Source organism: Panthera uncia, chromosome E1, assembly GCF_023721935.1.
Source record: "Panthera uncia isolate 11264 chromosome E1, Puncia_PCG_1.0, whole genome shotgun sequence".
Classification (NCBI taxonomy): domain Eukaryota; kingdom Metazoa; phylum Chordata; class Mammalia; order Carnivora; family Felidae; genus Panthera; species Panthera uncia.
The window spans coordinates 24,940,760-25,009,850 of record NC_064814.1 but is presented as its reverse complement, the minus strand read 5'-3'; the positions used below and the strand labels follow the sequence as shown (position 1 = coordinate 25,009,850).

General features: G+C 58.4%; 3 protein-coding genes across 3 annotated transcripts; 1 reads left to right on the top strand and 2 right to left on the bottom strand.

Moving 5' to 3' along the window:
- Positions 1–25,845: 25,845 nt before the first annotated feature.
- Positions 25,846–29,143, bottom strand: GPR142 (G protein-coupled receptor 142). Its single transcript, XM_049637738.1, is given in 4 exon segments — positions 25,846–26,710; positions 26,712–27,106; positions 28,009–28,167; positions 29,014–29,143. Coding segments are annotated over 4 exon segments (1,056 nt in total). The 5' UTR covers positions 29,039–29,143; the 3' UTR covers positions 25,846–26,233.
- Positions 29,144–34,103: 4,960 nt separating this feature from the next.
- BTBD17 (BTB domain containing 17) lies at positions 34,104–38,607 on the top strand. Its single transcript, XM_049637754.1, is given in 4 exon segments — positions 34,104–34,202; positions 35,658–35,934; positions 37,300–37,666; positions 37,668–38,607. Coding segments are annotated over 4 exon segments (1,437 nt in total). The 5' UTR covers positions 34,104–34,117; the 3' UTR covers positions 38,376–38,607.
- Positions 38,608–39,182: 575 nt separating this feature from the next.
- Positions 39,183–64,703, bottom strand: KIF19 (kinesin family member 19). Its single transcript, XM_049637714.1, is given in 21 exon segments — positions 39,183–39,811; positions 40,049–40,208; positions 40,393–40,787; positions 41,282–41,378; positions 41,571–41,676; positions 41,918–42,051; positions 42,515–42,636; positions 42,746–43,016; positions 43,410–43,608; positions 43,744–43,918; positions 44,594–44,759; positions 46,183–46,305; positions 47,518–47,634; positions 47,636–47,665; positions 48,887–49,081; positions 49,432–49,557; positions 51,062–51,198; positions 51,488–51,575; positions 52,215–52,325; positions 62,801–62,881; positions 64,560–64,703. Coding segments are annotated over 21 exon segments (3,003 nt in total). The 5' UTR covers positions 64,599–64,703; the 3' UTR covers positions 39,183–39,680.
- Positions 64,704–69,091: the final 4,388 nt, after the last annotated feature.

The window sequence follows — 69,091 nt, the reverse complement described above, 5'->3', positions numbered from 1 at the left end:
AAACAGCAACCACCATTTTCTTCTGTCTTGGTTTCTTTGGGTCAGGAATTCGGGAAGGGCTTGGTTGTGCTGTTCTGGCTTGAATAGCGACGGTGCTGGAACAGTGTGGAGCTGAGGCAGCCGGTGGGGGGTGGGGGTGGGGGGACAAGCAGGCATCTTTCTCGCTGTGGCCTCAAGGCCTCCCCGTGTGGCCTCCTTATGTGGGCTGGTTTTGGCTTCCTCACAGCATGGCAGCCGTGGGGAGGTCTGACTGCTTCGTGGAGACTGAGGCAGAGAGCTCGCGTTTTGTGATCCAGCTTCCAACATCACCGAGGGTCACATCCACTGTGCTCGTCCCTAGAGGCAGTCACAAAAGCCCCCCTAGGTTCACACCAGCTCTCCCTTTACAGATGCAGAGCCCTGGCTCTGTCACTCATATTTGTGTGATCTTATGTAGCTTCGTGTTCTAGAACAAAAGGAATAAGGCCTGCCTGCTACTTTCATGGGTGAAACAAAGCTCAACCTGCTGGACTGCTTGCTAAGATACTTAACGTTCTTCACATAAAAGGCATCGGGTGTCTCTTTGAGTTCCTCAGACTGATGCAAACATCCGAGCTGCTTCGCAGATATTCATTGATTTTAGTTTTTATTTTTTTAATTTTTCATTTGTTTTACTAACTATTTATTTTTGAGAGAGAGAGAGAGAGACAGAGACAGAGCATGAGTGGGGGAGGGGCAGAGAGAGAGGGAGATACAGAATCCCAAGAGCCCGACGCAGGGCTCGAACTCACAGACCACGAGATCGTGACCTGAGCCCAAGTTGGACGCTCAACCGACTGAGCCACCCAGGTGCCCCATATTCGTTGATTTTGATGTAAAATTTTCCTCCCAATCCCAGCAAGAGCAGCACCACCAAGGAGCACGGAGACCGTGGGGTCAAATCATCAAGGAGGGACTGCGGGCTTGGGAGTGGGGAGGTGCTTGTGCCAAAGGTCACCCACGAATAAGCCTGGGGACGGGGATGAGGGGACGGATCTTTCCGAGTACACCTATCATTAAGGGCTCTGTCAATGAGCCACCTCTAAATTTAGTGGCTTAAAACAATTTATTTTTATCTCTCATGGTTTTGTGGGTCAACAGGGTTCAACTGGCCGGTTCCCCGCTGGTGGTGGAGATCGTCTCTAAGTCTCTTCTAGTCTCTCAGGCAGCAGCTGGGGCTGTGGTTGTGTGAAGGCCCCACCCGGCTGACAGTCCCAGATGGCAGCTCGGCAGGGCTCCCCTGTGGGGCCTCTCTCGCCAGCCATAGGGCCCGGCTTCTCAAGTGGCAATTCGTGATCCCAAGGGCTGGTGGCAATGCCAGGCCTGTCAAGGGCTGGGTGAGGTCTGGCTCAGCATCTCTTCTGCCATATTCTGATGGTCAAGAGCGTGGCAAAGCAGCCCAGATACGAGGGAGGGGGGGGGGGGGGGGCGCGGCAGCTCCTGAGCTGCCCAGTTTAGATGGGCTGTGGTTGTGACAGCACAGAGGGCCCAGCTTTGACTGGAGTGCAGGGACAGGAAAAGCCCCTCCACTGAAAAGCCACTAGGCGGCCTTCGTCCCCTCCCCCGGTCTCCCAGGTGCTACTGGTTTGCTCTGGGCAACAGGAATGTGGACCAGGCCCTGGGCACCAAGGTCAGTGCTGTGATATAGAGGCCTATACGTGGCCAGCATCCAGCCTGGCCTCCCTCCCACATCCTGACGCAGCTCTGACCAAGCAGGTGGATGGCTTCAGAGGGGCGGTTTCGGATGGTCCAGTGGACAGCTGGGCGGGCCCAGGCCTCGACGTGGGGGCGGGAGGGCCACTGGAAGTGGTACAGGGAGCCGACCAGAGGGTCCTCTCATTGCCTCGGCTCTAGCTCTTTAACAGAGACCTTGTCACCAGCGCTGTCTCAGGCACCGAGGACATGGAGCCTTGCCCTCCGCCAGCCTCGCCTCTCCTGCTTATTCTCTGACCTCGCCCCTCTCCCTGGCTCGGGCAGCTGCTCCTCTAAAACTCCCCCTTAAAGCCAGCACACTCCCTGGCTTTCCAAACCAAGCGCTGCCCACCAGCTTCCCCCTTCCCGCATCCTCTCCCTGCCCCTTGTCCCGTCCTACTAGCGTCCCTGGGGACTCCGGGTGGCACCAGTGTGACTGGGAGCCATCCGCAAAAGTTCGCCTGTGGCGTGTTAATTTCCCAAGACTGCGGCAACCGATCACCACGCACTCGGGGGCTTCAAAGAACAGAAAATGATTCTCTCCCAGCTCAGGAGGCCAGAAGTCCAAGATCGAGGTGTCGGCAGGGTTGAGTTCTTCTGAGGGAGAACCCATTCCATGCCTGTCCCAGCCTCTGCTGGCTGCGGGCAACTCTTGCTTGAGGACGCATCACTCCTATCTCTGCCTCTGTCTTCAAGTGGCCTCCCACCGAAGTCCCCATGTCTCCTTTTTCAGTCTTTATAAGGACTCTGCCATTCGATTCCATGCAGTATGATCTCATCTCAATCCTGACCTTAATTATATCTGTAAAGACCCTATTTCCAAATAAGATCACGTTCGGAGGTTGAGGCGAACGTGAATTTTGGAGAGATACCAGCTAAGTCGGGACACGGCCACATGGCATGTTCACCCAGCAACCCCCAAAGAACCTTCCCACCAGGACACTTGGTTCCGCTGGGCAAGGAGGGCAGGTGCAGGAGAGACAGGCCTCCGGCTGAGATGGTGACTCAGGGGCCAAAGCGCCCCCCCCCCGAAAGTGAAAACGGCGATTATCCCAACCGAATCCGAGGAGATTCCTGAGTCCACCCTTCTTTTCTTGGATGTGTGCTTTCACGTTTTCCTTGTGGCTGTGGCTAAATCTGTGCGCCTTGGGCAAGGCATTGCTCCTCTGAGTTTCAGTTGCCTCTCCTCTAACAGGGTCATAGGAGCCTCCTCAAAGGGTCGTCTTGGGTATTAAGTAAGGTTTCACTTAGCGGTTCCTAGCACAAGCCTGACCCATGGAAGGTGCCAGTGAGTCCGCCAGCAGCCGAAGCAGCAGGTCCGGCCCTGCCCTTACACGTTAAGTGTTGTGTTCAGTGCTTTACGCGTGTTATCTGAGCTAAACCTCAGGGGCTCCAGGAACCAGGTACTATTTTTATCTCCATTTTATAAAACAAGGAAACTAAAGTTTAGAGAGATTAAGTAACTTGCCCAAGGTCATTCGTGAGTAAGTGGCAGCAGCTCTGAGCCGGAACCCTGTTTTTCCCACTGTAGCCTGACCCTGAGCCCCAGGCGAGGTGGACATATCTGGCTCCTGGGCCTTGCTCCCTCCCCCTTCCCTCCTCCTCCCACAGCCGCCCCTCCCTAGGCTTCCAGCAAGTTCTCTAGACTCACATACCCCTGGAAACACATCACTCCTTGTTCATCTCTGCATCATACCTACCTCGGTGATTTATGGAGCCACAACTATGCTCACTGGGGAAATATCTGTTCATGTTTAACTTAAAAATTGGGCAAAGGTGGGGCGCCCGGGGTGGGGGGTGCTCAGTCGGTTGAATGTCTGACTTCAGCTCAGGTCATGATCTCATGGTTTGTGGATCAGAGCCCAGAGCCCTGCGTCGGGCTCTGTGCTGACAGCTCAGAGCCTGGAGCCTGCTTTGGATTCTGTGTCTCCCTCTCTCTCTCTCTGCCCCTCCCCAGCTCACACTCTGTCTTGCTCCTCTCTCAAAAATAAATAAATGTAATTTAAAAAAATTGGGCAAAGGTGAAGTCATTTACAGGGGATGGGGGTGGAAGTCCGATCAGCAAACATCTGCTTCCCCCCTGCTCGCCCCCCCCACCCCCCACCTCCGCCAAATTCCTCCTGTTCTTTTCAGTGGTGGACAGCCAGGCTCCGGGAACCTTGGCTACCCCGATGCAGGTTTAGAGAGTTTAGGAAAGACAGCTAACCCTAAAGGCTGCTCAGACCTGCCCTGGTAAGGGTCTGGTGAATTACAGCTGGGGTCGGCAAATGGCAAACACTCCACAGGCCAGATCTGGCCCGCCATCTGTTTTTATGAATAAAGTTTTATTGAAGCACAAGTCACGCCCATTTGGTGACATATTTGTGGTCTGCTTTCAACCTACCCTGGCGGAGCTGAGTGGTTGTGATGGAGACCCTGGCCACGAAGTAGAAGACGTGGCCATCTGGCCTTTTGCAGAAGACTCCCAGGCCCTGAATGAGGGAGGTCTTCGGGCCGCTCTCTGTATGAGGTGGTTTCTGTCTGGGCTTCTATTTGGGCTCTTGGAGGAGAGAAGAGATTCTTCTTCTGTGTAAGAGACAGCCCGTTGGAGGAGATGTGTTGGTGTCTCTCCCAACTTGACAGGTGGGGCTTGTTCAGGACAAGAGTGGGGCTGGGGTCTGAGGTAGGGCTGACTCAGGGCCTAGGTCGTTCCTCACCCCCACCCTGAGTCCACCATTGGCCACTGAGCAGCTACAGCCTCAAGCAGAGAACCATTGGTCCCTCGTGTCCCAGGCAGAGGGGGCTGAGAGCCTCTGTAACTTGAGCTCAGCTGTTAAAGTGACCTGGTTTATGCAGCTAGCTGGAGCGACTTGGGCTCCGGGCCATTCCTTCCTCTCTTCCCCTCCCACCACAGTGGCGGTCTCCTTATGTGGTCCCTTTTCCCTGAATATCCTATGTTCCCCATGGATTATGCAACCCCCCCCCCCCGGCCCCCAGCCACCTTCCCAGACCTGGGAGGGGCTGTGAGCCAGGGAGGGCTTCTCCTGGGTGGGTTCTAAGCACACAGGGAAGTCAGCACCCACACCCACAAGCGAGGAGCTCCAAACATAAATAAACAAGTACAAATGCACACGGCCCCATTCCTCCTCGCTGTCCGGTGAAGGTGTGCCAGGCCCTGGCTGTGCCCTTGGCCACCGAATACAGTTGGCCCAGGCCGGCCTCCGCCTGCTGAGCCACCAGCATGCCCAGAACCCCAGCTCCACAAGCTGGCTCTTTAGGAAGACAGTGGCGGCCCCCGGCCCCCCATTCGGGTGGGCTGCTGCCCCAGCGATTGATTTTCTTTTAATGTGCTCTGTGCTGACTCCATTCTGTCCTGCAGCATCCCGCTCTCTGGCACCACGGCTCTTGCCTGCAGCCTGGTCTGGCCAGATGCCCAGGGAGGAACATATGTCTTGTATCTGGGGTTCAGAGGAAGGAGGGAGGGGCCGACTCACAGCCACTGTGGAGCCACGCCCTCTCTTTCTGCCACCTGCCCTGGAACCCAGATCCCCATCCTGTCTGATCTCAAGGACACCCCCAGACAAAGAGATGCATTATTATGTTAGTGCATTTAATCACTGTGAACATCCACAAACTTTTCTTTTTATCACAAGAGGAATTCATACTTTCAAAAATTTTGAAACAAGACCAGAGTTGTTTGAACACGAAAGACACCCTGATGCCCGCCCCCCTTCTCCACTTAACCCCATTCCATTCCCTAGAGGAGCCAGTTTGGGCAGTAGCTTTCCAGATATTTTCTGTGCTTGCTCATTTGTGTCTGGAAATCATTCCATGAGATGGGCAGGTCAGATAGCGAAGTTGCCAGTTAACAGGCGGCAAAGTGGGGCCGGAGGAAGTCAAATTCTCGGCTGAGGGTCTAGCTGCAAGGCTAGAGACCCTGGGAGCGGAGGGGCAGAAGGACAGTGAGGTCTCCAGTCCCAGGAGGGAGGCCAGTGGGGAGAAGGCGTTCCAACTCCTGGCGCTGGTCAGATCCGTGCAACCAGGGACCCCCCCTTCCACCTTCTTCGTTGCTCTTAGTTTGGTATTGAGTCACCTCGCCCGTTCTAGAATCCAGAGATTTGGGAGGCAGGGAGTGTATCCAGACCCAACAATCACAGAACGAGACAAGATGAATTCCCACTCCACTTGAGAAGAAATGATGTGTGTGCGCGTTCTGGCAAGTTCTCTGACCCTTTAAAAAAACAGGCTTCAAACGGATAAGTGATATCTTGCAGGCTAAGTCAGACCGTTTTGCTGTCAGAGTGAACACAAGTTGGCCTTGGGAGCTAGTGGAGAGCATTCATTTGCCTGTGAATCTTTTTACAAACCCTTACCAACTCCATAGTGAGTAAAAGAAAGCAAATTTGAGTTTGTCATATTCCTCAGGCAAAATACAATCTGTTCTCCCAGGAAGCAAATGAATGGCTGTTTTGGAGTTTCCTATAAAATCAGCATTTCTTCCTCCCTTAGAAGTGACACAAAGTCTGATCTGAGGGTGAAAGTCGTAGCGAGGACAAGGGAAGTTGGGACATCATCAAAAGTCTGTACCAGGGTGTAATAAGAAATACATTTGGTCTTTGTCCTCTGTTCTAGGCACAGCGCTCCTAATGTACCCTTGCAGTTTCCCAGGTGAGAGGAGGGGCTCTGGATCACGCCTGAGTTCGTGTGAAAGAGGGGACTTACTGTGGGGTCCCTACATAGCCTCTGGGTGGGGCTGGATGTGAGTCATTAGCAGGTTACAGCTTCTGGCCCCTTCCACCAATGGCGATGGCAGCTGAAGACCGAGCTCTACAAAAAACTCTTGAAAACCAGATCTGATGAGCCTCTGGGCTGGTGCCAGGAGGACAGTGCAAAAGGCTTGAACAGACACTTCACTTCAGAGGACATACAGATGGTGAATAAGCACATGAAAAGATGGTCCGCGTCATTAGCCATTAGGGCAGCGTAAATTAAAAGCATAACAAGATGCCTCTAGACGTCTAGTATATTGGCTGACATTTTAAATTTATTTTTTTTAATTTATTTATTTTTGAGACAGAGAGAGACACAGCATGAACGGGGGAGGGGCAGAGAGAGAGGGAGACACAGAATCGGAAGCAGGCTCCGGGCTTCTGAGCCATCAGCCCAGAGCCCGACGCGGGGCTCGAACTCACGGACCGCGAGATCGTGACCTGAGTTGAAGTCGGACGCTTAACCGACTGAGCCACCCAGGTGCCCCAAGGCTGACATTTTAAAAATTGATATATCAAGCATGGGTGGAGACGTGATGTACCTGAAACTCTCATGCATTGTGGGTGGGAATGCAGAATGGGGAAGTCGCTCTGGAAAATTCAAAAAGACAACCTCCAGGAACACGTCGGTGGTTGCCAGGCAGGGGCCGGCAGTGGGGAGAGGGTCCCACTCCCCAAGGGGAAGCTGGAAAGGGTGTGTGTGTGTGGGGGGGGGTTGTCGGGACGGGGGGACTGTCCTGCCCTGATTGAGGTGGGCAGCTACACAAATCTAAATGCCACAAAACCAAAAACAGATAAAAGTCGGCTTTATTCTAGGTTAAATAATTTCTTTTTAAAAATATTTTATTTATTTTTGGGGCGCCTGGGTGGCTCAGTCGGTTAAGCGGCCGACTTCAGCTCAGGTCACGATCTCGCAGTCCGTGAGTACGAGCCCCGCGTCGGGCTCTGGGCTGATGGCTCAGAGCCCGGAACCTGCTTCCGATTCTGTGTCTCCCTCTCTCTCTGCCCCTCCCCCGTTCATGCTCTGTCTCTCTCTGTCTCAAAAATAAATAAAACGTTAAAAAAAATTTTTTTAAGAGAGCACAAGCAGGGGAGGGGCAGAGAGAGAGGGGGACAGAGGCTCCGTAGCTGGTTCTGCAGGGACAGCAGTGAGCCTGGATGCGGGGCACGAACCAGGAGATTGTGACCTGAGCTGAAGTCGGACTTTCAACTGACTGAGCCACCCAGGCGCCCCTATTCTAGGTTAATTTAAAAAATAAAGTAGGAGCAGGGAAGGGGAGACTGAATTAAGAGGGAAATGGTTCTTCTTGTCAATGTTTTCTTCCTTTGAAGGACGGTATCAGTCTTCTACCCATGTGAGGACACCCCCAGATGCACCCGCACCGGCTGCGGGCCAGGGGGAAGGCTTCGCCACAACAGCACCGCGCTGGGTGCCTGGCTCATGGACGTCCCGGCCCCCAGAACGGCTGGAATCCAGACATTGCGGTGAAGTCCTCACTCCAGGGTTCTGTCCGCCCAGAAGAAAGCGCAGGTTTTCCTTCACCCAAAATCCATTTTCCCCTACCCCGTCTTCCACGGGGCTGCTGCCTCCGCATCTGTCCGGAGAGGGCACCCCTTTTTGTGTGCGGAGCTATCTTCCATGGGATGTATACTTGCACTTGCTTGGACCCCCTTTAACGTCGCAAAAACGGCACTTCAGGCTGCGAAACTGCGAACTTGGCCGAAAGGCCCAGAGACCCGGGGGCTGTCGGTCGGTTTCAACCCCCAGAAGCCGGTGTCTTAGCAAACAGCCCAGCTGCAAGGTGGAAAGTGCCTGGTTCCTGGAAGGACTCTGTGGAGTAGAGAGGCACTGACAGACAAGACTACCCCCTTCAGACCATTAGATGAGAGAGAGAAACTTTTGTTTTGTTTTTAAAAAAATGGTGGTGGTGGGGCGCCCGGGTGGCTTAGTCAAGCATCCGACTTCAGTTCAGGTCATGATCTTATGGTGTGTGGGTTCGAGCCCCTCGTCGGGCTCTGTGCTGACAGCTCAGAGCCTGGAGCCTGCTTCGGATCCTGTGTCTCCTTCTCTCTCTGCCCCTCCCCCACTCATGCTCTGTCTTGCTCTTTCTCAAAAATAAATAAATATTAAAAAAAAATTTTTTTTTAAACATCGTGGTATGGAGGTGCTTATCTAGCTAAAGGCTGTGGGTCAAACCTGTTTAGTGGAGAAAGGGAGAGGAAAAATTGGCCTCTAGTTGCCTTCTTCCTTCCTATTCGCCTTTTTCTGGCTGATTATAATTTCCAAAGAAGACAGGTCTGGGATGTTTAAGTGGGAGTGGAGGGTGGAGGGGAGAAGGGGCAGACAGCCACGTGTGGCCTCCTTTCTCTGCTAGGGAGGCTGTCCGGGTCTCCGTGCATCCCTCGGGGCTGCTGAGAGCTGGGCAGAAGCAAGGAGGGCAGGATAGGGTGGGGATAGAAGGAGGGAGAGAGAACAGAACACCAGAAGGAGGGCCTGGAGGCCCACAGTGCAGGACCAACACTACAGTGAATGCAAAATGCTTTTCCTTTTGTTTTGTGCAAGATTCCTGAGAAGTAGACGGCTCCCAGTGGGGCCATCTCAGAGGGCAACTCCGGGCCGCGGGAAGCCTAGCCTGTTCCTACTTCCAGGCTACTGTTCTCTTGGCACTCAGCCCATTTAATCCTCACGACAACCCTCTGAAGTGGATGGCATTCTTGTTCCTGCTTCACAGATGAAGTGACCGAGTGTCGGCCCAATAAGCCACTTCCCCTAAGTCACCCAGGCGGGATGCGGCGGACCCAGAATTCGAGGCTGGCCTCTGACACCACAGCTGGAGCCTGAACCAGTAAGCACGGCGGCCTGGCTCATGTTCTAGGTGGAGATGTTCTAGGTAGGGGCGCCTGGGTGGCTCAGTCGGTTAAGCGTCCGACTTCAGCTCAGGTCACGGTCTCGGGGTTCGTGAGTTGAGCCCCACCTCTGTGCTGTCAGTACAGAGCCTGGATCCTCAGTCTCCCTCTCTCTCTGCCTCTCTTTCAAAAATAAACATTTAAAAGAATATCACAGCAGTGACCTGAGTCCCCAGTACTCTCCGGCCACAGGGTGAGGCAGGAAAAGGCTTATGAGGGGGAGGCAGAAAACCTGGATGCAAGTCCGGGCTCAACCACTTGCTGTGTGACTTCTGAGAAATCACTTCACCTCTCTGGGCCTCCATTTCTTCAGCAGAAAGAAAGGGACTGTCCTGAGGACTGAGTGCGCAGCATGAATGAAGCAGTCTGTAAAAAGTAACCCTCCACATGACCGTAAGATGGGATGATAGCTCTCGTCCACCTCTTCCCTCTGTTCTGGAACTTGCTGGCCTCCCGAGTTCTGGGAGCATTCCATTCCATTCCATTCCAGAGTGGGGCCCACAGAGTGGCAACTGTATTTTCTTTTCCAATAGGTAATATAGTCACAGTTCAAACATTTAAACTTACAGAAAGGTAGATGATGAAAATGTTCACTCCCATGTAACTGATGAAAGCAATTTCTTAGGTACCCATCCAGAGATGTTCTTTAGCACCTACAACCGGACAAGTATATGCATTGTTTTTCTATCCTTTTTTTTTTGTTTGTTTGTTTGCTTATTTATTCTGAGAGAGATAGGAGGATGTGCATGGAGGGGCAGAGAGAGAGGGAGAGAGAATCCCAAGCAGGCTCTGCAAGATCAGCACAGAGCCCAGGGCGGGGCTTGAACTCACGAACCATGGGATCATGACCTGAGCCAAAACCAAGAGTCGGATGCTCAACCCACTGAGCCACCCAGGCGCCCCTGCACTGTTTTTCTTTTACGCTTTTTACCAAATGGTAGCATGCCAAGTCATTCGTTCATTCATTCATTCATTCGTAATTGATCATTGAAACCAGCCATCTGTAGTCTCTTCTGCTCCTGCCTTGCTTTTCTTTAGTTTTCCCACTTTACACCGTAACTGGGACATGTCTCCGGATCCGGACATCAGTGGTTCTAATTCTTTGTTCTGGCTGCTGCATCCTGTCACCTGGGCATACCGTAAGTGTGGAGTCCGTCCCCTGAGGACAGCACCCCGGATCCCTCGTCATTCCCGTAAACCACGCCTCTAGGTCATTTCGCAAATGCACGTGCACAACTGGGCGTTACTTTTCTAGAAATGGAATTGCTGGGTCGCAGAATCTGTGCATTCGGCAGGTATTGCCAAATCGCCCTCCATGGAGGTTGTGTGGGTTTATGATATTGCTGGCAAAGCACGAGAACATCCTTCTCCACCTTTGCCAGTTCGGGCCATTGTCAAACCTTTGATCTTTGCCAATCTGCTCGGTGGAAAATGGGGCCTGAGTGTCACTTTCATTTGACTCTTGCATTCTAAGTGAGGTTGAGTATCTTTTTAGTGCCCAGCCGTGGACTAGGTCCTTTCCGCACACAGCCAAAGGCCATGGCCTTGCCCGCTAGCCCCCCTGCAAGATCCAGGACCAGGTTTGTGCTTCTGTCCCCCAGCTTCTTGCTGAGTCACTCAAGAAGGAAAGGGCAGCAGTCTCGGGTTATTTCTGCTCCGGGAGCCATCCGAGCTGCCAGTCCTGGGAAGACCTTGGTCTCTGGCATTCTCTGTGGGCATCTGGCACCCGTGCACACCGGATCAGTGCACCTGTCAAATCCGGGCTCCCTGGTCCTCCTGGGAGAGATGGGGTGCACAGGTGGGGGTCAGGGCAGACAAGTTTACAAACTAGGCATGGAAAGATCTCAGCTAGATTTGGAGAGGGGACATTTGGAAGGAACACATGAGCAGAGTCCTAAGCTGCAAGTGACAGAGTGAGAGGGGCCCGGTCAGGCATAGGGGAGGGAGGATTTCGTTGTTGGGAAAGGCTCTCTGGGCAGGGTGTGCAGTGAGCCATGGTGAAGGAGTTGGGAAAGTTGGGGAAAGATTCTCAGCAGAAACCTCCAAAGGCATCTTGCATGAGATGCACGCACCCCGGGGCTGCTCTGTTCACCTGTTCGGTGCTGGTGCTAATCCCGGCCTGGAGTTGGAAGTAGAGGTACCCCTTGTTGCACGTGGAGGGTTCAGACGACCAGCGAGGGGCGCGGGGAGGCCGGGTACCCTCGCCGGCCCTCTCTGAGAGGTGGCTCAGCGTCCGTGGGGCAGCCCAGGTCACATGGCTGTAATTTAACCTCACTGCCGCCCTATGCATCTGGTAGCCTCTTGCTCCCGGACAGAAGATGCCAGGAGGAGCCAGTGGCTAGATTCCTGGGCCCTGGGGAGTCTGCCGCCGTGATTTCCAGACTCAAACAAAATGCAAATTTGCACTGGAGATTGCTGAGGCAGAGTCATCCTGGAGCCCTTCGAAGCACAGGGCTGCTGTGTAAGTTTATGACCTCTGGGGCATCTGACCCCACAGGAGAGCTGGGCCGTGGCATCTGTGACCTATAGTGGAGCCCGGGGCCTGTCCTAGGCTGCACCACCACCCACAGTCCGGCCTGTCTTCTCTGCTGGAGCGTTCTTCAGCGATGGACCCAGGGAGGGGCCCCCTTGTATCTTGGACCTCATTGCTGGTCCATTCCACCACCCCCTCCACAAGATGCTGCTCTGTGCCGGAGGGAACATCACCGGGCAGTGGGCAAGAGGAGGCTGCCTTCCTGCAGCGAGCTTCTCAGTTGTGGCCACATCACAAAGCAGAGTTTTCAAGAACTATTGCTACAGATACTCTCCTCCCCTCCCCGGCCCCTCCCCAGCCTCCCTGGGGGAAACGTACAAAAGTTGAGGCTGTCCCCGAGGGCACCAAGAAATGCTTAATTGCTTTCTCAGAGAATTGTCACCTCCTTCTGGTTTCCTCCCCTCTCCAGTACCCCGCTCTTCCCCAATCACCAGAGGCTCTTGCTTAGAGAATTAGGGCTGTGTGCTCCCTGGCCGTGTCCCAAAGTAACCAGCAGCCGTGCGCCAAATAGCAAGCAGCTCGCTTCTCCAAATATATTGCTGCACCACCTTTGCTGAAAAATAAGAAGCCTATGTTTTGGGGAATAGATGTGCATTTTTTCTGGGAGCCAGGCCCTCACTGGCAGCAGACGGATGGCAGCCCAGGCCAGCTGAGTCAGCCAGACTTTGGCGTAAGCAGACAGTGAGTATCAAGGCAGGAACAGGAGCCAGCTAAGGAAAGCAAAATACAGAGAGACAGTTGGAGGCTCTCACCCCAGGTTAGTCAGCACCTTGTGCAACTTGATTCGGGTGAAGGGCCAAGCGGAGGGATGTATGTGCTTTGTAAAGTGTGGGCTGGAAAGCTGTAACGGACCCCCCAACTATATAGCAATCATTCATGTTTTATATAATGGTTCAAATTATATATAATGGCATAATGACCCAAATACCTTGGAAATCTATTTCTTAGTCATGTAACACCCCAAGGCAGGTATTCTTGATGGGCCAATGGCTTTCTTCCACATGGTGATTCAGGGACCCAAGCTCTTTCCATCTGGGTCCCCTGCCATTCCCCAGGGTCTAGATCCAGCTGGCAGAGGAGGGAGAGGAGTATGGGGGGTGGGGTGGGCACACCTGCTTCTTCTGGCCTTGGCTTAGAAGCCGCTGACTTCTCTTCTGCTCACATTCTATTGGTGGGGATGAGTCACATGACCATACCTGGTTGCCAGGGCAGCTGGGAAATGTAGTTTCTGCTCCTTAATGACAAAAGCTATGAAAGCAGAGCAGGGATTTTGATGATGGCTCACTGACCATCTATCTGCCACAGGATGAAATCAAGGCAGTTAGGTCATGTGACTGGGGAGAGAGCAGTTCATTCTGAGTTTGAAGGAACTATCTGGAAGGATAATCTGAGTCTTAAACTAGGGAGTCTGGCTTAGATAATTTGCCAGAAGGGACTTCACCTCACTGTTGCCAAGGACCGCAAGATCCAGCAGCATCAGAACTGGACGGAAATATAGGAGAGAGTTAGCAGAGAAGCGAACTTCTAAGAGACCTGGATAATTAGGCCTAAGACGGGGTGTGTGCTTTTCACCTGCAGTGGGTCTATCTACAAACAGTTTGTGTCCAAACTTTCCGGCCTGCAGAGTGGAGCTGGGGCCTCTGGCAGAGGCTATGCGGACAAAGATTTGGGTGCCTCGGTGTGGAGGAGGTGCACAGCCAGAGTGCAGGATGGGGTTTTGGGAAAAAATTTGAATGCTGCCTTTTCTTTCTCACCTGGGCTCAACATACACAACCTGTGCAGACACCTGCTCTCCATTGCACAGTAACAAATGACCACAAAACTTACAGGCGTAGCAACATCCACTTATTAGCTCATAATTTTGTAGGTTGGAAGGCTGGGGTGGGCTTGACTGGGTCTCCGCTTAGGGTCTCAAAGCCAAAATCAGGTGTTGGCCAGGCTGAGCTGTTACTGGGGAATAATCTGCTCCCGAGGTCCTTTAGTTTGTGGGCGGAACCAGTTCCCTGGGGTTGCAGCACCAAGATCCCCACTTTCTTGCTGGCTGTTGGCTGGGGGTCTTTCTCAGTTCCTAGAGGCTGCTCTCCAGTCTTTTCCATGCACAGCCCCCATCTTCAAAGCCGGTGATGGCGCATCAAATCCTTCCCATGCTCGGAAATCTGACTTTCCTTTTGCCACCAGAGAAAATCTGCTTTTAAAGGTCTCATGTGATGAAGTCAGGCCCACCCACATACCTGTCCTGTTTGAAGGTCAGCTGGTGAGTCACCTTAATTCTGCTTCGAATCCCTTTTGCCACATAATGTAATATAACCACAGGAGTGAAACCCAGGGAAGGAGGTCGTGGGGACATCTTAGAATTCTGACCTCCATGGGACCTGAGTCTTTGCATCCGAGACCTAGAGCGGGGTCCTTTGGAGCTAAAGAGACTTTTGTTTTCTGGTCAAAAAGCTGCCCCGCTTGATCCACCCAGCCTCGGCAGGTGGCAGGTTGACTTACAGGTGCAGGTCTGAGAACAGAGAGGAATGCCCCCCTCTGCCGCCCCTGCAAGTTCCTTTTTCTCAAAGCCTTATGGAGACTGGGCCGCCCCTGAGGAGCAGCTCAACACTACACAGAGCACTCTGCACCCGAGAGAAAGGAAGCTGGGGCTGCCATCAGGGTGCTTGCTAATGGCCCTGACTTGCCTCCCCAACACCCCTGCCCCTCCGCCCCCCCGCACTCAGGTCTCACGCCCTGAAGAGAGCCCCACAGTTCTCCAGCCTTCCTCACACCCCCTCTCAGAGAAGGGCAGGCCTGGGCACAGTGACTTCAGGACTTGGCAGCTCCCCTGGCATTTCCTGGCCCACTTCCTGGCCACCCAGATGGTGCCCAGCCTGGAGAGGCAGCTCCCGGTTTGTTCCCCACAGATGGTCTGCCATGAGGGAGGGCAGGGGTGAGAGGAGTGGGGAGGTCCTGCCCCCTGGGCCTCTTGCTGCTGCCTCTCAACCCAGCCCCACCCCCTCACTTCCCAGCCCCGCCTCTGGTCCCTCTGATGGCTCCCAGCTTCCCCAAGGGTCTGCCCTTAACACACTCCCAGCACTTTCTGTAACACGTGTCTACATCCTTCTGATGCCTTTTCCTGGGAGCAAAGACAGGTGGGGAGCCTCCTCTCCCCACCCCAACCTGGGGCCTGCTGCCTTCCAGCTATTCAGGAATGGAGGCACCTGCAGCAGAAACCACTGAAAATGTTTTCTTAGCTGAAGGCCCGTCTCCTGGGGCCGTGGAGCAGAAGAGCCCTTTGTGTGGCCCCCTGCTTCCCGCCAGGAACTGGAGTCTCCACCCCACCCGACTAGACCCTGGTCTCCCTTCTTGTTGGCAAGTTCTGGGGCCTGGAGGACTTGAAGAAGGCGTCTCTTTTGGTCACCTTAACCCAAAGTTCCATGGAAAACCATCTGCCGGGACTTGCAGCCTTTCCCTTTCCCTGGAACCCCGTGTAAGGCAGCAGGAGGCCTGGCAGGGTTCTCTGCAGGCAACAAGGGGTGTGGGGGGTAAAGGGCCCTGGGAGCCCTCTCGATTCCACGGGGCCGAGCAGACTGTGCAGCCCGCTGGACACATCCGCTCCACAAGGGTGCCGAGTGGTGTGCGGGGATGTGATGTCTGCCCTGCTCGGAACTTCAAAGCTGTAGGGAAAGTATCCTCTCGGCCAGATGGTTATCATTCCTGCAGCCAGTGTGCATTCACGGAAGCATGGAGAGTACTGTCCGTCCACGTTGCTGAGGAGCTGCTGGGAGCCCCGCAGTCAACCTGACCGGACCAACCGCTTGGCTGGGGCGGGGGGCGGGGCGGGGAGAAGATGGGGTGCGAGGCTGGAAGTCAAGACCTGGAGGGCTGGCTGGTTGAGGAGTCAGGACGTCATCGTGGGGCACTGGGAAGCCACCGGAGAGCTTTGCGCAGGGACAGGGTCGGGACTGCATAGAGAGGGAGGGGTCCGCCTATGGGGAAGGAGGGGACAAGGATGCGGGTCAAGGGACCCGCCTTGGGCCAAGTGCCTCCTCTCCAGAAGCACCAACAGTCTACAACTGAGTCCGCCACGAAAACGATGTCAAATCTGATCTGGCACCAAGCAGCTCTGCCAAAGGAGACTTTTGTCTTCAAGCCCTGTCTCCGCACTTTCTCCTCTGGTCGCCTCGGGTCCCCTGTGGCTTCTGCACCGGATGCTGCTCCCTTTTCTCCAGGACACCATCCCCTCTGCATCCTCAAAACCCTGCTTGTTTCCTGCCTCTCCTCCTTCTGCCCAGCCCACCTGACGTTTGCCTCTTCCCTCAGCTTTTCAGGGACCAAGCCCTGCACCAGACGGCCTTCTGGAAGAAAGGAGAGAGGCGGCAAAGTCTAGACGCAGAGCCCCTGGAATGTCCACCGGCCGCATGGAGCGTCCCTGCCCACTGCCCTCTCCTGCAGTGAGCCCCTCCAGAGTCAGAAGGGCCGTGGCTGGTGGCAGCAAGGGGCCAGTCCCCTCCCCTTTCCCCCAGGCTCGGCCTCCCCACGCAAATCTTGTGTGACATGAACAGGTGGACTGACTCCATGGTCCCCAGGCTCTGGGACTCAGAAGGTCACTGTCAAGTTGTGAGCATACCCCTCCCGTGTGTGTGTGTGTGTGTGTGTGTGTGTGTGCGCGCGTGCGCAGACATCAGGAAGCAGAACCAAACCCTTGGAAAAATCAACAGCCACACCTGTTGTTCACCCAGAATCTCTCCTTCCTAGGTGTGGCCCATCCCACCTTGAGGTCAGAGAGGACCTGAGGCCGGAGGGGGTGGGGCCACGACCGGCAGGAAGTCCGCGTTCAGGAGTGATTTCTTCTGCCTCTTTCCACAGAACCAAGGAGCCACCTAGACCCACCTGACCAGCACAGCCCAGGGGAGTCGGCCTTAATCCTGGCCTCTCTCGGGCTCAAAAGAATCTCGAGATCACAATAGGTAGGGTTAGATTACTTGGGCAGGCAACTCACTTCACAGATGTAGAAACTGGGGTTTGCAGAGGCCCCAGGGCTCTGGGGCCAGAACAGGATACACACTGGCAGCCAGGTCCCCTGACCCCTAGGTCGCCTGGCCTCCCAGGATGTCCGACCCCCACTCTCCAGGTCACCTGACCTCTCAGGCTGCAGCCCTTCCCCTGCAGTGAGGTTCTCCCTACATGGAAAATCCCTTCTAGTGTGTAACATAAAATAATTGTGGGGCGTCCCAGTTGGGGGCGGGGCATGGGCCCTGAAAGAATCCCCCCCAAGGCAGAACAAAAGACATAGGAGTTTATCGAATACGCTGCAAGGGAGCGGCGGGCAGGACAGAGGAGAGACTGTCTGCCACAAGGCAGTAGTGAGGGGCTACAGTTATGGGGCGGAGGGAGGAAGGATGGGGACACGTGGAATCTTCCCTTTTTTGGTAACCTTAGGAACTGCGACTGGCTGTCAGCCCATCGGTCGGTTAGGGCCAATGACTTAACTAGCCTGTTAACGTCAGCTCCGTGGTGGATGTGAACCCTTTTACCTCGCTTAAGTTTCCAATGCTCGAGCCTAAAAGTGGCCTCTGCAATAGTCAAGGAGTCACTCTTGAGGACAGGGACGGGGATCAAGGGGTCTCCTTAGAATGCTGCCATCCTCAGGGCCTGAGGCTCCCATCCGCCCCCACCTGGCCTCACCGCCAGGCCAGCTCCCGGGAGGAAGTAGCCCTCCTCCACCATCGGCCGCCCCTGTCAATCCATGAGATGTTCCAGAATCCCCAGTACATTGATTAGAACGGTGGCAGAGCGGGGGCGGGGAGGGGGGTGGTAGACAGAGCCGCAGGCAGACCACTCTCGCCTCCCAGGGGCAACTGGCACGAATCCAGGAGTTTCAGGCTGTGGTTTCAGCTCTCACCCCAGGAGTTCACAGAGGCCTGCAGGATGCCAGAGGGGAGACAGCCCGGAACGAGCCCGTTCTTAGTGTAGGTGCCTCCCAGCCAGGACATGCCACTGTCTTTTTGCATTTCTTTCTTTTTTTCAATGTTTATTTATTTTTGAGAGATAGAGAGCATCCGTGTCTCCTTCTCTCTGCCCCTTCCCTGTTCATGCTCTGTCTCTGTCTCTCAAAAATGAATAAACGTTAAAAAAAATTTTTTTTTTTTAATAAAAACAAGAAGACCGGAAGGAAGAGGTTGTGCACAAAACCTGCGGGTTCTTGTCCAACTTCTGAGACCTACTGTATCTGTGACTAAGCCGTCACCTAACCTTTCCGATTTCTGGTTTGCTTGCCTGAAAAACTGGGATGGTACTCACAGGCTGTTGGTGACAGACTGACTATACAGATGGACAATGGCCAGACCATCCATAAAAATAGAACTGTGTGACCCACAATCTGCAGCAAGCAGCTCCAGAATCCAATCGTGACTTGCAAGAACCGGCCCAGGAAGCCAGCCTGTTAGCCGTGAGTCAGGCGTGCAGGAAATCAGACCACTATCTCTAGGGACTGCTCCCAGAAGCCAAACAATCACCCTGTATCAATCGCCCCCAAATGGCCTGGGTGTGATGGATGGGTGACAGCTTCCCGAATTCTTGTCTCTGCGTAGGACCAACTGGACAAAACCAAATCTGCACCTAATCCCTCAACCACACAAGATGCTCTGTACCTAGTGAAGCCCCTGCAGGTTCCCTGGACGCTGACCTCCCATCAAGGCACATCTGGGGTCTTCTATTTATTCCACTATGAGCTTTCCCACCTCCTGTCCCCCTTGAGTCCCTGTCAAACATGGGCGATGGTGGCTGACTTCTTGTAGCAAGCTCTGAAGCGATAGCCTTTGCTTGTTCCCCTGTGGGGTGGCTTTCATTTACTCCCATAGTGGGGTCAAAGAAGTTAGAGGAGGGGCGCCTGGGTGGCTCAGTCGGTTAAGCATCCATCCGACAAGGCATGATCTCATGGTTCCTGAGTTCGAACCCTGCGTTGGGCTCTGTACCTGCATGGGATTTTCTCTCTCTCCCTCTCTCTCTCCCCCCACCTCTCCTCTTAAAATAAACACTGAAGAAGAAGAAGAAGAAGAAGAAGAAGAAGAAGAAGAAGAAAAAGTAGTTAGGGGATATGGGAGTTGGTTAATTGCCCAGAACTCTAGAAATGCAAGGTGGAAAGATTCCAGGTAGAAAGGTTTCCGGCTAGGACCAGAGGAGGTATTCGGAGAAGGGTAATGGTGCGAGCCTCTTGATCTCAGCCATCTGAACCTGCTCCAGGCCATTGATCTGAGCTCTGAGGTGGGCAGTATTTGGGGCAGCCTCCTCTAGGCCTGTTCTCCTCACGTGCAGCCACGTAAGCACCATAAGGACGGTCCCCAGCGCAAAAAAAGGAAGCAAGAAATAAGAGGGGTGAGGCCCGGCTACCAAGGGCCACCAGGGTACGTGGCTTTCTGCGCCCATCCCCCAGCTATCCCTTCCCTTCAGAGTACCTCTGGGGACGTTTCAGCGTCTGAGTGCCTGCACCCAGGCTAAGCTCCCACAGGCACAGCATGATCAGTAGGGCAGGGAGAGCTGAAGACCCCAGTTCATGCGGTGGTGGACACGTGCCTGTGATGGAGGGATTACGTCAGGGATTATGACAGGGGATTACGTCATAACATAGGAGGAACGGGTCCTTTTCTCTCTCTGTGTACAGCTCCTTCCACAACCTTCTCTCTCCCCAGCAGTGCTCCAGGGGCCACAGAGCGGGTGAGCCTTCCCCCGTCTCTGTCCCCAGGTCTCCTCCAAACTCAGCAGGCCCCGCAGGAGCATCTCTCTCTTCCCCTCCATCCTGGCCTCTCACCCTCTCTCGTCTAGACTATGTCACTGGCCTAAAGGGTCTCCAGCTTCCTGAGTCAATCCACTCTCCGTAGGCCCCCCCCCCCCACCAGACAGATCTTCCTACAGCACAGTCCTAACAAGCCCCTTCAGAAGCTCAGCCGGCCATACAGAGAGGCCTTTCCAACTTTACACCCAACTACTCACTGTTTTCACCTGACTCCGGGAGCTAGACAAAGGAGCATGTGCCTCATGTGTGCTTGGATGTGTAGACTGCCCCTCACACCTGCCTTCTGGATCTGGGCTCGGGGCCCCCTCCAGCATCTCCCGAAGCCTTGCCCAGTGGTTCGAGGTACAGAACCCAGTGACAAACAGGCCCGATCCGAGCTCTGCCTCCCCCACTGACTAGTTGTGTGTTCTTTGGGCAAACTGCTTGACCTCTTTGACCCTCAGTGTGCCCATCTATAAAATGGACATCATAATTCCTGCCTCGTAGTGTTACCATGAGGATTCTACAAGACGGTGCCTGCGAAACACTAAGCCTGGAGCCTGGAATGTGGGAAATGCTCAGAAGATGCTACGTGTTGTACAAGGTGCTGCAAGTAATACCCTGAGGTTGGAAATGACTTCCCCAAGGTCATGCAGGCCACTGGTGTCAGAGAAGGGCCAGCTGTCTTCATTGTTTGTAGAGAGGGCACTCTGGGGAAGGAATTTGGGTTAGTTGCCTCCATGTGAGTTTGTGGCACCAAAAATTCTAGAAAGGTGGTGCCCCCAGGTCAGGAGAACCAAGACAGACAAAAACCAGTAACGACTGGCATGTCTTGGTGGCAGGCAATCCCTGGATCTTTCTGGAAGGGCCTGTCGCTCGCTCTGGCGAACCGAGAGCCCATCCCTCTGCGGGGTGGGGAAGGGCCAGCGGCAGGTGCAGGTGCCCCAGGCGAGTGTCAGTGGTCAGTTCTAGGACAAGTTGGGGGCCCTCTGGGATCTGGCTGAGTGGCTCCATTCATGGGGGAAGATGACAGGGTTACCCTCTGTCATCTTGGGTGACAGATGATCCTGGGGCTGGGACCCTGAGATCTGCCAAATTCCCCATGGGTCCCAGGAAGGTGCAGACACCCCACTGAGAAACTAACAAATGAACCAACAAAACATGGTCCCCATGACCAATCATCCCAGAGGTCCAGAGATTTGGAAGACCGGATCCCCTTGGTGCACACGCGGAGTCTAGATACTCGGGAATCAGCATCCCTATCCCCGCCCCTCCCCCCCCCCCCACCGTATTCCCTCCTTGACTTCACTCTCCCTCTGTGTGGGGAGCCCTTGGAGGCACTCTTCTGCCCCAGCCCCGGCCTCATGAAGTCTGCGGGTCTGCCGAATGCAGCGCCAGCACGGTGCTCATGGCCATCTTTCCACCTGCAGTCAGCCGGGTGGGCGCTCGGACCAGCAGGGACACCTTGGCACAGATACACAGTTCCTGCATCCCCAGGCCCCAGGGCCGCTTCAGCAGGTGGTCGAAGGAGCCCTCCCAGCAGCCCTGCCCATCGATCCCAGCCTTGTTCCCCAACAATCCTCCCACGTCCCTGGGAGACTGGGTCACTCTGTCCTCCCACAGAAAAAGAGCAACGCCCTCCCCACCGGGGCCTCGAACGCCCTCCATGAGACCACAGCCTCCCATTCCAAACCAACTCACACATCCCTGCCCCCTTCAGCTAGAGGACCCTCTCCCCTTCCACTCTCCCATCCCCACAGCACCCACTCACCCACCCCCAGCCTCCGAGAGGTGCTGAGGGAATCAGGGGCTGCAGTTCCCCCGGGGCATCTTGGCATTCCTAGCCCTGCCTGCTAAATATACATCTAGGCAAGTCCCAGAAGGAAACACCACAGACCAGTTAACTCTTTCACCTCCAGCAGCCACGAGAGGGCAGAGATGGGGTGGTGCCCAAGGAGCCTCTGCCCAGCTTAGCTGGAGGGCAGGAGAACGTCCCCTCACAGCAGCCAGAGGGATGGGATCTTAGAGCCAGGCTCCAGGGGGACCTATAGGAAGGAGACCACCCGTGCCTTCACCGCCCCCTCATGCTCCTGCCCAGAAGGTGATAAAGGAGGGCGGGGATGGGGGGCTCCTTTGCTCAAATCTCATGGTGGCTTGGGGCTAAGTCAGGCCCTAACCCACTCAGCTCTCCTTTTACAGAGAAGATGAGGGAGTGCATGGCAGGAAGCCCACCTTCTCCCCGGCACAGGGGCTAGGGGGTCCCCCTTCCAGGCTACTTGAACAGAGAGGTGTGAAGGCCTGGGAGTGGCCCCAGACAGGAGGCAGTGGGAGTCCCGTGGAAGGCTGGCCCTGGATCAGCCTCCACCTTCCCTTCTTCCCTAAATGGTGGGCAAACACCCCAGCATGGCACCCTCAGCCTAGGTCTGCCTTTCCACCTGCCCCCGAGCCTCACCAGGCCGTCCTAGCTAGGAATGGGGGGCTGCAGGCTGGCGAGCTCAGTGGGGTGGGGACTAAGGTGGGCCGGCCATAGACTCTCCCTCCTGCTTTGTGGCCAGAGGAGGAGCTCTGGAGCAGCTCTAGGGAAGGTTCCAGCCATGGATGGAACCACCCCGGGTCCCACCTCTGCTCATGACTCATGGCGAGGTTTGGCAGTCTCCCTCCCTCCTCACCTCCCCAGCCCCTTTCCCTCCATCCTTGTCATGTGGGGCCACTGCCAAGGCTCAAACTCCCTTGGATGTCCAAGTGGCTGCCACCAGCCAGGACCCACTGGCCAGGGGGTGGGTCCAGGTGGAACTGGACTAGGGTGGGGTGGGTGGGACCCCAGGGGCACTGATCAAGGCCCTGGGGCTCTGAACTCAGGCAAGCTCTCCCTGCCCCACCCCCCTCCCCCCAGCGGAGAAGGCAGTTCTGCTGAATCTAAGGCCAGCGGGAGGGGCTGGCTGGACCCTGCCGTGGAGGGTGGAGGGAGGAGGCCAATGAAAGGGCCCTTCACACAGTGCCACGCACAGGAAGCCATCCCAGCCTCCAGAATGATCTGAGAAAACTACAGTGACCCGTGGGCTGCCTGGGCTAACCAACCCCAGCGTGGCAGCTGGCGTGGCTTCAGGGTGGAGGAGAGTGACAAGGGGAACAGCGGGTCCCTCCCACCCCACCACTCCTTGCTGGCTCTGGGCCCCAAGGCAGGCGCGCTTTCCTTGCAGTATCTTGGCTCTTCCTCTAAATCTGATTTCAAGCCCTGCCTGAGGGTTTCCATCCAGCCAGTCCTGCAGCGCCCCCTGCTGTCTGAGTCCGTAGCGACAGGCAAATGTTCCTCCCCGGAACTCTAGCTTCACCATTGACAACGGAGGCAGGCATGGGGAAAGCCCCCACCCTCAAGACTCCCGGGTCCCAGACCATCCCTTGTTCCTGCCGGCACGTCTACAACCTGGCCGACCAAAGGGCTCAAGGCTTAATTCAGTAAGTCTTGCTCTCTGGGGGGGCCACTCCCCAGCCTGGTTGCCAAAAACAGCAGGTCCTCCAAGAAGCCTCTCTCCTTGCTCCCAATCCCCACCCCGGGAGGACGGGGACAGCCGTGCTCCCCATTTACCCAACCAGCGGGTCTCCTTTTTTGGATGGAAAGGCAAAGGGGAAAGGGCAGTGGAGCCCTTCAAGGGGAAAGCTCCAAGGTGCCGGAAATGAATCCGCAGAGGCAGCGCAGGGGCTGGGGGAGCGAGCGTGCCCGGGGAGTCCCGGGTGCTGACACCCACGTGGGAGAACCCGGCGAGCGAGTGCAGGTAGCAGTGAATGGTGGGCTATGCTGGAAAGCTGTGCAAGCATCTGAGCCCTGGAGACGACAGGAAGCTCTGTTGGCCACAGAAGCGACAAAGGGGACCCAGGAAACCTGGGCCACAGCACATGTGCTCTCCTGCCTGAGAACCCGGAAAAAGGGTGGGGGGCAGCGTCTCAATCAAGAGTAGGAATCTAAGGAGAGCTTTTCTGAACTAAAAGGTACTCTCAGGGGCGCCTGGGTGGCTCAGTCGGTTGGGCGGCCGACTTTGGCTCAGGTCATGATCTCACGGTTTGTGGGTTCGAGCCCCGCGTCGGGCTCTGTGCTGACAGCTCAGAGCCTGGAGCCCGCTTCGGATTCTGTGTCTCCCTCTCTCTCTGCCCCTCCCCTGCTCACGCTGTGTCTCTTTCTCTCAAAAATAAATAAACATTAAAAAAAGTGTGGAATTGAACGATCTACAGCCAACTCCGGGAGACAAGGGTATTTTCGCGGACGGGTTGGCGAAGAAGAGAAGGGGGGGGCACCTCGCCACTGCCATCTTGTTCTCCTGCCAGGAGCCGGTGAGAGTTGATAATCAAGACGCACAAAGGAAGCTGCGTAACAATACTTCCATTTACATTTCGGCGAAGGGCTCTTGGTTTTGTTAAAGGTTACAAACGTGGTTAAAAGGGACTGTTGTCTAATACATCTTATTCGGAAAATATGACAGTGGGTCCCAAATCCGGTAAGTCCAGGACCAAGAAGTTATGTGATGCAAAGCATCCCTGACGCTGCCCTTCTCCTAATCTGCTGCACCCGGGAGGAGCAGGAACAGGACCAGGAACCCGCAGCCGCGCTTGTCACCAGCCGAGGGCCCTGAGCCACATCCTTTAACCTCCCCGTGCTCCCGCTTCCTCAGTCTGTAAGATGGTTACCACTCAGGGGCCATTCGGAAAAACTGATGTTGCCCCCCTCCCCGTGGGTACACCTGGGGTCGTGTGAATATTAACACCCTGGGGGGGCGCCTGGGTGGCTCATTCGGTTCAGCGTCCAACTTCGGCTCAGGTCATAATCTCACAGTCCGCGCCCAGGAGGCGCTTGCGGGGGAGCCCTCGGTGCCCTATGCGCACCCAGGGGCAGCCCGGGCTGTGCTGTGCCAGCAGTGGTGGAGCTTGTGGGTCCCCACTCATCTCTCTGAAGGACCACTCATCTCTCGTGGGACCAGAGGTGTCTGAATTCAGAGGGACCAGAATTCAGAACTTTTCAGAACAGAGAAAGATCATGCGTGGCCTGTCCTCTGCGTTGGGTGTAACCACACCCCCAGAGAGTCTGCAGGGAACCCCGGCATCAACACCCCATCACCCTGCGTCAGGTCAGGTCAGGTCAGGTCAGGTCAGGTTTTGCCACCAAATGTGTCTGGGGCGCCTGGGGGGCTCGGCTGGTGGAGCGTCCAACTTCAGCTCAGGTCATGATCTCGCGGTTCGTGAGTTCAAGCCCCACGTTGGGCTCTGTGTTGACAGCTCAGAGCCTGGAGCCTGCTTCAGATTCTGTGACTCCCTCTCTCTCTGCCCCTGCCCCGTGTGTGCTCTCTCTCTCTCAAAAGTAGATAAATAAACTTAAAAAAATAGAATTACGGATAAAGTTTAGAATTAGGGATAAAAGCTGAAGAGCCTGCTTTTTTCCCCTTTGGGTGTGGCTGAGAGTCCCCTCCTGGACACTTGTTCTGGGGAGAAGAGGAAAGAGGGAAAGGTGAGCATTTATTCTGCACTGATGGCATGCATTTCTGGCTCTTTCGCCTCGGCCACGCCACTAAGGGGTTGAGTGCAGGCGGGCCCCAGCCTGGACCTCCCATTCAGGGGAAAGGTCAGCTCAGCCAGACTGACTAGAAAGCAGAAAGCAGCCGCTAATGTGTTTACCCAAAGCCTGGAGCAGGTGGGAGGTGCATCTGCTAATCTCTCCCAGCTGCCTTTCCCAGAGCCCAGGAGAGGCTGGGAGGGGCGGGCAGAGCCCCAGGGACCTAATCCGCTGGGCCATCTCCTCCCTCCCCATAATGGAGAAAGAGGCCTTCCTCCAAGTGGAATGGGTTAGATCCTCCCTTCCCATCCTCCTGCCCCTGGGCTGAGAGGGCACTTCCTTTCTCATCACCAACAATGAAAACCCTAGGCTATTCTGGGCTCCTGAACCTATTCTGGCTCCAGGGCAGGGAGTTGAGTGGAATCCAGCCAGGATGCTTGAGACTCAAGGGGTTCTGTCGCCCCAGGGCTGGGACATCTAATCTGCTTTAAGATCATCCCCTTTCCCAAGCAAAACGTTTGGTTCCCCCAGCCAGAATGTGCTGGAATCCTGCAGATAACTTCCTTCCACCCTGGCCACTGGAAGCCAGAGAAGTGATTGACTCGGGGAGGGAGATATAGGCTCTGGGGGAGAGGGGTGGGGGTGGTGGTGGCTGGAAACCATTCATACTTGTCTGTCCATCCGTCCATCCATCCATCCATCCATCTTGCCTTTCATTCACTCATCCAATCAATGTCAATCTAGCCTTCATAACGTGCCAGGTGAAATGTCCCTTACAAAGGAATGAATGCCAAGGCAGCTGACACTATCAGCCTGTGCCTGGCAGAGCCCTCTCCTTGTTCCAAGAAGTGGGAGTTGCTGGTGAAGCTAATGGGAAAGCTGGAAAAATTGTACCCCCCTGCACCCGGGGAGCTTCCCTCACAGGAAGGAGCCTTTCCCCGACCCCTAGTTGCAAAGTAGGGTGTCACAGTTTTGTGGGCACACCACAAAGGCAGCAGTATATCTGGCCCTGAGCCACACCTGAGCACCCTGGCTGGGCCCCTCCTCTACAATTCTGCCCCTTTGGGAATTCCCGGGGGCTTTAGCACAGGTTCCACCACCATGCCCTCTGGCTGTGACCCCAGGATGCAGGGCAGGTGGGCATCATGGATGACCTCTCGGATGGTGGCCCGGAAAGTCTTGCTGACAAAGCAGTAGAGGCTGAAGTTGACTGCTGTGTTGAGCATGGCCGCCATGTTGGCCACATCCAAGGCCAGGTGGACCCTCCAGTCCCGGTGGACAGGGGCCACATACAGGTGGTAGAGCATGACAAAGATCCGGGGTGCCCAAAGGAGGGTGAAGAGCGTGGTGACGCCCAGGAGGATAGCTGTACCCTTGCCCACCCGGGGCCGCAGCCCACTCTGGCTCCTCCTCCGCAGCCGGCAGATGATGGCCGAGTTGGTGACCAGGAAAACGCCACAAGGGATGAAGTAGACGATGAGACAGTGAGCCCACTTGAGGGCCTCATCCATCATGCTGGGGGGGGTCCGCGTCCCTCCACACATCCAGCCACCAGTAGAAGGGGATGCCGGTCAGCAGGGCAGCACCGAGGACAGCGACGATGGCTCGGCGGGTCCGGCCTGGGGATGAGGCGGCCCGGTGGTGCAGGGGATGGCACAGGGCGCTGTACCGGTCAACCGTGAGCAGGACAGCAATCCAGACGGAGGCATGGTTGGCAGCAAACTCCAGGATGTTGGCCGTGCGCACCACAGCCCGGGGCACCTCCCGGGCCAGCACAGCGCCCTGCAGGAGGAAACCCACGAACACGATGACCACCTGGGTGACGATATCCGAGACTGTGAGCGCCAGAAGGTAGTAGTAGGAGGGCTTCCTGGTCCTGGCGGCCAGCCGGGCCAAGGCCACTGTGGTCAGGAGGTTGACTGATGGCGACAGAGGTCACAGGGGGCAGAGGACAGAGGTGTTAGAAGGGCTACTAAGACCATGTTTCTAAGGTGTTATTATCTCCCTCTCCACCTGCCTGCTTGCCCAGACTTCCTTTTTCCTCTTTCCGGGTCCTTCTTAAAACTCACTTTAGGGCACCTGGGTGGCTCAGTCGGTTAAGTGTCTGACTTTTGATCTTGGCTCGGGTCATGATCTCATGGTTCATGAGTTCGAGCCCCACATGGGGCTGTGTGCTGACAGCAGAGTCTGCCTGGGATTCTCTCTCTTTCTCCCTCTCTCTTTCTGTCCCTCCTGTGCTTGTGCTCTAGGTCTCTCTCAAAATACATAAACTAAAAACAAAACAAAGTAAAACCTCACTTTATCAGAGAGGCTAACCAGATCAGTCCTGCCCTATCCATCCATACACCACGGGCCATTGACTTCACCCCAGGGCAAGGCCTCTGCCTTCCACACGGGCAGGGGTGGGTAATTCCCCAAGGTGGAGACCTCCTGTTCTTTCTTACATCCACTTCCCTACCTGCCCCCCGCTTTGCTGCTCTCAGAAGCGGTGGAAGGCACGGGAAGCTTTTGACTGAGTTGAGGGCAGTCCTACATGAACTTAGTCATCCTACAGCAGTGCCCACTCCTGGGTACAGAAAAGACTGTCCCTTCTGGTGAAACCTTGGCTTTAGCCATTAAGCACCCCAAATCCTGGCCCTTCATTTTTTAGTCCCCACTGTGCTTTGCTCCCCAACGAGCCAAATCACCATATAGAGTCAAAGGGTATCCTGAGAGTCTATGATCCTGGGTCTCAGGGGTCCACACAGAGGATGGGTACTCATCGAAGGAGGAGCCCCATTTCTGCCCACCCCCAACTTCCAGACCCCAGCTTCCCACTCACCAGGCAGCCCCAGGCCCAGCAGGATGCTGTAGTAGATGACAGGGATGACACCAGCCACACATGGGGACCTCTCTGGGATTTCTGGCCAATGGCCTTCCAACTCCTGGCTTGGCCCACTGCCATTGGCTGGGGGCCCCAGGGTGGCTTGAGGCTGGCCAGCTAGGGAGGGTGGAAGGATGAAGTTAGAGCCTTAGATTTCTCTCTGCAGCCTGACCCCGACCCTGAGATCTTTATTCACCCCTACTCTGTGCAGACGCCCCCAGCTAGGCCCAGCCAAATGGCAATCCCAATTGCCAGGCCCATCCCACCCCACCCCTTGGTGGCCTGGCTCCCCCATTAGAGGGAAGAAGTCCTCTATGGCGTTTCTTGCTCCCATGGATGCTGTTTCTCGATTGCATGTCTCAAGGTGCATTTTCTGCCTGGAAGGCAGGGCCCAGGAACAGGCTGTGCGGCACAGAAGGGTGGGGGTGGGGCACCTTTTGAAAATACACGTTCCAGGGCCTCGCTGCTGGGGGTCTGAGCCAGGGGGTCGGGAGTGGGGCTCAGGCAGCTGTAATTCTAGTGAGCACCCTGGGTGATTCTCATTGACGGTGACTTAACAGCCACACCCCTCCCACCACCAAGGAGTGACATTACTGGAAGGAGCAGCCCCCATCATAGGCTGGCACTATTGGAGCTGGGGCGGCCCTAGTTTCCAGATAGGGAAACTGAGTCCAGAGGAGTAAGGTGACCACATAGTCTGGTCCTTGCTCCCCTCAGCCCACACTGTAGGTCTTTAGGTTTCATGGTCCAGCTTTTGATTTCCTATGGAGGCACCCCTCCAGTGGTTCCCCCCCCACAACCCCCGCCTCTCCTCCCACTACCCCTCCCCTGCAGCTAAACCTAGTTTCCCCGCCTACCACACTCAGCGCGTTTTGGATCAGCTTCAAGCTTCTAGATTCCTCACCTGTTCTTCACCTGCCGGCCACTGTCCTCTCCCTTCCTGGCCTGTTCTGGATACTTTACCTGCCTCTCGCCCCTCAAGCGTCATGCTCCTGGGTCCTGAGTCCTATGTCACCTCCTGGATTTTGGTGGGGGGATCCCCGCAGCTTCCGGCATCACCAGCTTTCCAAGGGGTGGTTTGTCCCACGATTCTTCCTGCGGCACTGAGACCTAGCTGGTCAATACAGAGAGGTCGGTGGTGGGAGGAGGGAGGAGGGGGAAGGAAAGGGGGGGGGCTGAGGCTCTGGGGGCGGGGGGAGGGAATGAGTCTATACAGTGGATGCCTCTGAGAGCAAACTGGGAACCCCCAGGGTGCAGGCAGGGAAGGGGTCAGGCTGGGAGGGAGGCCTTGAGGAGGGGGCTGGATTGGGGCTCTAGATAGGCTGCCTCGTGGTCCATGGCACTCTGGGGCCGGGGGAGGGGGGCGGTGAGGATTTCAGGGCAGAAGGAAGGATTCCATCTTCAGGGCTGGGGGGACCGCTACAGGGCAGGAAGGGGTGAGGCCACCATGGGCAGGGCCCAGATCTAGAGAGGGGCCTTATGGGCCCCGTTTGAAGCGGTCAGTCCAGCAGCGACAGCAGGCAGTGGGACCAGGAAGAGGCTGTCTGGGGGCCACTGGCCTGGAAGGATGGCAGGAAGCTGTGTGCAGTGATGACAGTGGCCACTCAGGGAAACCCAGACCCAGTGGCCCCCACAAGCTGTTGTTTTTCCAGCCTCGGTGAAACAGATCATCCCGCCCCCCCCCCCCCCCCCGAATATCAGTCACTGGCAAACAAACACCAGCAGGTGCAGCGAGCGCTCTGGAGAGGCTGGAATCTGTGCCCATGGGCTCCCCCCCCGCCACCCCCTTCGGGTAGTGACCAGTGCAGCCCCGGGGGGGCACCAGGGACAAACGTGTGCATTGACAGAGAGGAGAGCTGAGGCCCAGCCTGGAATCACTTGCCCTGCCCGCCTCTGGGAATGCAGCGGTGCTGGCTTCTGGGCTTCCTAAGTTAGCTCCCACATCTGGGGCTGAGAGGCCACCTGGACCCTTGTCCCCACTTCTACCTTCACATCCACTCTGGGCTATCACAGGGGACTTGCTGCCCCCTGGTGGCCGTGTCCTGACCCCGCAGGCCTCCAGAGAGTCCACTGGCTTCCGCCAGGATCTCTGGGGGGCAAAGCAGGACCAGAGCATGTGCCGCCCACTCAGGTCCCGAGGCCTTGTCCCAGCCCCTAGCTCCAGAGAATGCCAGAAGCACAGATAGTTCCCTAAGCCACCACCTCCCTGCCCCACGAGGCTATGGGTGAACAAGGAGCTGCTTACAGTCAAGTTGAAAAGACCAAAGACCAACATGTGTGAGTGCCTTTCATTTATTTTTTTTAATGTTTGTTTATTTTTGAGAAAGAGACAGAGCACAAGTAGGGGAGGAGCAGAGAGAGAGAGAGGGAGATACAGAATCCAGAGCAGGCTCCAGGCTCTGAGCTGTCAGCACGGAGCCTGAAGCGGGGCTCGAACTCACGAACCGCGAGACCATGACCTGAGCTGAAGTCAGCCGCTCAACTGACTGAGCCCCCCCCACCGGGCGCCCCTGAGCACTTACTCTTGTTCCTACACTTTTCACCCTCATGGCAGCCCCACAGGCTAACTCTGGTGACCTCCGTTTGACACAAGAGGGGCCCGAGGCTCAGAGAAGTTAGGCAACTAGGCTAGGACCACAGAGCCACAAGGTGGCCGGTGGAATTTGAACTCAGGTTTGTTCCTCCCCCAGAGCTGTTCACCTGTCACTCCCTCACCGAGAAGAAATGGCGCTGGGGCAGCAAGAGGCCACTGTGAGCTCAGACTTTGTGGAGAGGGGGATGTGGTTCAGACAGAGCACTCAGACAGGGAAGGGCATTGCAGTTCAGGGGAACGGCAAGGTAGCACGTGCTGGGGGCAGGAAAACAATCTGCCACCATGACGAAGTGCCTGGCTTCTGAGAAGCTTTCAGTAGCTTTAGGGAAAGATTCCTTCTTGTTTATTATTAGTGTGCCCCTCTGAGTACACAGGGGGGGTGGGTTCTGGAACCTATACTCATGATCCCCTGCTCCCCAGTCTAAGTGTTTAAAGGCATCCTGGCTCCGGAAGGGAGATGTTATAGATGGAAAGGAGTCTGCACTGTAGGTAGAGTTGGGTCTGGGGGCTCATCGCTCCGGGGTTGGGTATTACCCCCATCCAGTGTCTGATCACCCACTCTGCAGATTCAGAAAAATCATCCTGCCCCAAGCTTGCAAGAATTTTCAGTTGCTTTTACAGCCCTAGAGATTCCTTACCCAACAGGTATCATTTCTGTCTGAAACAGCTTCCCAGAAAAGACATCATAGGGTCATGGGAGGAAAAATCAAGCAGAAAAGTGGCATTGGCATCCTGGCTGACCGTGAGATCTCAGACAAGTCACTTAGGTTATAAACACTTTTTGTCTCGGGCAGGAAGTAGCACTTGTCTGGGAATTGTTGTAGCCCGTGAGCTCATCAGACTTGCTCTCAAGACATTAAGGAGTTTCCAGATTCACAGAAACCCTGTGGAAAGAAAGTGGAGTGTCTCAGATCCTCTCTCTCGATGGCTGTGTAGGGCAAATGCCCTCCTTTCTCTCTCCTGCTCCCAGATCTCACACGCTACGCACATGCGTGCATGTGTATGCACACACACCACACATACACACGCATGCACACGGCCCAGCAAGTGTCAGACTAAGAAACTGAGGACAGAGAATGGCTGTTTCTGGAAAGTCAGTTCCTTCCTTTCTTTCTTTCTTTCTTTCTTTCTTTCTTTCTTTCCTTCTTCCTTCCTTCCTTCCTTTAAAAATTTTTAAATGTTTATTTATTTTCTGAGAGAGACAGAGACAGAGTGTGAGCGGGAGGGAGGGGCAGAGAGAGAGGGAGACACAGAATCCCAAGCAGGCCCCAGGCTCCGAGCTGTCAGCACAGAACCTGACGTTGGGGCTTGAACCCATGAACTATGCGATCATGACCTGAGCTGAACTCAGATGCTTAATTGACTGAGCCACCCAGGTGCCCCTGGAAAGCCAGTTCTAAATCATTCAAGGAGGTTTAGGGGCAATGAAGTCAGTAATTGTAGGAGGTGGGGCCTCTCAGAGGTGGGGGGTGGGTCGGAGGTGACTTTTCTGAGTGTTCTTGGTAACCTGGGGCCTCGCGATCCCTGTACCCTTGAAATGGCATCCGTCTAACTCTGGGAGATAAATCTTAGCTTGGGGGTGTGCGTGACAATCACCCAGCATGCTTAGAAAATACAGGTGTCCTGGCTTCTAAGTAGAGCATGGGAGATTCCCACGAACATGGGCTATGCTTCCAGAAAGACAGATGCAGTCTGGGTGAGTCTGGAGTTAAGAAACGTGTTTATGGAAAGCTGGTTTTCTGAGTAGTGGGTTCTCTTACCCTCATCTCCTTATCACCAATAACATTCCTGCCGAAAAGCATTGCCCGTGGAAGCAGGGATGCTCTCAGAGGCCCAGAACCCCATCACACTGAGGATCTGTCTTGCTGGGCCGGGCCGGGGAGGTGGTACGGTCCATGGGAAGGGCAGGCAGGCAGCCAAGGGTTGGTGGATCTGGATGAGGGGAGCCAGGCGTGAAGGTCAGGGCAGCCGGGAGGGGTTTCCGCTGGGCTGGATGGTTCCATCTCTGCCAACCCGGACGAGGCAGGTGCCAGACCCAATTCTTGCTCTCTCTGCGGCGCTGGAGAGGGGGTGGGGCTGTAGGAGTCTCTGTGCTGTGCCAGCCGGGAGCAGAAATCAATGCACGGAGCTGGTGCCTGGGATCCAGACCGCGAACGAGGGCAGGCTCCACCCCCAGTCAAGGACTCAGCCTTGGGGGAAACTGAGCTGGATCTATTTGGAGCCCCCCCACTTCAGCTCATCAACCCTGAAGGAGTCCCTCCCCGGAAGAGCTGGGCCGGGCCCCACCCCGTTCCCGGAAAGGTGAGGCCTCCACAGGACACACGGACACACCCAAAGCCCTTGAGTTCTAGGCCCCACCCTCCGCTCCCTGTTCCTTTGGATTTAGAAGAGCACTCCTGTGCACCAACCCACCCAGCTCTCTGCCTCAGTTTCTCCTACACACGGGTCTGCCGTGTGTCTCCTTGGAACTCTGGGAAGGGAAAAATTACATTTGGAAGTTAGACAGAAGCTGGTAAAAGAAGCCTTCCAAGAGATGAGCCTAGAGACCGAGGCACTCAGGGAAGGTGAATTAAAGGAAGTGACAGGGCAGACAGGTGGCCACCTCAGCATCTCCAGTCCCTATGCTCAGCTTTGTGCCAGTTGGGCCGGGGGTGGGCTGTCTGCTGAGGGCCAGCCCTGCTCTGGACAGAGGGCCTCCCGTGCAGTGGTGCCCAGCCCAGGGTGCTTCTGCTGTGCCCAGCCCTGCCACCTTAGCTCACCTTGATCCTGGAGGATGATGGTCCCAGTCCCCAGGGGGCCTCTCGAAAGGCCCATCACCCTTCCCAGAGCATGCAGGGAACAGGCTTCGACAAGGAACACGAAAGTGATACGAGTTACCCCACAGGCCCCTATTCGAGACCCTTGCTCTCCTCCCTGAAGACCTAGCCCACCCCAAAATGGAAGAGGGGGAGGGATGGGGGCCCAAGCAGCTCTTCCCTCTTCTCTTCCGGGGCCTTCTTTGCAGCCCGCTCACCATGGCACTTTAGCCAAGATGCTGCCAAGCGCATTCTGGGCCAGGACGGAGACTGTGCCTGGGGATTGGGGGAGGGGACTGGGACCCTCTGGGCCAGCAGCTGCCAGAGGTCCTGGAGCCCCTTGCCTGCCCTTTGGAGAGCCTAAAACCTCCCAGGAGAGAAAGGACCAGCTCCGCTGGGTGGTAGAAGATGTGGGGGAGGGTGCCGGATCTGTCCCCCTCGGGGGCCCGCGGGCAGCACAATAGCCCCAGGCCGCCGCTCTCTGGCTTAAGTGGTTGCCTGGGCAACAGCTGGGGCCAGTTTCCACCAATCCGAAGCAGAGGCTGGGTGGGGGGAGGGAAGCTGGCCCGGAAGGGGGGTGCCATCCCCTTGTGCTGAATCCTATATAAGGAGGAGGGATGTGAGCACAGTGGTCTGGGCTTCGAGGTCCCTCCAGCGAGCTCAGGGGTGGGGCACAAAGATGCTTCGGCTGGGCTATACCAAGCCCGGGTCCTGGGCCAGCTTCTGGGCCATCCTGACCTTGGTGGGTCTGGCCACTCGAGCAGGTGAGTGGGCAGTGGGTGGGGTGAGGGTGGAGGGCAGGGAAGAGAGGCAGGACTGCTGGGCCCTAGCGGCACGAGGCCGGGAGGGGGCGGTGTCCAGCAGGCCAGGGCGATTTGATCACCGCAGACTCCGTGGAGGAGGCCGGCCTCAGAGGGAAAAATGGCAGGGCGGGCAGGCAGGGGTCTTAACGGCCAAGAAGACCTTTCCACCATCCGTTTTCCCCCAGACAAGTGGGCCCAGGCAGCGGCCGAGTGTAATGCCATCAGCATTCGGGGCCTTCATAGTGACAGCTTGGGGAGGTGGGGTTGGGAAATTAACAGCCCACCCACCTCTCACCCTCCCCTTCTCCCTCTGTTCCCCTTTCTCTGACACACAGATGCTCTGCTGTCGTGTGAGCCTTCTCTGCCATAGTCCGCATGGGCCATGGACCTGTGTGTGTGTGTGTGTGTGTGTGTGTGTGTGTTGGGGCAGGTGCTCATCTGCTGCTCTCAGGCACCCACCTTGTCTCCCTCTGAGTCTCCTCACACTGTTCTCTGCTTGGGGAAGCTGCTGGCTGCATTTTCTATCACTGGGTTTTCTGTAACTGAGTGCATGTCCCCATCTGACCCTCACGGCATCCCCAGAAACATGGCAGAAGGGCTGGATGGGACCGTGAGAGTCCCTTTCCAGCTGCAGCTCAACCTCTGTATTTTCTCTGGTCCCCCACAAGCCACCTCCTGCAAGTGGACTTCAGTCTCAGAGGTCAGCACCCAAGAGGGTAGCTTGGCCTGGAAAGAGCTTTTCCTCCTGCCCACAGCCTCCTCCCATGCTGCCCCTCCTGCTCAGTGCTCTGCCCACACCCCCCCCACCCAACCCTCCCTCTGTTCCCAGCACCCCGAGCCCATCCTTCTCAAGGGCCTTTGCAGGGCTGGCTCCTTCTTGTCACTTCCTCAGGGAGCCATCCCTGATTTCTGCACCTCAAGTAGCCTTACCCTGACTCCTGTCACTTCCCTCATGTATCAAGAGTCCCAGACTACAGTGCTTATTTGTGTACGGAATGCCTGTCTAATCATCTGGTTTGTGCTTTTATCAGGAGGTGAGAGGGGTGGGGACCCAGTGGTTCCTCAACCCTTGCCTGGGGGTCTGGCATCCTGGAGATCAGTTCTGAGCATTTTTGTCCCCCACTGGTTCATGATCTCTCCCCGCGGGGAATCAACCACCCCCCTTGCAAGAGCATCATCTCAGGGTCTGCTCAGGGTCAGGTTCACAATCTTCCTCACCTAGGATGTGCCTGTGTGTGCATACACGCGTCCACAAGCTCCGTGGGCACAAACGGGTAGGCGCACGGCCTCCCCAGGCCTGCCTGCCCTCTGCCCACACCCAAGCACACACGTCTCCAGCTGGTCCCTCTGCGTCCCTAGATCGCACCCCGGGGCCCAGGTGCCTTCTCAGCCGCGCCGTGTTCCTTCCCGCTGCAGCTCAGAGAGCCGATGTTGGCGGGGAATCCACGGGCACCTCCATCAACCACTCCCAGCTGCTGCTCCAACGCCTGCAAGAGCTTCTGCGGCAGGGCAATGCCAGCGATGTGGTCCTGCGGGTGCAGGCTGCGGGCACCGACGAGGTCCGGGTCTTCCACGCCCACCGCTTGCTGCTGGGCTTGCACAGTGAGCTGTTCCGGGAGCTGCTGAGTAACCAGAGTGAGGCGGTGCTTCAGGAGCCCCGGGACTGTGCTGCCGTCTTTGACAAGTTCATCAGGTGCGGAAGGGTTAGGGGGGAGACTTCACCCCTTTCCAAGGCCCTGGCTTCTCGGCCCCTTAGCGGACACGATGTCCACCCGTCCCCCGGAGGTCATGGGGATGACAGTGCAGCCACCCCATGCATCCCTTCTCCCTCTGCCCTCTTGCAAAATGCAGCGTGACCCCCCTGCCCTTGGCTGCAAGCTCTGTGCGTTTTGATGTCAATTACCAATGCTGGCAGAGCTGTTTCCAAACCTGGCCTTGGGAACTTTTAAAAACTGCAGATTCCTGGACCCGGCTCTGGATCACCGGCTTCAGGTCTGGGGTTGGGCCCAGCTATCATTTTTGTTTGTTTGTTTTAGAGCCTCCATGTGGTTTTTGTGTCTGGTCAGGGTTTGAAGTTCAGGGCCAGGGAGAGTAAGCCAGCTCTCTCTCCTATCTCCTGCTCCCTTCCGGTGCACTGCACAAGGGCGCCATTCACACTAGAGTCAGAGAAAGTAACCCCGTTTTAATAGTTTAGACAAGACGGCTGCAGAATTCCAGGAAATAGGAAGAGGGGTAACACAGAAGGGCAAAAGCCCCCCCCCCCTCACCCGCCCCCAATCCCATACAGCGCCTCTGCGGACCTCTGATTGGCTAGAATTCAGTCACATGGCCACGCCCGCTGGAAGGGAGGCTGGGGAACCATCTTTTATTCCCAGAGGCAAACATGTGAGACTAAAATGCAGCGGAAAGAAGAGACAGCTGTGGGCAGTTGTCACCACAGCCCCGCAGAGCGCGTGCCAGTGGGGACCTGGCAGAAAGGGTGGCCAGGGGGATGGGAGCAGACAGCCACAGGGAGTGAGTGAGCCAGCCGGAAGACAGGAAAGATGCAGTGAGAAAGAGGAGCTTGCAAGCAAAGGGGGAGGGTAGAGGGAATTAACCCTTGTTGATGGCCTTCCCTGCAACCAGCGCCCCCCCCCCCCCCCCCCCCCCCGCGCCTTGTTCCTTCTCCCCACAGCTGTCACAGCGGCCCTGTTACCCGCTTTCCCAGCTGATCAGCATAAGGTTCAGGGAAGTTGAATGATTCGCCCACTTGCTAGTAGGATATGGATCTGCACCCGGCTTGTAAACCCCACAAGGGCAGGAGCCTGGTCTGTCTTGCGGCCTAGAGCGGGGCACCTGATAGATGCTCAGTAACGACATGCTGTTTCCATGTCCCCAGAGAAGCGTAAAGAAGAGGGGTGAAGCAGGATGGGCGAGGAGGGTCCTTGAGAGGAAGACAGGAAGCCTCAGGGTCCACTGCTCGCTTGCACCTTGCCCACACCCAAGGCCGGGTCCCTGCGCGCGTGGGGCAGAGCCGGCCCTGCCCTGCCCGTGCCGCATCTCTACGCCTCTCCCGCAGGTACCTCTACTGCGGCGAGCTGACCGTGCTGCTGGCCCAGGCCATCCCCCTGCACAGGCTGGCCACCAAGTACGGCGTGGCGTCCCTGCAGCGCGGCGTGGCCGACTACATGCGCGCGCACCTGGCGGGCGGCGCGGGCCCGGCGGTGGGCTGGTACCACTACGCGGTGAGCACCGGGGACGAGGCCCTGCGCCAAAGCTGCCTGCAGTTCCTGGCCTGGAACCTGTCGGCCGTGGCGGGGAGCGCAGAGTGGGGCGCCGTGAGCCCCGAGCTGCTGGGGCAGCTCCTGCCACGCTCGGACCTGGTGCTGCAGGACGAGCTGGAGCTGTTCCACGCGCTGGAGACGTGGCTGGGCCGCGCCCGGCCGCCCCCCCGCCGTGGCCGAGCGCGCGCTGCGAGCCATCCGCTACCCCATGATCCCGCCCGCGCAACTGTTCCAGCTGCAGGCACGCTCGGCCGCCCTGGCGCGCCACGGCGACGCGGTGGCCGACCTCCTGCTGCAGGCCTACCAGTTCCACGCCGCCTCGCCGCTGCACTTCGCCAAGTTCTTCGACGTCAACGGCAGCGCCTTCCTGCCCCGCAACTACCTCGCGCCCGCCTGGGGCGCCCCGTGGGTCATCAACAACCCGGCCCGCGACGACCGCAGCACCAGCTTCCAGACGCAGCTGGGCCCGAGCGGCCACGACGCCGGCCGCCGGGTCACGTGGAACGTGCTCTTCTCGCCACGCTGGCTGCCCGTCAGCCTGCGGCCCGTCTACGCGGACGCCGCGGGCACCGCGCTGCCGGCCGCGCGTCCAGAGGACGGCCGGCCGCGCCTGGTGGTCACGCCGGCCAGCAGCGGCGGTGACGCGGCGGGTGTGAGCTTCCAGAAGACCGTGCTGGTGGGGGCGCGCCAGCACGGCCGCCTGCTGGTGCGCCACGCCTACAGTTTCCACCAGAGCAGCGAGGAGGCCGGTGACTTCTTGGCGCACGCAGACCTGCAGCGGCGCAACTCCGAGTACCTGGTGGAGAACGCTCTGCACCTGCACCTCATCGTCAAGCCGGTCTACCACACCCTCATCCGGACCCCCAAGTAGCCAAGCGGGCCGGGGGGGGGGGCGCCTCTGGAGCGGGAAATAGAGGCCTGGCGTTGATGGCCTTCGGCATGTGGGAGGCATGCCACGAATGGAGGTGCCTCCATTGGTTCCCTGGGCGGCCAGGTGCTGGTGGCCTTGGAGCTGGGGTGGCGTCCAGGGGAGGGGTGGTAGACCAGATGCTTGGTTTCAGGAGCTGATTTCACAGCTGCCTCGAAGGCAGTGCTCTTGGTTGAATAAACCAATGCTCAGCGAGCCGAGGGGATGATTGAAGTACCCAGCCCCCCGGGTAAAAACAGCCCAAGGATGGTCCCACAGGTGCAGGGTTCCCCCACCTTTCATTAGGTTTTCTCGAAGGTCCCCACCCCCACACGGAACAGGGCAGGTAAGGGCAACCAAATGGGCCAGCCTGGGAAATCTGGGGGCCTCCAGGACCCCTTGCTGGACTTTTTTTCAAGAGACTTAGCTGGGCAATTTCTGAGCCCTGACTTCCAGAGGGTGCCCCCCTCCCCTCAATTTAGCTAATTAGGCTTTGTATGGTCCTGTCCACCAAAAGACTCTGATCTTTCATGGGACCGACCCTGAGCAGGTGTGAAGGCTGGTGGGAGGGGGCATGAATGGACCTTGCTAGCCCCACCCTTCCCGGGGAGGGTCTAGAGAAAAACTCCTTTCTCCCAGGTATTTGTAGGTTGATGCAGTGGAACCGGCCAGGTGGAGATGGGTGTTGGGGAGGGAGGGAGGAAGGGAGCCGGATTGCCTCTTTATCAGTCACGAGCACCCCACATTCTAGACAAGGTCTAGATTCCAAAATAACCATCAAGACCCAAATGGGATTTTATTATTATACTGCCAAGTAACAAAACCAGATATCCTCCTCTGCCCCAACCATAGTATGTGAAGTGACTGAAGTGACCTCCCCAACCATCCAGGATGGCCTTGCCCCAGACTTGAGCCCAGGGGCCCTGTCCCACTAACAGCTCCCTTCACCTCACCACCCTTCCACATCCAAGGCCGAGTCTGGCCGCACATTTCTACAGGGTTTTGGCAACGGGGTTCTATTCAGGGCAGGGAGGCCAGGAAGTCCTGTCATCCTGGCCATGCTTCCTGGGCTCACCTCCCTTCCCCAGTGGCACCGAAAGCATGGAGGTGTTGGGCAGGCACCCTCATGATTCCTGGGCCTCAGGAGCCCCAGCCTTCTGAGATCCTGAGCTCCTGTTTGCAGGTCACCCCCATCCGCCCAGCCTCCACCTCCTATTTTCTGCTACACCCCATCCAGCCTTGGGGGCAGGAGGGCAGGTTCCAGTCCCCTCAGGTATGCCGGAAGCGTACGTCTTTGCCATGGGTGCTTGCGCCATGAGGCAGGCGGGGCCCACGGGCAGCCCGTCGGGAAATACCAGCTGGGTTGGAGGGAACAGCGAGGGGTGAGGGGTCCCCAGGGCCTGCAACAGAGAAAGGGCCGGGAGCAGGGGGTTAGGAATTCCTCCCACTCCCTCTCTGGTCATCCAGCGGCCTTGAACTCCTCAGGGGCACAAGCCCAAGAGACCAGTCCCATAGACGTTTCTGTGAGAGCCCGGTTTCCAACCGTGGACAGCCATAGGTACAGGGAAATCAACACGCCTCCTTCCTGGGCTGGCCAAGGGCTCCCCTTCCCCATTCCATCCCTCGCTGGTACTGACCCGTGCTCTGGCTTGGAGGGAGTTTGACCTTGGCCAAAGGCAGCGTGACCTTTCCCAGATGCCGGATACCAGGTGCTGGGTGTCCACACACGGGCACCCTGTGGTCCGAGATGCTCTCTGTGGGACGGGGCCCCAGGAGGTGTGTCTTGGGGCGGGAGAGCTGCGGTGGTTGGAGAACAGTGAGGTGAGTCGGGGCCGTATGGTGTATGCCCCCATGCCAGCCCGGGAGACAGAGGCATGGAGGGTGGCGCAGGGCTGGAGGTGCCCTGGGGCCTCTGGAGGAGTCCGGGCTCTCATCTACAATGAAGGGGCACAGACACCCCATGCCCTGTCTTTTGCCTCACCCCTTGCCCCGTGACCTCAAAGGACCGGGACCTCCGTTTCCTCTTCTTGGCCTCCAGGGACTCCTCCCGTCTCTTGCCCGGGCTTTTCTTCTGGCCACGCATCCAGGGCCCGGGGCCATCGCCGACAGGCCCGACTGCCTGGGATGGGGCCTCGCCTGTGCTGCTAGACAGGTTGTCCTCACTGGCAGCGTGCTGCAGCGTGGGGCTGGGTGGCCGCTTGCAGGCCAGAGGGCCCGGGGGCTGCGAATCGGCCTCACTCAGCGAGGGCAGAGACAGGCTGCTGCACTCCATCGCAGGTGCCAGCAGGTGGCGCCCCTCGGCGCCCAAAGCCCGTGAGCGCCGCCTGGCCGCCTTCACTGAGATGCACTTGGTGCCCGTCAGGATCTCCTTCTTCTCTGCAGCGGGAAAGGAGCACCCAACCTGGGGTCAGGATCACATATTCCTCCCCCTCCCTCACCTCCAACGCCCCTCCTCTGCCGAGACAGGAAATGAGTAGAGCCGGAAGGTCAGCTCTCCCACTTGCTTGCTGTTTAAGAAACCGGGGGGCAAGTTTCCAAGCCTTACTTTCATCTGTAAAGTGGGGATGGTGACATTAACCCCATAGGGTCGTTGTGAGGATTAACTGAGAAGATGGGCTTAGCCTGCAGTTAGAGGGTAGGGATTCCATCTATATTTGCTATTATAGTTATTATCGCGGGAGGGGGCGGGGGGGGGGGGGACATGATCCTAAGTGCCATGTACTCCCCGTTCTAACTTCTGATTGTGCTGTCAGCTCTCTGTGTGTCCTTGAGCCGGTGGATAATCCTCTCTGGGCATTGGTGCCTCTCTTTACAGAATGGGTAGCACCAAAGTTTCAATGGTGCCAGGCTCAGGCTGGCAGGGGGCACACCTTTGTAGGACAAGGGGATCTCTGATAGGTTCTCACTGCTGTCGGGGGAAGAGTTGATCCGGCTGCTCAGGCTGACCGGGCCATCCTCAGGGGGCACCTGCAGGTGAAGTGATTGAGAAGAGAAAGGCATTAAGACGCCCCACTCAGCAGAGACAGTGCGGCCTCGGTGGGGGGCGGGGGGAGGCAGTGATGGCCATTTTGGAAAGGCTCCATCCCAACCACTGGCGGTCTACCCTGTGCTCCCACCCCCCAGCAGAGGATCCCGGGGCCAGTGGTGCTCAGTGCTCACCTCCTGGGTCACCAGGCCGCCGATCTGGATGGGGGGTGGGGTGGGCACAGAGGAGCTCTTCACGTGCCAGGCCCGGGGACTGGCTTTGAACACGCGGTTGGCTTCACTGAGGTTGGCAGAGGCGGATGAGTGGCTCTTGGCCAGGCTCGTCCCATTGAGGTCCCACCCCCACCCCGAGGGGAGAGAGAACCCAGGAGTTCGGGCTCCAGATGGGTGCCTCCCCCTCCCTTTCGTTCCTGCTCCTTCTCCCCCAATTAGCTCTAGTCTGGGTTGGCATCCCTGGGCTACGGCTCAGCAGGTGGTGGCTCAGGCTGGCAGGACGGTCTGGACGTGGTCTCTGGCCTCACCTCTCCGTGCTGAGGGGCGGGAGGATGCTGTTCTGCGGGCGCTGGACCTCAGAGCTCAGCGTCTTCACACTCTCCGGGTCAGACTCCGGAGTCAGCGCGGTTCCTGCTGGGGCAATTCTGGACAAGGAGCTGTCCTGGGGAGGGAAGGTGGAGGCAGGGGAGGGCAGTCGGAAGACTTGGTCCTGGACCAGGTGACAGCACAGGGTGACAAGGGCACACAAGGTGACCAAGAGTTTGGGGAGAGCAGTGGGTTCGTGTTCTGGCTCACAAGGGATAAACGGTGGTCTTCTGGTCACTTCCAGGGGCACTGCCTGATGGCCTGGTCTCTTGGGAGGGCGTCTGGGGCCACTTGTGATACCTCAGATAGCCAGCCCTGACCCTCACACCCTGGGTAGGGACAAGTGCTAGAGAAGAATGCCCCGGGACGGGGGCCTGACTCAGGCTGGGCAAGGCTGGGGTTGGGGTAAGAAGGAAGGGGAGTGAACTCCCTGGGGTCCCGGCCAGCCTGGTCCCATTGGCACCCCAGCTACCTGCGGGCACTGCCCCTCCGCCAGCACCTGTGCTCGCGCGCATGCGCAGGCCTGCCCACGCGCCCACCTGCAGGGCCCTAGAGGCCACCCGGTCCATGATGGTGGCCCGCTCCAGGCTGCCCTCCTCCAGCTCCCGCAGGTACACTTCATATAGGTCCTCCAGGCGTTGCGGGACGGCCAGGTTGTAGTCTGCCGGGGGGGAGGAGCGGGGCTCAGCGCGTGCCCTCGGGTCCTCCGCGCGTCCGGGGCGTGGGGGGTGGGGGTGGGGACCTGGGTGGCTCGGGCGCGCGGAGCCCACCGTCGATGATCTGCCGCTGGCCTTGGATGATCTCGTCGCAGAGGCTGCGGTGCTGCTCCAGGCGGCGCACGGCCTCGCGGCGGTGGCGGAGCGCGCCGTCCCGGAGCAGCGCGTGCGACTGCATCTCCGTGTTCTCCACCTCCAGCTCGTGCACGCGACACAGCAGGCTGAGCACCTCGCGCTGCTCCTCGGAGCCGATGCGCCGCGGCAGCGTCTCCTCCAGGCGCCGGCCCCGCGCCCGCAGCTCGCGGCAGCGCTGCTCCAGCGCCAGCTAGGGGCGGGGGGGGGGAGGGGGGGGTCGGCGCCAGGCGGCCGGGCCCGCGAGCCGCCGCTGCCCCCACGCTGAGCCCGTCGGCGCCCCTCCAAACTCCCGAGCTCCCCCCTGGGCCGAAGCTCCATTCTGAGGCCAACCCTCGAAGCCGCGTCTTGGGCCTGGCGACCAGGGGCTGGTCCTAAATGGCCCCTCCGCGCCCACGTCCTTGCCACCCTGACCGCGGCCTGCGCCTGGGGCCAGCCCCATGGATATCTGCCCCAACCCCGGCCCGTCCGATGCCCTCGGGGCTCACGGCACCGCCCCGCCCCCTCTCCCTCTTCCCCCCCCCCCCTGCCCCGCCCCCTCTCCCTCTTCCCCCCCCCCCCCTGCCCCGCCCCCAGCCCCAGACACCTTCTGCTTCCGCAGCTTCTTCTGCTCGCCCACCAGGGCAGCAATGCTCTCCCGGGCCGAGGCCACTTCCGGGGGCTCCAGGGTGTCTGGCTGGTCATCGCCCGTGTCTGAGTCCTTCTCGCTGTCGTCCTTGGTGTAGGATTCCTTCCGCTGCTCCTCCCGCCATTTGAGCGCCCTGCGTGACTTCTCGTGCTCCCAGCTGCCGCAGCCGCCACCCCCGGAAACGGGGGAGTCAGACCACGGGAGGGCGTGGGGGGGACAGCCCGCAGCCGCAGCCCCCTCTGTCCCAGGCCCCGGCGGGGACCTGGACGGCGCCCGGGCAGGCGGTGCTCACCCGGCAATGGTGAGCAGGTGGCGGGAGGTGTCGATCTGGACCTCCATGGCGTGGTTCTCCAGCTCCAGCAGCTGCCTCCGAACGTCCATCTGCTCCTGGAAGGCGCTGATGAGCTGCTCCCGCAACTGTCCCATCTCGGCCTGCTCGCCCTGCTCACTGTGAAGTTGGACCTCGGCTGCCCAGAGGATGGGATGGGGGGGGGGGGGCAGAGGAAGTGAGTGGAGGAGGCAGGGTCAGGTGGGGAAGTCTGGGCCTGGGTCGCCACCCCCCCCCCCCATCCCTTTCTTCCCAAACCATTTCCTGTCCCACCACCTCCTCCCAAAACACCTCCTAGATGGCTGCCTCCTCCCTCACCCCACCCCCACATCGAGGCTTCAGGCTGTGACCCAAAGGTGATTCTCAGCTCCTCTGTGTGAACCGGGCTTCAGCTCGTCCTTCCAGAACCTTCATGTCAACTATAAAAAGGTGCCCCTTAGACACTTTACTGCCATCTGTTGGACAGCCATCAGAGCCAACACACAAATCTACAGAGGATGGTGCTCGGTCCAGTGATGCCGGGCGCCGCCTCACAGACCTACGCTGTAGCCCCAGAGTGGTGCCCCCCGCAGCTAAATGCTCACACATCTGTCACTTGTGTGATCTCACCCAGTCTTAATTACTGTCAAGTCTCCGAAACGGAGATGAGGATTCCACCTGACAGTTGCAGGACGGAAGGCTCAGAGCAGTTGAGTGAGTAGCCCAAGGCGCCCAGCCGGAAAATGCCCGAGTCTGGATTTGAACCCAGCATCGCCTGACCCCCGCCCCCCTTCCCCTCCCCGAGGGCTGCCTGAGCTGGGCTCCCAGCACACACCTTGGATGTGGCGGATGTCACCCCGCTCCGGCCGGCCCCGGGCCTGGCCCCGCCCACCCTGCTCATCGATCTTGCACTTGAGCCTCTGGATCTCGCCCCGCAGGTCCGCGATGATGCTGGTGTACTGGGCGATGTGGTAGGAGACGTTGAGCAGATTCTGTTTCACCTGCAGAAAGCGCGGAACAGGGCAGAGCGGGTACAGTCACCCCAGACACTGGGGCCTGCCTGCAGGGTCTTCCTTTCTCTTCTTTCCCTAGTCTTCCTGGATGATGATAATGGCCCCAACCTTGCTTCCAGCCCCCCAACCTATCCCACCCCCTGCCTCTGCCAGACCCGTGCTCCTAAAATGCTGCTTCTGCTCATCCACCTTCACTGGCTCCCTACTGCTCCGGAGAAATGCTCTGGCTCCTTCACTGGGGCCCTCCGCTATCTCGATTTTTTTTTTTTAAAGCACTGTTCCATGAATGTTCTGCTCTGGTTGAGGAACTGTCCTACTGTCCCCACCACTACCACAGACACCGTTTCCTTCCTGCCCTTGACACCTCTCCTCTTACTGCTGCTGGCCCTTCTGGACTGTCCTCCTCATCCTTCAGAGTCCCACTCTCAGTCCCCAAAGTGCCCCACTGAGTTCTGCCAGCTCACCCCCACCTCCCTGTTCCCTAGTGGCCTCAGCAGGTACTGTTGTCTTAGTAATATTCTGAATTATCAGTGAGCTTTTTCAAGGACATGCCTCCTCCTCCCATTAAGTTCCTTGAGGATTGGAACAAAACCGAAAGCCCCTGGACAGTAGCTGACAAAGTGCGGGGTCGGGGGGAGCGTTCGCTAAGTTCTAGCTCTCAGGCGGCGAACATTCCCACCCTTCCACCCATGCGGGTAGAGAGAGACTTCCAGGACGCCTGGAGGGGGCTCAGTCGGTTGAGCATCTGACTCTTGATTTCGGCTCAGGTCATGATCTCGTGGTTCATGAGTTCGAGCCCTGAATCAGGCTCTGCGCTAACAGCTCAGAGTCTCGGGTTCTCTTTCCCTCTCTCTCTGCCCCTCCCCCCACTCGCGCTCTCTCAAAATAAGTAAAGTTTATACATGTTAAAAAAAGACACTTCCTATAGCAGGTGGTGGGGATTCTAATGCATTTGCCTGAGGGTGACTCCGAAACCAGGCAGGGCCACTTCTAGTCTCAGTGCCCAGCTGGGGAGTCACTTAACTTCCTTCAGCCTCATTTCCCTAAACCACGAGATGGGAGCATAGTAAATCTGGCTTCACTTGAGCAACAAATGAGGTGACGTGTGAAAGCGCTCAGATCGGCTGCCTCTCCTGGCCTGTTAGGTTACGGGCTTTGAAAATGTAAACGTCTGAACGGGCATCTGAAGACGAAAATGGAGATGGAAGGGGATAGGGGCAGGGGGCACATGACCTTGAACAAGGAGAAGGGGGCCCTCAGGAGCGGTGCGCTTTCCGGCAGGCACGCAGGTGTTGAGGGTGTGGGGAAGGGCGTGGGGTGACATTGGACTAGGAAAGGAGGCCAGTGTCACGGTGGCTGGTGCCAGAGAATGGGGTGGGGTGGCAGGAATCCCTCCAGGCAGGGCCCTCACCCTGGTCTTGATGTTCTTGGCCCGGCCAGCATAGGTCAGGGTGTTCCGGGACTCCTCAAAGGCGCTGCTCGCGGGACTGATGTGGGCGATCATCACGGTGCGGCTGTTCCCGCCCAGGGAATCCTGGATGGCAGGGAGGGCGGGCTGCTGTCAGCCGGGGACCACCTCCCTGGGACCCTGTTCCCGCCGGGCTGTCCACGATGCCCTCCACGAGGTGTGCTCTCCTTCGCTCTGTCACACACACACTCACAGATGCTCGCACTCACCCACAGGTGCTGGTGTTGGGCCTCACATGGTCTCCCCTGGGTCCAGATGTTTCCCGCCCCCCTGCTGTCTCTCCTCCCCACTTCCAGATTCTTCTCCACATTCCCATTTGTAGATTTCAAGTATCTGATCCAGGTCAGGGCCTCCCGGCTTTCCCTTTCCCTCCCCTCATGAGGAAAGGCAGCGAGAAGTGCCTCCCCCTTCCCATCACCTCTGGCCTTTCAAGGGGCCCCCCGGCCCCCCATTTCTGACTGCTGATGGCACTGTTGTTTCAGCTGGAGTGCGAGACAGGGGATGGGGACCCCTGTATGAAGGCTGAATGTGGCCTGTGGCCACCCCCTCCCTCCCTTGCTCTGTGTGAACAGCCCTGGGGAGGGGCGGGGGGAGTAGGGAGAAAGCTGAGGCTCAATTGTGTCACCATCCCCACCTCCCGGTGGCCTGTGGGCACAGTAATGGGGGCGGGCTGACATGGGGCTTGGCTAACGCCGCCGCAGTTGCGATATTAGGCCACAGACTCTGTCTGGATCCTCCTTCCAGCCTGTATTATCCTGGGCCCTTCGGAAGGTTACTTAACCCCTCTGTGCCTCAGTTTCCTCATCTGCAAATGGAAATAGTATTTCCCCAATGACGAGGTTGCTTCAAGAAGAAAGAAGCCAGTGGAATGAAGCACCGAACACGGCCCAGCCAGGGATGGGCCCCCAAATAGCAGACACCTGAACCCCCCAACCCAGGCAGCTCTTGGCTCCCTCAGGCCTGCAGCCCGGTGCGGGGGGGGGGGGGTGTCCAGTGCATGGCTTTTCCCTCCCCGTTGCCCACTCTTTGGTTAGGGTCACCAGGGAAAATACACAACAGACACCTGGTTAAATCTGAATTTCAGATAAACGATGAACGATTTTTTTTTTTTAGTACAAGTATATCCCAAACGCTGCATGGGATGTACTTCTTTCTACTAACACAAATTTCATCGTTTGTCTGAAATTCCAGTGTCGCTGGGCGTCTTGTATTTTTAGTTGCTGAATCGGGCAGCCCTGCTCTGGGGGCCCAGTGCCCAGGCCGGGCCGCAGCTGGTACCTTCAGGAGCCGCGTGAGCTTGCTGTCGCGGTAGTTGATGTACTTGTTACTGTTCTTGTCGCTCAGCGCGTTGATGCAGTTGCCCAGGGCCAGCAGGGAGCGGTTGATGTGGGCCCCCCTCCTTCATGCGCTGCCCACGGTTCTGTGTCTGGGGTGGGGGGCGGTGAGCAAGTGGGCAGAACCGGGGCCCTTGTAGGGCAGGGGGAGGGGCTTCACCTGCGCCCTGGGTGGTCTTGGGCCACAAGCCCCTCCCCCCCCACCCCCACCAGGGGCCTGGAATGTGGAGGTGCCCCAGGGCCTGGTCTCTTCAGGGTTCAAGAAGGTGAGAGAACCGGAAGGCCTCAGGGGAGAGTGACAGACTGGAAGCTTCAGGGGAGGGCCGAGAGCCTGGCTCTTTGTCCTCCCCCAAAGACTGGCCCCATGTCACCAAGGAAGACGTGGAGGGAGGCTGACAGCTGGCAAGACCACAGGCACGTGGCTCTAGAGGGTGCCCTGGGCTTCGGGGGTGGGGTGGGGGTGGGGGTAGGAGGAGGTGTGTGTATGTGTGGGGGGGTCGTCCCCCTCCTGTCCCTGGGCCTGCAGGGACACTGTCAATGCTGAAGAAGCCCTGCTCAAAGCTGCCCGGCCCCCCAAAGCTGGCGCACCTCCTCTCCCTGGCTGCTCCCCTCCTCTGGGTCCCTCCAGGAAGCCCTCAGGCCTTCCTGGCAGAGAGGGGTGTGTTTCTTGAACCGCCACCCCCCCCCCCCCCCCCCGTTTCAACCCAATTCCACAAGTTCAAACATGAAACCCTCTGAATTCTCCCCGGCCTGATATCCTGTCCCTTGCATCTGCTAGCAGTGACATCACCTGGCCTCATCACTTGGGTGACCATGAAACCTCCCGGTTTGCCTGAAGGAGGGGGGCCTGGCCTACCTACTGGGTACTGGGTGCTGTCGGGCCGAGGCCGCAGTGCCAGGCTGGCAGGGTGAGGATGGGTGTTCTGAGAAAGGGTAATGGACCCTCCTCTCTCCCCAGCGTGGTCGGCAGGGCCCCCTGAGTCCGGGGATGTGTGTCTCCCCTGCCCCAGCTCCTTATGTGGACTCGCTCATTCCCAGCGCCCCTCCTCCTGGGCAGCTGGTCTCCTTGCCTGGGGAAACCCTCCTCATCCCAGGATTTTTCCCACAAATAGCCAGGATACCCCACCCCCACCCCTTCCCCTCGTGCACCTCGGTGACATTCCTCAGTCCCTTACCGAGGGGGAGCCCTCACGCCTACCCTCCCTAGATGGCTTCCCCAACCTGATCTCCTGGGAAGCCAGGAGCTCAGCATCCCTGCCCTCCCCCCAGGTCCCCCCAAACATTCTCCCCAATCCTGGGGGAGCTGACCTCACCTGGGAGGCACGCTCAGAGCCAGCCAGGTCAATCATGAACAGGCGGCCCTGCCGCACCTCCTGCAGGACATTTTTGACCCGGCTGCGCTGGCGCACGGCCACCTGGAGCACGGCGTGGGAGCGGGAGGACGTCTGGTTGGCCGCCGTGGGCTCCTGGGTCCTCTGCCGGTTCCCCTTCATCAGCAGCTGCATGATCTGCGTGGAGAGGTGGGAAGGACGCCACTCCTGGGGATCTGGGAAGGACGTCCTTCCTCTTAGAGGTTGCAAAGGGGCCCAGGGTGGGGATGCGAAGGGGCCCAGGGCGCCCCTGGGTGGGCGGGCTGGGAGGCTGCTTATCTGGTTAGTCCCCAGGGGCAGCGCAGCCAGGAAGGGCATGAAGTCAGGGGCAAGCGCCCCCTGCTTGCGCAGTCATACAGGATTCTCTGCGTCTGTCCTGACCCCGGCCCCAGCTGAGCCGGTGGAGCCCTGGCTGCAGTCCCCCGTCCCCTCCTGCCCACATGGGTGAATGTCCCTCTCCACTGCCCCAAGGGTTGCATGAGACTCGCCTCTTTGGCATTGATGGTGGAGACCTCAGTGATTCCAGCCACCTGGATCACCCCTTTGGAGTCCTCCCTCAGCTCTAGGTACCCCAGGGCGGGGTTCAGCAGGTCCCGGATCATCTCATTGTAGATCTGATGTGTGTATGTGGGGGGGAGAGGGGTGTTAATGGAGACCAATGGCAGGTGGTCCAGGCAAGGACCAGGTTCCCCATCCCTCCTGAGCAAGAAAGGGAGAGGAGCTCGCACATTCTTAGCCCCAGCCTGGGAGCCCCAGGCTCCTTTCAGGGAAACTGGTTAAGGAGAAAGACCCCTGGGGCGCCTGGGTGGCTCAGTCAGTTGAGCATCTGACTCCTGATTTCGGCTCAGATCATGATCTCCCGGCTCTGAGTTGGAGCCCCGCGTCAGGCTCTGCGCTGAGTGTGGAGCCTGCTTGGGATTCTCTCTTTCTCTCCCTCTCCCTCTCTCCCTCTCTGCCCCTCCCCTGCTTATGCTCACTCTCTCTCTCTCAAAATAAATAAATACATATATTTTTTTTTTTTTTTCATTTTTTATTTATTTTTGGGACAGAGAGAGACCGAGCATGAACGGGGGAGGGGCAGAGAGAGAGGGAGACACAGAATCGGAAACAGGCTCCAGGCTCCGAGCCATCAGCCCAGAGCCTGACGCGGGGCTCGAACTCACGGACCGCGAGATCGTGACCTGGCTGAAGTCGGACGCTTAACCGACTGCGCCACCCAGGCGCCCCTACATATATTTTTTTAATAAAGGAGAAAGACCCCTTCCTTTCTATGGGGTGGGGATAAGGGAACTTCAGCGTCCACAGGGAAACATCCGGCTGCCAGAACCTCAGATAGAGAAACCCTCAGAAACAAGTGGGATCCCCTGTGCAGGTGGGCTGGGCACCGGGCAGAAGATGGGGACCTGACCGATGGCCAGCCCTGCCTGTTGCTAGGCAACCCTTATGCTACTTCTCCCTGCAACCTCCCCTCCCCCCCCCCAAGTGCATCTTGCTGGCTGAGTCAACACCATGCCCCTGGAGCAGTGGCTGGGAGCAACCACTGCCCTTCCTGAGCTGTCACCCAGGAGATTATCAGCTCCTGGAGGGAGCCAGGGTGGCCCGGAGCCAGGTGGAGTGCAGCCCACTGGCTCTTCTGGCCTCTGCATGCTCCCACCACTGCTGTCCCATCGGTGCCTGGCAGTCGCACTCCCGCGGGGTGGGCACGGGAGGGGCCGTGGCCGGGTAACCCAGGCCAGTGGGCTCAAGCCTGTCCAGGTACTCGGGTCTTACCTGTACCCACGCACACAGGGTTCCTGGAGGTGGCCTGGCAGGGCAGATACCGCTTTAAGGCAGGGGCCCTTGCTGATGGCGAGGTGCTGAGGTGTGGCATTGTCTGGGAGGGTGGCTGAGGTCTTTGCTCAGGGACAAGGCTACTTTGGATTGTGGCAAAAGGGGCAGGGCTTGGCTTTAAAGCTCTAGGATCCTGAGTTTGACTCCCTGCTCCCTCACTTACTGTGTGATGTTGGCCTGGTTGTGTAACCTCTCTGAACCTCGGGGTTTTGGCAAAATGGGGCCAACGGAATGCGTGTGGCTGCCCTACGGGCCTCTCGCTGAAGCTGGGGTCAGGGGAGGGCTCACCTCCAGGTAGGACATGGACACCTCATATTCCATGTCATTGCTGGTCTCCTCAATGGCACGGAAGAGGTCATTGAGGGTCCGAACGTAGATGCCAGGCTCACGGTCCGTGCCCAGCATAGTGTAGGTTTTCCCACAGCCTGGGGCAGAACAAGGTGGTGGTTAAACTGGTTGGGGGCCGGAAGCACGGCTCAGCCGGACCAGGGCTCTCCCTGCCACACCTGAGTCTGTCCCCAAGGCCGGACCCCGCAAATGGCCAGGGAGGTGGGGGGGGTTGGCGAGGAGGATGGCATTCTCGGCGGGGGATGGGGCCTCTGCGGCCAGAGGGCCCTGCGGGCATTTGGATCAAGCCACATCCTTGACTCCTGCTTCAGCTGAGGCCAGGGGGTCAGAAGGGGCATACGGTCCTGTCCCAGGGTCTCGCCTCACCTGTGGGGCCATAAGCAAAGACAGTGGCGTTGTAGCCTGAGATGACGCCTTCGATGAGGCTCTTGGTGGTGGCCTGATACACCATCTCCTGCAGGGAAGAGGAGATTGTCAGGGGCCTGGTGTACAGGCAGGACAGAGCACACACACCCACAGGCATGTCCTGGCCCGGGGCAGGAGCAGGTTCTGTTTCTGGGGCTCTCAGCCTGAGAAGTAGGGGTGGGGAGTGAGGGGTGGGTGTCTCTGCTTTCACCAGCCTGAAACAGAGCTCAGGACACCTGAGACACCTGCCCCCACTGCTGGCTCCTGGCCCCCCCGCCCCAAGGACGCATTACATCTGCTCCTGGGAGCATCCCCCAGATGGACAAGAAGAGGGGTATCTGGGAGGGTGTCGGCTTCCTCGAGACTCTCCTCCCGGCGCCAGATGGGCTCCAAGCACCTTCCTCCAGCTCCTGGGGGCGGGGCCAGCCTGGGGGTGTGCCGTGTGGGTGCCTGCAGAGGGTGGCGTCCGTGCACTGACTCAGGTATGTCTATGCGTTGAGGCTGGGCACAAGCCACGAAGGCGCACACACATTTGCACCCACAGGGACGCGGTACCATGGAGGCCAGGGAGCAAGTGGTGGAGGGAGGGCTGAGGGTCCACGGCCGGGTTGCCTGAGGGCTCCCTCCCGGGTGGGGCAAAGGTTGGAGAGGGGCTCCTGCATGTCCCTAGGCCCAGGCCCTCCCTCACCTGGGTGGCGGTGAAGTCAAAGGCCACGTCAAACAGGTAGGACTTCTCCCGGGAACGGTGTGCTCGAAGGATATCATCGGGGTCCTCCATTGGGTCCATGAGAACCACCATCTGCAAAGGTCCCCGAGGGGGCTCTGGCAGTCACCCGGGAGCCCCAGGCCCACACCAGTGGCAACACTGACCTCAGCTCTCCTCGCCCAGCACACGGGCTGAGCAGTGGGAGGGGTCCTGCTGGAGGTCCTGGAGCTGCGCAGCCCCAGGCTCCTGAGCCCCAGGCTCAGCCCCTCGGGTGTCCGATCTGGGCACTGGGCTCTGGATGCCCAAAGGGGAAGCCTCCCTAACAACTGACAATGTGTCAAAGGAGCTGATGGCGTCATGGTGCCCCAAGCCAGCCAGGCCCCAGACCTGGGTGCCCCAGGCCCCTCTACCAGAGAAGTAGGACCAGTAACAATGGCTTGCATTTGCTGTACATTTATTCTGGGTCAGGACCTACTTTATACCCTTTAGGTGCAGGGACTTGCTTAACCCCCCACTCCAAGGCCAGGCGGTAAGGCCCATAATTATTCCCACTCTACAGATGAGGAAACCGAGGCCCAGAGGAGTAACTTGTCCAAGCTCAGCTACCAGAAGCAGGAGGGGGAACCCTGGACTCAAAACCCGGGATCTGGGTTCAAAGCCTGCAGCCCCTTCACTGCCGCTGCGTGGTACCTGAGACCCTGCCTGCCTCACCCCTCTGCGCCCTGCCCCCAGCCAGTGGGGAGACCCAGGGGTGGAGCACAGGGCCGCTGGCTGCTGGGTGACAGGGGTGAGGGAAGTGGGCTAGGCTTGAGGACTGCCCACTTGTGTCAGAGAGGGGGATGTGGGGTGACTTATCAATGGTGCCTGCAGCCTTGACCCTGAGCTGGGGGTGGATGGGAGGGACCCAGGGTTGGAGGCGAGGACGAAGGTCCAGGTTGGCCATTCCGGGCTCCCTCCCTGCAGGGTAGGGGCATCTGTGCTCGGTGTGTGGGGGAAGGTGGGGTGGCTGGGGGATACACAAGGGACCTCACCAGATTCTTCCTCTGCTCCAAGGATGATCAAGGGGCCCATTTTCCAGAACAATCTCCAAGCCCACTCCGCACCCAGCTCCACTCTGCCCCTCCCTCGGCCCAAGTGTCCTGGGTGTGCTAAGCCTGGTCCCCGAGTCTGAGGACAGGTGCAGAGGAAGAAAACTGGGTCTTGGCCAGAGGCTCTTGGCCTAGGGTAGGAGCGGGAAGAGACAGTTCCCAGACTCACAGAAATGCCAGAAGACATTCAAAGATGCGTGGGAGGGCTGGAGTCGGGGGTGGATTTAGGACGAGGCAGGGCAAGGTCTGGATGCCCATCCTACGTCTTGTTAGCAGCATGGCCTTGTGTGAACACTTTAACCCGCCTGGGCCTCGGTCACCTCCTCCACCAGATGGGACAGGTATATCACCTGCCTGCAGGACTGTGAAGAGCCCAGGCGATATGTGTATGGCGGGTATGGGCACAGCACCAGACATAGACTAAGTGCTCAAGGGTCTTCATTCAAGGGGATGTGAGGAGGGACAGCGTGGGTGACGCAGGTAATGGGCCACCCCACCCTCACCATGGAGGGGGCCACCAGGGTGCCACCGACTCTGCACCTGCCTGAGTCCCCCCAGGAGCGGAGCCTCCAGATCAGGTCCCTGTCCCCCGCCCCGGCCGCTCCATCGAGGTGCCCCCTGCAAGGCGACTCTGTGTCGGGGAGCGCCTCGGCTTGGGAAGGGCATCCAGGGGAAAACGAGTCTCAGCTGCGCTCCAGGGCCGGACTGTGGTTATAGCCAGCATGACGGTCCCATGGCAACTTTTACTTGCAGGGGGAGGGCAGGTGGTAATGAGGGACGGCGTGGGCGCCTTTACACCCAGCCCCTCCTCCCGGTACGTAGTAACAGCGGCTCACCTCCACTGAGCCCTCTCCCATGAATTCATAATTATTGTTCCCAGATGGGGACATTGAGGCCCAAAGTCGCGTAGCTAAGGAACGGTGGGGCCCTGGTGGTCTGTGCTCCTGGGCACCTTTGTGAACCTGCTCTGACACACGCCATCTGCTCGTCCGGGGGCCGTGCCGGGTGGGATGTGGCAGTGGGAGGGCTTCTCCCCACCAGTGAGGCCCCAGCACCCCCACTGCGCACATCAGCCCTACCTAACCAGACTCTGGAGATGAGATGCTCACCGAGGAGGTAAACTGAGGCCTAACACAGGACAAGGCACTGAGGAGGACTGGCTGTCCTAGGACCATCCCAGGTTGTACAGTGACTGCATTCCCTTCCTGGGTCAGCAGGAGAGCCAGGGCCACCGCCAGCCCTGAAAAGGGCTGGAGAACAGACAAGGTGGGGGGTGGGGGGCAGGGACAGAGGCTGGAACAGCTCCAGACAGGCTGGGCGGGGGCTTAGTGCGGGGTAGGAATGGGGTCGCTGACTTGGCCCCCTCATAGCTTGCCAAAGCCGAGGTGGGCACAGCAAGCTGAGTGCGGGGTGCCTGGGCCTGCGCTGTTACTGGGGTGCCCACCTGTCCCCAGCCACCCCCTCGGGGCTTCAGCCCGAATGCCCTATCAGCCTCCTCCAGGATCCAGTTCCTGTGTGAGGCCCTAAAGCCAGCAGCATGAGCCCTGATCAAGTTGCAGATCCAAATGAAGATAAAGCTGCCTCTGAGCCCCCTGGACGGGTCCCAGGGGGATGCGACAGGAACCTGAAGGAGGTCTCCCCCCTCGGGTGCCAGCCCTCCTGCTGATGCGGGTAGGGCCGGCTGCCTGAGGGGCGCCCCCCCCCCCCCCCCCCCCCCGGGGGCCCCCCCCCCCGCCGGTGGCGGCCGGGCCCGCCCCCTGGGGGGCCCCCCCCCCCCCGCCCCCACAGCGGGCTGCACGCACCGAGGCTTATCGCCCACCCATCACCTTCAAACAATCTCCGGGCACCACAAGTTCACGGCACCCTGGACATTTGGTTCCTTTGATATCCAGGCTCCTGAATCAGTACATTGTCAGCACAGCTGCCGTGACCCCTCTTAAAGAGGCCTTTGTCTGGGTCTCCATCTGCCCGGGCCCCGGCCCACGCCCCACGCTCCCGAGCATCGCCCCCTATCCCTCTCCACTCTGGCACACAATGGAGCCCTTGTGCCCCTCGGCCAGGTGAGCTGAGCCATGGGGAGGGCTGGGGACGGGCCCTCGTGACTGCCGCCCCAGAGAGCAGCACGGGGAGTGCAGGTCAAGGGAAGCTTCTATGTACCAGGCAGTAAACTGGGGAGAGAGAAAGTGACATGTGGTTTCCCCATGTCTGACTTTACAGGAGGCAGTCGGAGCACAAGGAGGGGCACTGATCCAGCCTTACCACTACCGGAAGGCTTCCTGGAAGAGGTGGTACCAGAATCGAGTTTTAAAGGACGAGCAGGCGGGGCGCCTGAGTGGCTCAGTCTGTTAAGCGTCAGGCTCTCGGTTTCAGCTCAGGTCATGATTTCCTGGTTCGTTAGTTCCAGCCCCACGTTGGGCTCTGCGCTGACAGGGCAGAGCCTGCTTGGGATTCTCTCTCTCTGCCCCTCCCCCATTCACTCTCTCTGTCTCTCTCAAAATAAATCAATAAACTTAAAAAAAAGAGAGAAGGGACGAGTAGGAGTTGGCAGAGAGATGGGAGGTGAGGCGAACATTCTAGAGAAAAGCGTGAACAAGGCTATATGGGGTGAGAGGCGAGCTGTGGGTAGTGGTTCCCAGCTCAGAAGCCCTGGGGGTGGGGGGTTCTTGTGAGAACTGCAGGGTTGGGAAGAGAGCTCAAGAATTTCCCTCCTGTCTTCACCTCCTGGAATCTCCAGAGCACAGGCCCGAGATGGCCACAAGGCGAGCCATCTGGGCCCCCTCCGTGAGCACATGCTGTCTGTCCCCGGCTGTGAGAGGCCCCTGTGCGGCCTCCAACGTGCCCCCTAAATGTCATCCTGGTCGGCACCCAGCATCCGCCCAAGGAATGTTTGCTGAATAAAGCTGCCTTTCCGAGGACCCCCGTGTGTTCCAGGCTCAGTGCCGAGCGCCTTGCACACATTTTCTCAGACACTCCCGTGATCCTTTTGTCGTAACGAGGAATCAGATAGGTGAGGTGCCAAAGCTGCACCTGACAAGGACAGAGCTGGTTTGACGGAGAGCTGCTGGGTCCCAGAATCCAGGGTCCCAACCACCAGGCCGCCTAGCGCTGCCTCCCGGGGAATGGGCTGGCCAGAAGCAGCCTGGCTGAGCGAATGCCCGCCTCGTACGGGTTGAACTGTGTCCTCCCCAAATTCAAATGCTGAAGTCCTAACTCCCCCGAGACTCCGATTGTGGCTTTATTTGGAAATAGGCTCATTGCAGATGTCATTGGTTCAGATGAGGTCCCTCTGGAGTAGGGTGGGCCCGTGTCCTGAAAAGGGGAGGTTTGGACACAGACACACATGGAAACAGATGACGTGAAGAGACACAGGGACAAGACGGCCATCTGCAAGCCGGGGAGAGAGGCCTGGACGGATCCCTCCCTCGGGGCCTCAGAAGGAGTCAACCCCTTGGACTTCTGGCCTCCAGGGCTGTGGAAAGATCCATTTCTGTGGTTAAATTCTCCCGGTCTGGGGAACTTCATTACAGCAGCCTTGAGAACCATAGACCAGCCAACCGGGCTCACCTGGTGCAGGCGGGGGGGGTGGGGGGGGTGGGGGGGGTGGTGCGGGTTTCTGGAACCCACTTGGGACCTCGGCCAACCCCTCCCGCGGCCCCAAAGTGGCGGGCTCGGCATGGGCACTCCCCTTCATAATCCCCGGGTCATAAATGTTCACACCTACGGCACGCTGGGCACCTGCCTCTGGGAGGCGTCAACGGGGACATTGATCATACAGTGCACATGGGGGCCTCCCAATGCTGGGGGGAGGCAGGAGGCCAAGCCAGGAGTGGGGGAAGTGGCCTGGGGGAAGTTCCCCCACTAACTCATCAGAGGCCCCCACTGCCTCCCTCCCAGACCTGCTCTTAAGTCAGTGCAGATTTTGACCTTTCCATTGTCCCAGACTGTGAGCCCAGAAACCCAAGATCCATGGGGATGTAGGGGGCCTCAGGCTGGGCGGAGCGTTGTCTAATCTGTAAACTATGTCCCATGAAGAACCAGGCTCCTCCCCAGCATCTCCTAGGTGAGAAATACCTCGAACAAAGCATAACAGAAATTCCTCCTGCTACAAACCACTAAGCTGCTCAGATCAGCTTTGCAGTTTTATTTTTTATTTTATTACTATTATTATTTTTTTTGAGAGAGAGAGAGAAGTGGGGCTTACCCGAAGTGGGGCTCAAGTTTACTTAATGCGGGACTCGAACTCACGAACCCTGAAATCATGTCCTGAGCCGAAGTCAGATGCTTAACCAACTGAGCCCCGCAGGCGCCCAGCTTTGCAGTTTTAACTGGCTCCTTTCTGGCCTTTAAATGGCGCACCCCAGACCAGAGCTCCCCAGTCTCGGCACTATTGACACTCTCGGCTGGATCGCGATGACAGGACCTGTCCTGTGCCCTGCAGGCTGCTTAGCAGTATCACTGGCCATTAGATGCCAGTAACATGATCTTTTCCCGGTTGTGACATTGCCAGATTGTCCCCTGGAGGGCAAAATCGCCCCCAGTTGAAAACCTCTGACCTAGACCATTCCTTCTCAAGCCTCCAAGGCTGGCAATGAAGATCTCCAAGGGAAGGGGTGCCACAAATCGGGTTTAGGGGCGACCCTGCTGTGTGACATTGAGGAAGCTACATCACCTCTCTGGGCCTCAAGTTCCTCCTAGTTGGAAGTCGGGGAGGGCCAACAGGGCCATTGCCTTGAAAGAGGAAACCATACCAATAACTGCCAGCTTCTTCGGGAAGGCCCAGCAGAGAAGCAGAATCTGGGAAGGCCCCCAGATCCCGGCGTGCAGCCCCTTTATTCTAGGGGCACAAACAAGGCAGAGCAAAACAGAAGACTGATGCCAGGTGGGTATCACCCCTGTCAGGCTGTTTCTGGATTTGTGTTTGCTTTTCCTTTAAGAAGGAGGATTTGTTGCTGGTCATACTTCTAGTAGTAAATGTACCATCCTGTGAGGGCCCAAGAAGGGAGACTTTGCTCCCAAGAAGGGTGTCCCCTTCAGGCTAGACAGAAAAGACCGGAAAGGAGCCTGTGGAGCTCAGAAATCCACCAAGGCTCAGCTGGCTGCTTAGGCCAGGCCGCCACCTGCCTACGGGACTCTGGGGGCCCTGAGGGCAAGGATGAAGGGAACCATGACCCACAGGGCGCAGATAGGGCTGCACCTCTCACGGGTCTGCAAACACCCTCAGCAGAGTCCCTCAGGGGCCGTGCGGGAGGTGGACTCCCAGGCATGCCCCCGGTTCGCTGAAGAAGCCTCTCTGGGGAAATGGGGCCCACGTCTCTGCCTTTTGAACTAGCACACCTGCCTGGCACCCACACAGCCGCTAAGTGTGGGCACCCTTACGTGAGGGCAGCCTTGTCCCCATTCGCCAAGAGGTGGGAAACGACCCAAACGCCCATCAACTGATGAGGGGCCAACAAAATGTGCCGCATCTATCCCATGGACGAGGACTCGGCCACAGAAACGAAGGAGGTGCCGACGCCTGCTGCCGTGGGGACCACCCTTGAAAACACGATGCTCAGCGACAGAAGCCAGACGCGAAGGACCACAGAGTACAAGATTCCATGTATACGAAACGTCCAGAACAGGCGGATCCATAGAGACGGAAAGTAGATTGGTGGTTGGCTGGGGCAGGGAGGGGGTGGAAAGATGGGCGGGGAGATGGCTTGGCACGGGGCGGGGTGGGGGGGTTGGGGAACCCTCAGACCCCCTCCCAGTCACCCCCCACCAGGCTCAGCTCTTTGGGGCAACGGGGCCGAGAAGCATCTGGAAGGTGTGTGTGTAGGGAAGTGGGCGGAAGGCCAGCTGCCCCCACAGCACTCGGTGGCCCTTGGCACCTGTCACCCTGTACTTTCTCCTGCACAGCAGCTGTGTGTGTGGCCGGGGCTCTCCCTTACTCCATCTCCTACAAGCATCTCAACAGCTCTGAGGCGGGGTGGGGCAGGTTCTTAATTCCCTGTCTTCTGATGAGGACCGAGGCCCCCCCGCCAGGACCTGAGGGCCCCGGGCGTGGCCCCTCAGATGGGACCCCAGGAGCACCGGGGTGACATGGGGCTTGGAGCAGATAAAGGCTAATTATGGGATTACACATATTGTCAGGTGACTTAAATCCTGTAGGTAAACAGCCTGGAAGTGCTGGGAGGAGGGTCAGCGGGCTTCGGGCTTGGTTGGGGATGGGGAGTGGGAGGGAGGAGGTGGAGCTTCCACCCTTCCCCCCCCCCCCCGCCCCCTGCAGCCTCTCAGCCTGCACCTGCTCTCCGTCTGTGTTCATCCATAGCATCCCCGAGGGGTCTGGTGTCAGGGTCCAGTCCCACCCCCGTGCTACTAGGAGACCAAGCTCCTCCAAAAAGCCTTCCAGGAACACATATGTGGGGAGGTGACCATCTGGGGACCCCTGGGCTGAGACTCTGTCTGGCACCGGAGGCAGGGACGCAGGAAGTGGGCCAGGTGTCACCTCTAGGCTGGAAACCATCCTGCATTTCAGCCCTTACACAGACTAACATGTGTTAAACCCCTACTGTGTGCCAGGCACTGGGGAAGCCCCGTGCGTCCATCAGCCCACAAAATCCTTCAAAGGTGTTACAATTTGGGTCCTGGATTAAAAAGGGGGCCTTAAGACCACAAGCCTGCCAGGGTACCCAGACCGTCCCCTTTACAAATCTACACCCTCAGCCTAGCTTCCCCAGAATCCGGGCACACGGGCCTCTGATCCCCAAGGACACTTTGCCTGTGGGAGGGTCCCCTTTGCAGATTCTTGTTGCTATAACTTCCCGCGTCTCCAGGAGGACAATGCCTAGCTCTAAGGGAGGCTGTCCTCGGACCCCTCACAGTGGCCCAAGCCCATGGGTGACAGAGTTCTCGGACCACCTCTCCCAACTCAGGACCTCCCTGCTGCACGGCCTCCCTGCTGAGGCTCAGGAGGCTGGGCCCTCAACAGTGACCTCTGGGCTCCCCACCCCCAAGCCTGTGACCGCACCAGCAGGGGAAAAGCCGCCCACCTGACACAGAGAAAAGGCAGAGCCGGGAACCCCAGGCCAGAGGAAGCTGAACTGGGGAGCCCTTCTGTGGGGCCAGGCCACACAGGTCATGACGGCCACAAGCAGGGGAGCGACGGAAAGCAGTGGGTACAGGGAGACTCTGCATCCCAACTACACATCTGCTTTCGAGGAGGCAGGACACTGGGAGGCCGCCTGGACCCGCATGCATCTTTGCTCCCCGCCATGGTGGCCTGGGGGCGCTCCCAAAGTCACCCCACTGGCCCGCCAGGCTTCAGAACTCAGGAGGAATGGACAGCGCTAAACCCACCCGCTGGCCCATCAATGAAGCCGCTGGAGCTGCGTCCCCGAGCGTCCCTCGGGGCCTGGCAGACAGACCGTGGGGGTCACTGGACAGGGACAAAGGTCTGGAGATGGGAGACAGGTCAGAGTAGGAGGCAAGGGAAGAGGGCTGTCCGTTTTGTGTCTTGGACCCCGTGGCTTCACCTCCTACTTGCGAGGGCCTTCTCTGTCAGCGGAGGGATGGCTGGGTTTTAGGATGTCCCCGGCCTGCCGATTGCTGTGGCTACACCCAAACCGCAGGCCAGGCGAGCCACCTTTGAACCCAGTGCGGGTAGAAGGAACTCGAGGCCAGAGGCCCGGCGCTCTCCCTGCAGGACCCAGTGTCTACGTGGACAGCCCCGAGCCCACGCCACTCAGACGACCCTCCCTACATCTGTAAGCTGACAAAGGGGCAGCCCTGTTAGGATGGCCCAGGCCCAGAACCTTCTCAGAGACGCGGTTTGGCCAGATGGGGCCGGACCCTCCCTCTCCACTTGCAGGGACAGAAGGGAGCCAGTGTTTGCCGTGTGTGGGCACACAATGGGCTGTTCCCTAGACCAGAGCCTTTCCATCAGCAACAGTTAATATCTGTCAGCCTCCACTCCGGCCAGGAGCCAGGAGCGGCAGAGAAAGAGAGCCATCATTGTCCCAGCCCCGAGGACCTGATATTCTTGGGGACAAGTTGGACAAACAGGGAGTGGCCCCTGCCTGGAAGGAGGCTTCTGGCTCATCAGGATGGCCCCTCTCACTCGGCCGGTCTGATAGCTCTGGGGAATTGTCAGTTGCTGATCGATGATGTTAGCTTACAGCTATTAAGCCCCTACTGTGTGCCCCTACCAGGCACCTGGGAAGCACTGAGCGTACTTGAACCCACAACGACCCTCTGGAGAGGACATCATGGTTGCTGCCCCCCACTTACAGATGAGACAACTGAGGCTTCTAGAAGCAACCCGCCCAAAGGCCACACAGTCGGCAAACGGCAGAGCCTACTCAGCATGACTGTTGGGTGTATTCATCCTACTCCCGCGGGGCCTCCCCAGACGGATGGGGTCCTTCCAGTCACCCCTTGCTGTGCCCATCAGAGCTGAAGGAAGAGGCTGGAGCGGGTGCCTGTCCCCAGGGGAGCCCAGAGGCCCTACGGTCTGCCTCCAGCTCACTTCTCATGGCCCTCGGGCTTCCCGAGCCCTCCCCTGCCTCCCCAAACAGACATCCTGGGCCATGGTCTAAGAGAGTGTGGTCTGGCCCCTGCCACATCCTCTGCCTCACCTCACACCTCTCGGCCCTCTCTCTCCTGCTTGAGCCACACGGGCTTCTCCTGCTACCCGAGGGCATCACAATCCCTCCCACCACGGGGCCTTTGCACAGGCAAGGCCCTCTGATTGAAATGTCTCCCTTCATGCACAACCTAAGTTCCCTTCTCCACCTCAAGCACCGTCTCCTACAGGAGCTCTCCCCGACCCCTGTGCTGGGTCAAGTCCCCCTCACAGCACTATGCGTTTCCTCGAAGCCCCTGTTGGGGTTAATTCTTTGATTTTGTCTCCCTGTACAGGACTGTAAAGTAACGGAGCGAGGGCAGGGTTTCCAGCTCTGAGCACTGCCCCCATGTGTTGTGGGTACATGATAAATATTTACTGCCTCCTGTGCAGACGACGTGGGGCCTGCCCCGCTCACCTCATCACAATAACATGAGGACCAGGAGAACAAGCAGGCATCCAAGGACTTAGCAAAACATGAACCAGAGGTAGGCTTTAGCCCTAGACCATGTAAACATGTGCTCTGTGGGTGGCAGGCATGTCGAGGTGGGGAAGTCATGTCATGGGCACATGGAAAAGTGTGTGAAAATTTTATGGCCGGACTGAGGAGTTCAGGGCCCATCCAGGCTAGGGAAGCTCTCAGCTGCATTTGGGTCAATCTGAAAAGGCTTCTTGGAAGAAGAACCCTGGTTTGCTTGACGATGTCATCCAGGAACAACTGAGAGTTCAGTGGATGGGGGAAGGATGATGCCTCAAGCCACGCGGACCCTTCCTCCCCCGCCTCCCCTCCGGTGAGCAGGTACCTGTCCCGCCAGGTATCAGCAGACCCCTGCCCTGCCCTGCCCTGCCCTGCAGCTCCTGGCCACAGCCCCCGGTACCTGCTCATCCACTTTATGGGCGATGAGGGTGGCTCCTTCCTCCAGCTCTGCCACGCTGATGGGCCGGACCCGGAGCGCCACCTAGAAGGGAAGGCCAGACCCCTGAGATTAGATGGAGGAAGCTGGCTGGACAGACAGAAAGATGAGAGGACACCAGGATTCCCCTGGGCGAGCCCCCTGGGTTCTCCTCTGTGTAGGCATCCCAGGCCTCCTTGGTCTTAAGGAAAACTCGGGGGTTCAAGGCCACCACCTGCATGGAGGGGAGAAGGACCACAGCATGCAGGTTGCATTTGAGTCTGCGAATTTCCCCGGGGAGCCCGGGCCTCAGGGAGAGCCCCAGGGGAGACAGCAGTCTGCTTCTCCAGCCTGCATCAGTCCCACGCCCAAATTAGGCACCTGCAGCTCCCCAAGGCTTTGAACTTGGAGCCTCGGCACTGGAGCAGCCCGTCTGTGCGTCTGTGAATGATGCACCGCAGCTAAAGGCACAGGGCTGGCTGGTGGGCAGGTTGGGGCTGGGCCCAGGGAACTTCACCGTGACATCCCGACAACCGCGGCCACATTCCCACTGAGCACAGCGCAGTGAGAGTGAGAGAGCACAGGGCACCGAGAGAGCACAGCCAGGGAGAGACGATGGGTCTTCATCCTGTGCATGGGTCTCCCCCAAAGTACAAGGGGGTGCATTTCTTCTGACCAAGGGGAAATGCCTGCTGAATGCGTACATATTGCTAATAAGACCCTCCGAGGGACCTCTGCTGTCTGTCAGATCATCTCTACCGGCCCCCTCAGCCTCTGTGGGGAGGGGGGAAGCAGGAGGCTCTCCATCGCTGCCCTGGGGGCACGTCACCTGTGTGGGCCAAGGCAGCCATTTTCAAAGAGACACATTCTAAACCGCCAGAGAGAATATTCCAGAGCCTGGGGCTTTCTTGGGGCTGGGGTCCAGCTCCTCTTTGGAGCCACAAGCTCACTCTGCAGAGGCGTGGTGTCTGGGGGTGACATTATCCTCCGGTTCCATAACCACCCACCTGCTGGCGACGAAAGTCTCCCTTCCCAGGCCTCAGAAGTTAGGGGATGGGGAGAGAGGCGGGAGGGGCGGTGGCCTTGGGGTCACTGAGCCTCCCCCTCATCGTGTCAACACGGCATCGTTGATAACCAGGGGTCTGTCTTCAGTCCTTACCTGACCCCCAGACGCCTGCTCTTCATCTGCCCCAGACCCCAGGGCTCTGGGAAGAGGGCTGGCTGCTTCCCGCACTTCTAGGAAATACTGGACGGTATCTGTGTGACAAGCCAGTGACCTGCCACTCTCAACCCCGTGCCAGCTCCTCGGGTATGTGGGGGCTCTTTGTCTACCTGTGACTCCCAATTCCTTTAAACTCCCAAACCCACGAGGCCAGGGGACAGCTCTGGTTCCCGAGGAAACCCCCACTTTCCCTTCTCTGGGCAGCTGGATTCAAGACCTGACTTTTCTAGATCAGAGAGCAGTGTTGCCCCAGAGACATAGGCACAAGCTTTGGGGATGGGGTGGGTCCCCTGGCGGGACGGTGTAAAGGGAGAGTGGGGTTGAAGCCAGGCTGACTTTTCAGGCCCCGGCGGGATGGCCACGGTGCCTTCCTTCTGCCGTCCAGGACTTGGGGAAAGTTGCCCTGGACAGTCCCATCCCTTGTCCTCAGTGTCCTCTTAGTGGTGGTGAGGGTACAGGTGGTGACGCCGAGTCAGGGTCTGGGTGTCGGGGGCGAGGAGGAGGAGGGTGTCGGGGTCTCACCATGAGTTGCTGGTCCTTGGAGTCCCTGCTGTCCTTCATGCTTGCGGCGGGTGGAGGGGCTCAGGCCGCGACAGCGGGCATGGCCGAGCCGCACCCCCACCGCCGCCGGGTCCCTCGCAGGCTCCCTGCGCCGCTGCCGCTGCCGCTGCCGCTGCCGCTGCCGCTGCCTGACAACCCTAAACCAACAACGCGCCCGCGGCCAAGGGCGCTGACCGGGAGGCGGGGCAAGGGGAGGGCCTCTGCGCCCCCGCCCCTTCCGCGCTGCTGGCGAGAGCTGGCCGCCTCCGCCGGGGAGGCGCCCGAGCCTGCGCCGCTTTCCGCGGGGACTGCCCGCCCGTGCGTCCCTCCAGCCCCTGCAGGGCGGCCCTGCGTCCTCCCGGCGCCGCCGCGTCCATTTGGTAGCCCCTCGGCTCCTCCTGCGGTCCCCGGCTCGCGCCCAGGGCCCCTCTCCCGCCGCCTCCAGGGGGCGCCCGGCGGGCTCCCGCTGGCAGCCGCGCACATCCGTGGCCTGCCTGCCTCTGCCGCCGGTGTCTGTCTGTCTGGGCGTCTCGGGGCGGCGGCTGGCTGCCTGGTGTTTCCAAGGGCACAGCGTGCATCGTGGCTGCGGCTGGGGTCTCTGGCGCCTTGTCCTCACCCGCTGTCCAAAGGCAGAGGGGGTGCAGAGTTGTCTCTCCGCCCGGGCTGCCCGCCCAAGTGGTGCAGGGGAGCACCTGTATACGACTCTGGATGTTTCACGTTAGAGCCCGCCTCCGTGTACCCCACTAGCAACCAAGGCCTTGGGGGCAAACCAGAATCCAGGTCAAGACAGTCGCGTCTGTGTGCCCCTCTGACTCCCGGCCCGCGGAAAGAGCTGCAATCCTGGCCAAGAAAGCATAAGGGGGACGCTGCTGTCTCCACTGTTGGTGAACAATTTACAGGCCGGGAGGAGCACCGCCAATAGACTCCTGGCCTCAGGAGGCCCTAGGCAAACAGGGCTCCGGTCCCAGGTCTGCATCCAACTTGCTGAACCACCTGGAGCCAGTGTTTCCCGACCGGGCTCTGGGCCTTACTCTCCTGATGGTGATGGTGGAGCGCCCGCCTCCGGGTCCTGGTGGTCCATCTTCCCTGTCTCCTTCCCTGTCTCCTCCCCCTAGTGAAGCAGAGGCGGGCGGCCCACCCCCTGCAAGGACAGGGGTGAGGGAAGCACACTGGGGATCTCTTCCCATGGAAGGAGCTGGGTGAGGAAGAGCCGCTCATCCCCCCGGGGCTGTCCCAGACAGCCTGGCGCACATCCAGGGGCAGAACATGATGCCAGCCTGTGCCCTGGGACTGGCTTCCCCGGCTGCCCCCGAGGGGCTTGTGCCAGGTGTAGTTATTAATAAACAGCGGCAGGAAGCCACTCGTGGCCTTGGATTCGCTACAGAGACAAACGGAGTGAAGCCTCGTGGAAACCAAACACTCCTGCGGGGGGGCAGGGGGGAGGCTCCCAAGGTTTAGTTCTGTTCGGTCCAGGCTGCTTCCCCGAGGCTTTTGCGCACCAAGGCTGGCTGGTTTGCAAATGAGAATCAGGTTAAGTTTGAAGGTGCGTTAAGTTTCCCATAGAAAACACCCTCCCAGCTTGTGTATCAGACGCTGAATCTGATCTATTGGGATCAGCCACAGGAGACCCCCCTTCCCCCGCCCCGGTCGTTTGTCTTATAGCTGGTTTTCTTTTTCTTTTCTGTTCCTCCACGTGCATAAATCCCACCCAGGATGGCCCATGGGGCTCAAGATAAGAGAAGCTTCTGAGCAGGAGGCCACAGCTCATCTTACTCAGAAACTCATCCCAAAGTCGTCTCTGTTCTCAAACTGAGGCCTCTGCTCACCTTCCGTGTTCCTGTCAAGGACATTGCTAAGCCATCATTCACTCCCCCTTCCCCCTCATCCTCTCTGTTCAAACCCTGGGGCTTTGACCTCTGCAAGTGTCTCTCCTCTTCGCCCGCAGCCCTGGCTCCAGCTTTTACGTCTTCTCACCTGGGCGACACATGGCCTCTCGCTGTGCCCGCTGCCCATGGTTCCCCACCCCCACCCCCCGCTTTCAGGGGGTGCAGCTCTAATGCATAAGCAAATGCAGGTTCCTCTCTCTCCACACCTCCTCCCGCCTCCTGCCCGGCTTCATCTCCCAGGTCCCCGACACGGACTCGGGTGCCTACCCACGCTGGCTACTTGTTTGCTCCCAAAGGCACGCTGGTGCTGGGTCCTACTCTCAGGCCTTGGCACACTCAGGTCCCTCTGCCCGCTGCACCCTTTCCAGCTTCGGCCAAATTTCCCTTCCCCCTGCGTATCAGATCCCTCCTCTCCTCTATAAAACTCTGACGTGTGCCCTTAAAGACCCATCAGAGTAAGCTCCAGGAGGGCAGGGACCAGGCATCTGGTGAGCGCTCAATTCACACCCTGCACACATTAGTACCGCCCCAGAAATTGATCGCACCCTCCCCCCCCCCCCCCCCCCACTGCCCACAGGCTGGGACCTCACCATGTCCCATCTGGATGGCCACAGCAGCCTGTCTGGCCTCTCTGCCTTCCAATCCACCTCCGCCGTGAAAAGCCAGGTCAGCATCGTTACCCCACTTGAGATCCTGCCATGGCTCCCCACTGTCTTCCACACAGAGCGCACCCCTGAGCCCGGAGTCCCAGCCTTCCCTGCCTCATCTTTGGCCCGTCCCCTCATCTCACCCCTGCTCTGGCCGTGCTCCACCACGGGCAGCATTCCGGATGGGCCACCCCCTTCGGTTGTCCCTGGCTTCGATCCGGCCTGCCTGTCCTGGAGGTCTATCCTCCGCTTGTCTGGCTAGCACACACAGATAGATAGATGGCTTCTTCAAAACTCATCTTACATGTCCTTTCCCCCTTTTCTGGCTTTTCTGAGCTCTTGAGATCTTCATTCACATACTTGGAGCTTCCAGTGCGCAAAACCTCCCTTTTAAAAAGCCCCGCTGCTGGGGCGCCTGGCTGGCTCAGTCGGTTAAGCGTCCGACTTCGGCTCAGGTCATGACCTCACGGTTCGTGGGTTCGAGCCCCGCGTCAGGCTCTGTGCTGACAGCTCAGAGCCTGGAGCCTGCCTCGGATTCTGTGTCTCCCTCTCTCTCTCAAAAATAAACACTAAAAAATTTAAAAAATAAATAGAATAAAAAGGCCACTGCTGCTCTCCTGAGTGTTGATGTCATCAGTGACCATTGTTTCCATGATTTCCATGCTAATTTCTATCAGAGATAGGTGACATTCTCCACCTCTCTCCAAACCCGTCTGCAGTTGGAATCCACTGGTTTCCATAGGCCCCGAGCGCTTTCTGAAGCCCTGTGACACTCTAGGGCCCGTGGGACCGAAGTCCGCCCCTGCTTGTGAGGGGATGTGGCTACTTACAGCTTGGGGGGGGGGGGGGCGGTGCGTGGAAATGAATGAGCCACTAGGAAACAGGACATCCACGGAGGATTTTCCTCTTCAGAAGCCCTTCCCGCTAGGACCCCTCTCCAAGCCCCCTGTACTTCCCGTAAGATGTCACTTTGTGCAACTGTCATTCTGTGTGCATTTGTCAGCTCTTGTCTCTCCCATTAGCGTGCAAGCTCCAGGACAGTAGAGTCCGTGTCCGGCTTGCACGCTGCTCCGTGGTCAGTGGCTGGCACGGGGCTGAGCTCAGGGCAAGTGCCTGAGCCGAGTGCACACTTCAGAGCCCAGCCCGCTCCGCCTTCCCGGAAGCGCCATAAAACACGGCCTCTGTCCACTGTTCCGTTTCCATCCCGCAGGCCCTTAGCACTCAGAGGTGCTGGCTCCTGGGTCTCTGGCTCCCAGAGCTAAAGGGGTGGTGGTCTGGCCCTGGGGCCTCTAACAAAGGGCCAGGGGGCCGACAGCACCCCACAGTAGTCAGAAGAGAATGTGGGACAGTGTCCCCCCTGGGCTGTTGTAGCCACAGGCTGAAGTTTCATCAGCAAGTGGCCAATGAAGTGATCAGTCAAGTCAGCTGGACAGAACAGAACCGGGGGAACGACACTCTCCTGCAGGTGTGCGCTGACAGGGGGTCCTGTCCTGTGGTCCCCGGGGTCCAGCCGCTGCTTCCGCCACTTTCCGACGCTGCTCAGATGTATTCCCGCACCCAGGCCCCGCTATCCACATTTCACATTCCGCACCCACGGCGGGGTCGGTTTCTGCAGCAGCTTCTGGTTTTCCAGTGATGCTTCGTGGTTTTGTTTTGCTCCACTTGGAAGAGACTGAACAACAGAGGAGGCTGGTTTACGAGGAGGTGAAGGTCATGGCTGAAAGGCCGGGCAGTGCTGGGCATCACATCCACGGGACTCTCGCTGCCCTTTGCCCACAGCGATGTCGGGAGCCCTCCTCCCCTCTGCCACGCCCACTCCCCATCCCTGCCTGGGGGCGCTCTCTGTACCCACAGCAGGTCCCAGCAGGACCTTTGCAAGCCCACGTCAAAGGCCCAAATCCTACTAGAGCAAAAGAATGTTCTCCCTTGGAGCGGATGGTCCTAGCCATTCATCAAGAGGTCCATCGGTGTGCCCGGGGTT